Source organism: Monodelphis domestica, chromosome 3, assembly GCF_027887165.1.
Source record: "Monodelphis domestica isolate mMonDom1 chromosome 3, mMonDom1.pri, whole genome shotgun sequence".
Lineage (NCBI taxonomy): Eukaryota > Metazoa > Chordata > Mammalia > Didelphimorphia > Didelphidae > Monodelphis > Monodelphis domestica.
Window position 1 is genome coordinate 11,570,014 of NC_077229.1, and position 60,948 is coordinate 11,630,961.

A 60,948-nucleotide genomic window follows, 5' to 3' on the forward strand; every position below is an offset into this window, starting at 1 on the left:
GAGAATGTTCATGAGCTGGAATGTGTTCACTGAGCTTGAATATGTTTATTCATGTGCTCTCCTTTAGGGAGTCTTTGAACTAATTTCCCCCAAATTTTATTTTGATTTCTTTAGGATGTGACAAAAAGGCTCTTTCAAGGAAGTATTATAATTTTAAATTGTCCCTTCAGGAGAAATGTTGCTTTTCTAAATATCCCCTAGGTAGTAAATTAGTTAGGGTAACTAGATAGCAAAGTGGATAGAGAACAATGTCAAGATTCAAGAAGATTTTAGTTCGAATCCTAATCTAAATACCAGTTGTGTGATACTGGGCAAGTCACTACAGCTCTTCAAGTTCTTCATCTTCATGAAAAGGATAATAATAAGACCTACCTTTCATATTTATTGTAGAGATCAAATGAAGTAATAATTGGAAAGTGCTTAGCAGAGTACTTTGCAAAGAATTAACATGAAGGAGAAGGGAGAAGAGAAAAGGCAAAATGGAACAGGGAGAATGGTATATCTGGTTAATGTAGTAGATAGAATCCTGACTTGGAGTCAGGGAGACCTGAGTTTGAATCTTACATATGTGACCCTGGAACAGACACTTATAGGCTGTCTGCCTCAATTTCCTAATTTGTCAAATGAGAATAATAACACCATTTACCTATCAGGATTACTGTTGTATGGAGTGAAAATTGAGGGGACCTTGGAAATTTCAAAGTTCACCTTCTTTTACCATTCATTAAAAAAATATGAGCAGGTGACTCCTGAGGTACACCTTCTTCCCTAAGCCTAGCTCCTTCTTGAAGCTGACTTCCTTCTTGGAGTCTACTTCACTAGTCCCAGAAATTCAGGGCCTTTTAAAGTGACTTCTTGTCTTTCCCTTTTTCACAAGGGTCAAACACAGATTCCAAATTGTCTAGCACTTCCCAGGGGGCAGTTTTTGTGGGAACCACTTCTCACCTTCTGGAGAAGTGAACACTCATCAAAAGAGTTCACAGATTCCTGGCTGATTGAGGTGTAAATTCTCATTTTGTGGCTGATTGAGTTGAAAAGGTAGAGAGTTCCTCCACCTAGTACTAAGTAGGGTGTTGTGACAAGGAAATCACTTTAAAAGACTGATATATATTAATTTAAGGTCGCCAAGGAATTCAGCTATGTAATTCCTAAATAAAAACTCAAGTCAGCCGTCAACCTTTTATAGAGTTTAATTACAAACAGGAGGAAGAAAGGAATTAGAGATAGAGAGAGAGAGGGAGAGAGAAAGGGGAGAGAAGGGAATAGGGCTTAAATACCCCTTCTGTTTAGGCTGGGCCAAAAGGCCCAAGCCCTTAGATAGCTGAGGCAAAGAAAGGAGATCAGTCCCTATTACTCACGTGACAAAAATGGAGAAACAGTCTCAGGGGCCTCCACCTCCAGCTTCCTTCAGAGCAGCTTCCTTCAGAGCAAGCACAACCTCTCAGAGCCAAAACCTCTCCAACCAACCAACTCAGTCCTCAGACCCCTCTATCTTTAAGGAAACCATCCAAGTTCCCTCCCCTCAGTTCTCACATCTACCAATCACTGTCCATGTCTTCCCTGGGCCAATGGTGGCTCTACCTTAACCCAGGACCGCCCAGAGGTCTGTGGTTTTGCACATGTATGTTGAAGGTCATATTCTCAAATAATTAAATCTTGATCCTTTGCTGCAGCCCTTCCTAAATCCTGTTAGGACTGAGTGGGGTGGAAATTGTATTTTCCAAGACTTGGTTCTGTCATTCCAAGTATCTCTATTGTATCAATTCTAAAATCAATCATGACTCAAAGAAATTCCTGTTCTATACTTAAGCATAGGTCAAAGCCCTTTCCATTGTTCAGCAAAAGGTTTCTGTCCTAAAGTAATCTTAAGAAGGGAGGAGGAGGAACCTCCCATGCCAATGGGGTTCACATTCCAATAGAGTTCCCACTATCAATAGGGAATTTTTCGAGTATGAAATTTCCCAATGGTGAAATTTCCAACATTTATAAGTCTAAGAAATTTTAAGGTTTACAGTGTTCAATCTTTTGTTGATTCAAGTCAAAAGTAGACAAAGGAGAGTTAATCCTGTCTTCACAATCTGGTGAGGTACTAAGTAGGGGTACTTAAATTATTGTTAACCAAAGTGTTAACTTAAAATAGATAAGGGGAATAAAGGATTCCCTTTCACAAATGTAAACTCAAAGAGAACAAAATATTCCCTTTAACACTATGATTCAATTTGTTTGGAAAATGGAATTTTGGAACTTCTATCCTACATCTTGCTTTTTGTGCTGTTCATAGGAATTTGTCATAAAGGAAAAGGCAGGCAGGGAAAGGTTGTCCTCATGTCTCAAAAGCACAGTGAATCACATACAAGCCCAGGGTGGGTCACTGGCTCATGCCAGAACTTCTACTCAGGGATCATAAGCCTTACTTAAAACAGGAGAGTCCTATCTCAGTTTTAGCCTGGGATCCCCACCCTGATTTCTCCTATGGGCTTCCCTCTGAGTACCTCATATAGCCACAATTAGATTTCAAGTTTACAATAGCCTCAGTCAAGAACCTAAAATCCTTTTTGCCTTACATGACAAGTCATACCTATTTCAACTTAGAGGGAATTACTCTCAATAACCCAATTTTGTTCCTAACGCTTCCATAATCCAAACAAATCTTTGTTTTACCTCTTTACTCACTCTAATAACTTCTCACTACCTCACAAATTTGTAAATATCTATTCTACTAACTTTTACTCTACTATAAATCAAATCTGTCTAGTCTCTACAACTAACCAATTTACCTCAGACCTTTAGTTTACAGTACAAATCAGATCATTTGCAGGTAAACATGATCAAATTCTAATAAATTACTTTTAAACATACATTTACATTTAAACACATACTTAAAATTTTAGCAGAATCATGTTTCCACAAAGTACATTTTTTGGTAATAATCAATATATTACAATTCAGTCAAAAATCTAGACATTCTTAAAAATATCTCAGACCCTTAGTACAGGCTCCATTTAAAATTTACAAATTTAAAATTTTTTAAATTTTTAAACTCAATCCCAGCAGTCATTTTATTTTTACTTGATGCTCACACTTCAGTAGCACATATATCAAAATAACATTTCCACATTTTAATTTGTAAATGCACATTTTAAATTATGCAGAATCTTCCACAAATACAATATAGAATCATGCATGATTTTCCAAAACTGCAGATATCAACGTTAAAAAAAATTATTGATTTATGAGAGCAAAGCTTCTCTTTGTTCTTCTTTTCTCTCTCCTTCTCTGTTGGCCATCAGAGGAACAGGGAGAAACAATGAACATTTTTCCAGCTTCTGTCTTCTAGGAAGAGCAGAGGACAAAATGCAAGATTTCTTCTCACTTAAATTATCTCAAGGTTTAGGAAACCCCAAATCCACACAGAAGTGTTCTTTTTTTAATTACTTAAACTTCATTCTCTGATCTCTACCCCATTTCTCTGGAAGAATGGAGGTGAGACAAGAGAACCTCATCAATCAGAGGTTTCCTTCCCCCCAACTTCCCCAGTGCGCACACACTAAAAGACAGACAGCCCATTCTATTAACAGCCTGCTTCAGTAATATCCCCAGGAGAAGTAGCTCCTACAGCCTCATCTTTCAGGCTGCAGCAGAACTTCACATAAGCGAATTCTTTCCGTCTTGCTAGAGCATCAGGTCTGGTATGGCTTCCAGCATCTCCAAAGCCTGGTGAAATGCGCATCATTCCAGGTCTGAGTGGAAGCCTCTGGAGGGCAGCCGCCATTCTTCAGAGCCTCTGGTGTCCCTCGATGATCACACAGTCATCCCTCTTTCCATCTAAGTCTCTCAGCTTTGCAGCCTCCCATAAACCCACTGCAGAGCTCAGATGAATTTCCGGCTTTCCTCTACTAGCTTCGGTCCTGCCCACCCAGGAGGACTGATTGGCTTCTCCGTCACCTTAGCAACAGGCTGCCTTCCAGCTGAGCGAGGTGGTACAATTGTTCTTCAGAATGAGCCAATTTGGATAAATAAAGTCAAATTGTGGAAGTCAGCTGATTATTTCGGTTTCATTGGAAGAGGGCCGAGTCCCCCAAGAAAGCCGGACCGCTGTTTAATAACAGGCGCCGCGGCACACTGGAAGTAACCTGCTTTTATAATGTTAAAGTCACAGACGGGTTAGTCCTCTCCATGGAAAGTATCAGCCTCTCCCAGATAATCCGGTCTTGGGCTTCCCATTTCCTTATTAGGCCCCGGCGGTGTGCCAGGATGTAGCCCGAGGCAGCTTCCAGGCTAAAGAAGCAGCGGGGCTGGGCGGGAAGGGGAAATGGGGGGAGAAGGCTGCAGCCCCCCAGGTTGGGGAACAATTCCTATATGACCCCTCCCCCACCGAGCCTCTACATGGAGTAGCCTAGAGAGGAGGACTGCATTTCCCAGAATGCCGGTGCATGTCTTGGCCCTCCCCCTGTGGAGGACTCCATTTCCCAGAAAGCCAATTACCTGACTTCCCCCTATTCTCGGCTCCTCCCCACCGAGGCGGCCTCCTGGCATGCTGGGAACTCACCTGGGCAATCTCAGCTCCTGGAAGGTTTGCTGCTGTTCTTCTAGGATCTTTGGTAGGTGAGAGAAGGGGAAGGAGTCAGTGGTGCTGGCGGTGGGGTGGGGGGCCGGGGCTCCCTGCTCTGGCAGCTGAGACTTTCTGCTCCGCTATTCCCCGGGCAGGGGAAGACCCGGGTGCACCCTTTGATGGTTAGTGAGCCTGGGAGTGTGGCCGAAAGCATGTGCGCATGTGCAACAAGCCGGGACTGGCTGAGGTGGTGTGCGGGGCTGTAAAAGTGTGCTGGGGGGAGGGGAGAGTCTGTGAGTGTGTGTGTCCATGTCAGTGTGCGTCTGTGTGTGTGTTCCAGTGGGAGATCCTAGAGCGACCTCCGCAGGCCGTGGGGAGCATAGATCCATTGATCCATTCAATCAGTGGGCACCTATTAGGAGCTTTCTGTGTCCCAAGCTGTCCCCTGAGGCATTTTCCAAGCTAAAGAAGAATCTGGGCACAGCTGGAGGGGAAATGGGAGGATGAACCCCCCTCCCCACCCCCAAATTCCTGTATAACTCCTCCCCCACCATGGCTCTACACCCAGGGACCCAAGAGGGACTCCATTTCCTAGAATTGTTGTCACAACTTCATGTAAACCATGTTCTTCAACCCCCACTCCATTTCCCAAAATGCCTAGTTTCTGACGTCACAGAAGTCTGGGCACCTACCCCTGTGGCATCCTCAAGGCATTCTGGGAATCTGATGTGGGTAGTCTCAGCCCCTATAAGTCTCACAGTTGTGGTGTTTGGACCCCTTTTGGGGATGAGAGCCTGAGGAGAGGGAGTGGGTACGCAGGCGCGTCCCTGACTTCCTGCCTTGGCTACTGAGACTTTCTGCTCCCAACTCCTGGGCACCAGGGAAGACCCGGGTGAACCAGTTTCACATTGCTGAGCTGGGGGTGTGGGGGGGGGTGGTCTCTATGTGTGTCTCCTTGACTTCACAGAAAAGGGACAAACATGGAAGTTCCTGTCTCAGGCCGGGCGGTTCTGTCTATACCAGGAGCCATGGCAAGGCTTTGCCCTCCCCCAGCTGGTGCCAGGAGGCCACTGGATGTGTGTGGGGTGCAGTCACTGGATGGGGGAGGGGCTGGTCCGTGTCCTTCCCCATGGAGGATGTTCAGGTCAGAACACGTGAACCTAGGCAGGGAGCAGCCAAGATCTGTGGTTCCTGTGCTCACATCCAGCAGCCATCTTCCCCCCAAATGCCAGCAACTCATAGACCAGTCAGAAACTGACAGCCCAGACCAAGTGACTGTGCCCCCCCCCCACATTCTTGTCACTGTGAGCTCGTTAATTCCTACACATCTCTATGGTAAGAGGACCTCCAAGTTCCTTGTTAAATTAAAACAGGAATGAAGGATTCCTTTTTACACAACAAATGCAGTTGCTGAATGGAATGAAGCCAAAGATGGCAGCAGAGAGGATGAGGAGGCTCCTTCCTGACCAGTTCAAAGCCCTTTACTAGCCTGAGACTCTCTGTTCTCCTCCTGTGGGGGAGACTCTCCTGGAGGCCATCAGAAGGGCCTGGGAGCTCCTCTGAGCCCTCCCCCTCTCTCCTTCCCCTCAGGTGTCCAAAGAGGAAGTCTGCCCACCTTGGAGCTCCCACTCCCTGAAGGACCACAGTCTGTCCCCAGCAGAGACCCCAGAGCCAGAGGGAATGGCCCTGGGGACCCAGAGGCCCCTGTCTCAGGTGAGTGCAGTCCATCCCCAACACTGGCCAAGCTCCCCCAGCCTGGAATCCAGCAGAACTCAGATCTATGTCTTTCCCAGTCCTCCAGGGGTGCCATCACTGCTTGTCCTTAGTGTGAGCTCAAGGGTCCATGTTGGCTGCCCTCATATCCACTGTGTTCAGTGGCTTTTCCATCCCTGGTAGCTCCTTCCTGAATGAGCCTGCCCAGGTTCCAGACAGACAGGCCCAGGCTCTGTCACTCATTCATTCATCCACCCTGGAGTGTGACATCTTTAGTTATCAGATGTAAACCTCAAAATTCCTTAGACTTATAAATATTGGAAATTTCACCATTGGGATATTTCATACTTGGAAAATTTCTTACTGATAGTCTATTGGAATGTGAACCCCATTGGCATGGGAGGTTCCTTCTCTTCCCTTCTTAAGATTACTTTAGGACAGAAACCTTTTGCTGAACAATGGAAAGGACTTTGACCTATGCTTAAGCATAGAACAGGAATTTCTTTGAGTCATGATTGATTTTAGAATTGATACAATGGAGATACTTGGAATCAATCTCCACCCTATTCAGTCCTAACAGGATTGAGTAAGGGCTGCAGCCTAGATCAAAATTTAATTATTCCAATCTCTACCCTACTCAGGTTAACAGGATTTAGAAAGGGCTGTAGCAAAGGAGCAAAGATTTAATCATTTGAAAATATGACCTTCAACAGACATGTGCAAAGCCTCTGGGCGGTCCTGGGTTAAGCTAGAGCCTCCACTGGCACAGGGAAATTGATGGACAGTGATTGGTAGATGTGAGAACTGAGGGGAGGCAACTGGGATGGTTTCCTTAAAGATGAGGGGGGTCTGGAGACTCGTGGTGGTTGAGGAGTTTGTGGAAGTAGTGACGGTGTGCTCTGGGAAGCTTGCTCTGAACGAAGCTGAAGGTGGTGCCCTCTGAGACTGTTTTTCCATTTTGGTCACGTGAGTAATAGGGACTGATCTCTTTTCTTTGCCCCAGCTATCTAAGGGCTTGGGCCTTTTGGCCCAGCCTAAACAGAAGGGGTATTTAAGCCCTATTCCCTTTTCTCCCTTTTTCTCTCTCTCTATCTCTAATTCCTTTCTTCCTCCTATTGTAATTAAGCTCCAAAAAAGACTGACGGCTGACTTGAGTTTTTCATTTAGGAATTACATAGCTGAATTCCTTGGCGACCTTAAATTAATATATATCAGTCTTTTAAAGTGATTCCCTTGTAACACAGAATCATTATAAGAGGAGCTTTTTGGTGCATTCACTGACTTTTGGAAGCCATTACAGGAGCTGGTTAGGGTAGACAGAAACCTGCCAGGACAGTGACAACATTTCAGAACACTAGGTTCCTGGAGAAACTGGAAAATCTGCCATGGATCACATTTTGTAGGTATCAGTTTTCAGTGTAGGATCACAAAGATCAGATAAATACACCCATTGATCAACTTGATGTGAATGAATTGAACCCTGGCCAGCTCTCTTCCAGGGCACAGAAAGTATGGAGGATGTTCCTGTCAGTGGGCATAAGTGCTGTGAGACACCAGCAGCCAGTAGGCTGAGTTGAGCAGGATGCTGTTGCTGTTGGTGCCCCAGAGCAGTCTTCAGAGGTTCAGGGCTCAGCGCCCTCCTGCTTCCATCCTTAGATGGAGTGATTTCCATCTGTCTAGGAGGGCAACTGTAGAGAGCAAAGATTTCTCCTTAAAATGTCCAGAGTTATTAGAGCAGCATCCTTTACCATGGGCAGGACAGTAAAAGAGAAAACATGAGTTAAATCATTTTACCAGTGAAGAACTTACTTGGGGTGCACAGATTGACATTCCTTTTTTTTTTAACTTTTATTTTCTGTCTTAGCATCCATACTGTGTATTGGTTCCAGGCAGAAGAGCAGTAAGGGCTAGGCAATGGCAGTGAAGTGATTTGCCCAGGGTCACACAGCTTGGAAATGTTTGAAGCCATATTTGAACCCAGGAACTACCATTTCTAGACCTGACTCTCCATCCACTGAGCCACTTAGCTACCCCCGGGCAGCTATCTTTAACTGTGTCTTTAAGCCAAGAAAGCAGAAAGAAGAATATCACTTTGCAGGCTTGGCAAAAATCTCAGTTCCAAACAAGGAAATTTTAGAAGGTTCTGATTGTACAGGTCACTTGAGAGAGTTTTCAGCAAGACAAAAGCAAGAGAAAATTCCAAAAGAATCAAATGAAAGAGAAGAAAAGTGTTTTGTCAAAAAAATCATTAGAAAATATACAGTCAAAGGAAGAACTGTGGGAATAGAAACACAGAAGAAAAACAACTGCTTGATCACATGGATGGGGATATAGACTCTAAAACAATCTCCCTAATGCAAATATCAATAATATGGAAATAGATGTTGATCAATGACACATGTAAAATACAGTGGAATTGCTCATCGGCTATGGGAGGGAGTGGAGGAAGGGGAGGGAAAGAACATGAATCTTTTAACCATAGAAAGATACTCTAAATTAAATAAAATTTTTCAAATTAAAAAAAAAAACATCAGAAAAAGGAAAATCAGAAAGTTCCCCAAATTCCTTTTTCTTAAGAGAAAAAAAGATAAAATAGACCATCTGAGGTGGATTTGGCTTAAGGTATTACTATGATGGTCTTAAATCTTCTGTTTATCCTCTCAGCTTCTAAATAGTAGAAATGAGTGTACAGAGAGAGTAATCCAGAAAGCAAAGTTCATCCAATAGCAATTGAGAATATTAACCAATATCAGGCTACTTTGCAATATAGTCATCTATCTTCATCATCAAGAAACTACATCTCAGATTTCTCATGGCCCACGTGGTTCTCTGAGGTTCAAAAAGCATCTTTTTTCAAACAGTCAGGGATAGGTCTCCTAGTAGATTTACTTCTTTGATTCCCTTTTTCTTGTGTAATTAATTATATACCACATTAATTATATACAAGTAGGGGTGTTCAAGCTCTCATTGATTAATTTAAAAATAGGCAAGGGGAGAGTCAGTCCCATCTTCATAATTCCCCTTTAAATCCTTTGGGAGACTAATCTCCCAAAAGGATCATTAAACCCAATCCACTTGTACCTCTAAAGATCTTCTAGCTAAAGGTACATAAAATATTGCACCTTCTAAGAGGAAAATACAATAGTTAGAGATAAGAGGGAACTAGGAGAGAGAGAGAGAGAGAGAGAGAGAGAGAGAGAGAGAGAGAGAGAGAGAGAGAGAGAGAGAGAGAGAGAGAGAGAGAGAGAGAGCGCAAAACCAGTGTTTGCTAGGTGCATTTAAGAGTTAAATTAATATCCAGTACTTCGAGTATTATTTTATAAAGTTTATTATCTGACAAATAGTAGAACCATGTGACTTAAGTTTTCTACCTGCTCAAAAACTCCACTCCACCAAACCACCAATACAGGAAGAAAAGAGCTAAACAGGGAACTCCACCCTATCTATCTTTTATCTAAGTCAGCAGGTAATGGCAGGAAGTGAGTGGGCTCCTGGGTAATGTAGTTCAGAGATACAAGATTTCTAATTACATACTCATTGACAAAAAGCAAATTATGGGGCAGTCCCCTTTGGCATAAGAGTTTACAGTCAGAATAAATGTGTTCAACCCCCTTTAGTTCAATTGCATCTCCAATTTGATTCTGGATCTTCTTATGCAGTGTAGGTTTCTTTATGGCACTTTCTCCAAACAGTTCATTTTCTTGATTGAAGAAGTTAGCAAACTTCTTTTCCTGAAAATTTTCTCAAAGCTTTCTAAATTTTGGATTTTACAAAAATTATACAATACCCCCTGAAGAGGATGCTGACCAACACCAGATCAACTCAGGATATATGGTTCAATTATGGAGTATTTGAGTCAAGCATCAAAAGAAAATTCAAAAACATTAAAAAATTACATTTGGGGAGAAAAAATCAAACCCAAAATATCAAAATCTATAAATATAAAAAATTTCTGAGCAAACAAGAATAAATCCATAACAGGTTCTTCAATCAGATAAATGCAGTAATCAGGATAAATGCAGTAATATTGCATTTACCCATGGGCATCCAGGACTATAGGAAGTTGACAGATTGTAAGAGAGAAAAAGGACTACATTTTTTGTATACGAGGGAAGCATGTTTCCTTGGTCTGATTTTACCTTCACTCAAGATAAATGAGCCAAAATGGTAGCCAAACTTAGGTACTTGTCAGAATGTGGCTGGCATCTCATGTGTGTCAAATAGTTGCAACCTCAAACAAGTCCTTTGTCTTGGCACAGACCTTATTAATCCCACTGGGATTGGTTAGCCTCCTTGACCTTGTGCTCATAGGCACTGTGCAGATAAATTTTGTGCTTCTTTGGCACTGTGCAGTGGTTCTTTTGTGATCCCTTCTCCTACAATCAGACACAATCATTAATCACAGTCAATGGCAATTTTCCATAGTCCAAATCTTTGGGGTATTCATTGATATTAGAGCAAATAGATATTTTAAACTTATTCTACAAAATAAAAAAAGATTAATATTAATTATTTGTACTTTAAGTACAAGAAATGCGAATGAAAAAATCAAATATTCTATTGAAAATAAAAAAGAAAAGCAATAAAAAACAAAAAATTCAAGAATACAATGTGTCAACCAAAAGAGGGTCCACTTGTCTATGAACTTTTATCTCAAATGCATGTGCCAGGATACAGTCAATCATTGTCAATAGAAGGTACTCTCACTAATACACTGTGGTATAATCGAACGTAATGGACTTCTCCATTAGTGGCGGTGTAATGTCCCTGAACAACTTGCAGGGATCCAGGAGAAAAAAACACCATTCATAAGCAAAGGATAAACTATGGGAGTGGAAACACCGAGAAAAAGCAACTGCCTGAATACAGAGGTTGAGGGGACATGACAGAGGATAGACTCTAAATGAACACTAATGCAAATACTATCAACAAAGCAATGGGTTCAAATCAAGAAAACATCTAATGCCCAGTGGACTTATGCGTCGGCTATGGGGGGTGGGGGAGGGAGGAAAAGAAAATGATCTATGTCTTTAACGAATAATGCTTGGAAATGATCAAATAAAATACATTAAAAAAAAAAAAGAAGGTACTCTCTTTACATGTAAGCAATTAATCTAAGAGTCCTTTTCTCCAATTTTTACAGCTGAGGGAGTGATGAACAGTACTTGAAACAGACCTTCCCAGGCAGGCTGAGTTGCTCTAGTGTGCTGGAAGTTCTTTATGTACATCTGTCTCCTGGTTTTAGGTTGTGAATTTTAAAACTCTCCATCTTGCTTGTTCTAGCACAAAAAAATTGTGCACACCCACACTACACGGGCATGTGGTAGTCAATGACAAATCAGAAATAACTAACTGCCCACCTGGGCTGTCCTAAGCCAAGCTTGAGCCACCATTGGCACTTGTGAGGCACAGGAAGTGATGGAGAAAGCAGCCTCTGGAATTCCCTCACTTCCTGTGGACAGGGCAAGATGCCAGTTGGTGTGAGGAGCTTGAACAGGAAGGAGGCCCGCAGACAGCTTCCCTTCAGATCGGTCATGTGAGTCAAGGACTGATTCCTTTCTACCTTGGCCCTTTGGGCCTAAACTCCCTCTGCCTTGGTCAGAGGTTGAGTAACCCCTTTCCTTTTTCTCCTCTCTCCTTCTCTCCCTCTCCTTTTCCATACTCCCATTGTGATTAAATCTCCATAAACTCCATTCTGACTTGAGTGTTTAATTTTAGGAATTTCATAAGTAAATTCCTTGGCAGCCATAGTTTTAATATTATAACAATCTTAAAAGGTGAAATTTTCACTACAACAATCTTAAAAGGTGAAATTTTCACTACAACAAGGTCATGAAGTGAAAAAATCCCTGGTTCTGCTAGTACTGCAGCTCCGGATTAATGGAGTTCTCACAATTTGTTCTGCAATTCCTGTATATAATTCATTATGGTATATCATTAACTACATTCAGATGAAGAAGATATTACACAATTATTCCACACTAATTATATTTAGGAAGAATGAGATATTCCAGAGACTCCACTTTATATATGATTTCTCTGTAATCTATTTGATTAGCATTAACGAACAGTTTAATCACCAATTCACTTTGTTGTTTGGATTGACAGTATATAACAAAAAAAACAGTTACATCTTAAAATTTGAATTGTGCTCCTGTTTTCCACTTTACCTCCAAACTCAGGAGTAATTAGGTGGAAACATTACTTTTCCACAGGAAATGGCAAAGTGTAAATACTGAGTCAAAAAGGGATTCTACCCCCAGATGTGCTCAGAATCACCCCTTCGAGTTCTGCCAGACAAAGATCTCCACCTGTAACTGTTTCAGATCAAAATCCTTCTGAGTAACTTGTGGCTTTTCTCTGGAATGGTGGAATGTGTTTCATCCCACCAGTTTTATTTTATTTTCTTTTAATTAGAACTCATCCTGGCATAAAGATCAGTTATTTAATATAATTGCTCTGAAAACTCCTCATGGTTTCCTTTTTATTCTTTAATTGTAAAATGTAATGTGTACACTTAATACAGTCTGTGAAACTCCTTAAGAATTTCATTAAAATGCTTGATTTTAAGACCACGTCCTCTCCTGCTTGCAAATTGTGACATTCTGAGGCCTGGCAATTTTATAAATTTAAGCTTTCCCAGGTATTACAAAAGGTTTTATGATTTAAGATTGAATTATCATCTGTGTAATTTTGATTTTGCATTGTCAAGGGTTTCTTAAGACTGTGTTAATAGGTTCACTAATAATTACTTTCTTCATCAAAAACCATCCCTACATATGATGATTCTGTGGTTAAATTTCAGATTTCTGAGCACCTTTGTTCAGTTAATGCTGTGTTCAAATTTCCATTTTGATGTATTTTAGGAATAATTTTTCTGTTACTTATCTTTCAGAATATTATAAAATCACTTTAACTATTGCACATTTTGTATACACTTGACCATGCTTATAGCATGCTCCTATTTACTCTTCTTTTATTTTAAACATTGATCTGATAATGGTAGCAGTAGAGAAAAATACATGTGAATCTGATCCAAAAAGAGAATGAAATGATAGTTTCTTCATCTGGTAGAATTTATGTGATTGAAACCTGTTAGATTAAGCCTATATCTTTGAAGGTTAAAGAAATAAATAGAAAAAGGTAGGAAAAAATAAATGAAAGGTCAAAGTGTTTGAAACTTCTTCCTATATAAAGATTTTTACTTTTTAATGTAGTGTGTTATGCCTAAGCAAAGAAGTCTCTCATTTAATATTGTCAGGGATGCTTTGATCATTGATATTTAATTTAATAAAATGGTTGAATGATTGAAAGACAGAAATCCTTAGACTTAATATCTTCAAAGAATCATAGTGTTAACCGCAGCCTTTAAAAGGGTTTAAATTGTTAAACATATCATGATTAAGCTCCATTCTGGTAAATTAAAATAAGACTTGACTTATGTTTTTAACTTTTAAAATAATTTTCTAAATGGAATCATCCCTTACTAAAATAGCCAGTCTGTTGATAAGAGATATATTAGAATTATCAATTTAGACAACAGTCCAGCCCTATTATCAACAACCTAGAGAGTGAAAGGTTGTTTAAGATCAACAAGTAATTAACTTTGCCTAGTAAACCAGATAAGAGACAATCTTGAATTACTAACTGCTGAATTGAATGCATTAATTCAACAATCTGTAATATCAGAAATTTATTACCATCTTTATAGATGGAAGAGGCAAGTAAGCACCAAGATTTTTCCCAGTTAAGGAAAAGTGTTTACCGATTCATTTAAACCTGTAAATGTAACATATAACATCTATGAATTAGTTTGGAATACTATTAAAATATATACTTTTAGAATAATAATAATAATTATTATTATTATCATTATTATTATTACTGATATTATTATTTCTTTAAGTTCTGGCTAATCAAACCAAAGAAACACTAAGACTAATGAATAAGAGAGATATACTAAACTATGCTTGTACCAAACACAAAAAATAAAGTAAATGAGGACTTCAGAGATAGGGCAGGTAGAACAGTGGGGACTATGAGGAAGTACCCAGAGAAGATAAGTTCCAAACAAGAAGCTATCTGCTGTCCTTTGTACTAAGGTCTCTGCATTCTTCCCTTAGAGCCCAGATTTCTCTGCTTTCCTTTGGGCCTGAAATCTTTCTGCCTTCTGGTTCTGAGTATACCTGAATGAGGACCTTTTCCTAGAGGTAGTGCCTGCCTTTTCCACTAAAATTCATCTTTCTTGTCTAAATTCTGTGAATGTCCTTCAGTTAGATCAGGAGCAGTTTTCCTTCCCAGACCTGGCTCCATGGGCTTTTCTCTGCCCCAGCTACTTTTGTGGGAGAGTGAGTTTTGTTTTGTGAGAGGGACTGTTGGTTCTGACCCAAAGAATGGTAGCTCAGACACATTCCTCCCAAGATAGAAAGGTGTCTGTTGAAGGGTATTACACATAGTGTAGCCATTTGAGATGAACAAAAGCCATTGCAGGGGAGTAGAATATCTCCTGAATGGGTGTAGAGGACAGTGGAATGGTCTCTGTAGTATTTCAAGTTTCTGTATTTTATTGAGGATCTGGGGTATTGTATCTTCCTATGCTTGGAAACTCTCAGCCATTCTTCAGACTATTCCTCTCCTCGATGTCCCAGGGGCATTCTAGGCTGAAAAATAGGGAATGGGTCAGGAAGGGGGTGAAATGGAAGATTATCCAATATCAAGTATATCCTATGTTTTTCATGGAGCAGATAGGATAGATTTTGGAAACTGTCAACTAACCACATTAAATGACCAGTCAAAGAAATTCTGCCTCTTGAGAATTCCAGTCATTACACTGTCAGTGTCTTTCTTTTGAATAATTCAAACACCAAAATATTTTTAATATATTCTTTTCCTCATCATACTTACTCTTCTTCCTATGTAACTAAATATAAAATGACTGACTATATTCCAGCAACAAAATTATCATAAAGCAAAGACCGAATGTTTTGGTTATGGCACATCATACCCAGTGGTTCTCCAATTGTAATAGTGAGGGGGACTTAAAAGATGAAGGAACCAGAGAACAGCTATTTTTAAGACTGAGTTCTGTGTCACACTTCCTGTCCCCTTCCCCTTGGAGCTGAGCAGATTACTAATGGAGTCACTCAGTCAGACCAGACTCAAGGGTAAGTCTGAATTTTCCTTCAACCTTCTAAACTTGATGGATTGAATTCCCCTTTCTACTACATAGACTCTGAAACAACCCTATATGTTGATATAATTCAAAGTATCTAATTTATTTTAAAGGGAAAGGAGAGGGTAGAGGGAAAAAGAAAGGGAGGTCCCTGCTATATATTGCCTATGGCAACTTTTGAGGGATTGACCAAAACTCTCTTCAGGGAAAATGGCTTTGAATTTCTCCTAAGGGAAATATAGTCTCTAAACCAAAGGTTGTCTCCAATTGGGCAAGAAACTTCATTCAGTTCAGTTCAGGCAAAAAGGGTTTCAGAAGAGTATTTCTCAGAGTCCTAGACCAGAAGACTACTAGAAATCTTTCTGGCTCCAACTGGTTTTTGAACTTGGAACTCTCTCATCCTCTGAATGTTTCATTTGACCCTCCTGGATCCATCTCCTTCAAATTTCAGATTTCCTTTACTTTGGGCCATTTCTCTTGATTATACCACTGTGATTTTTAGATTTACTCCAGTCTGCTTAGTCTTTAGAATTCTAGCAACCAGGAATGTATACATCCCCACTTAAGGATTAAATGTAGGGGAGGGTGGCCTATGACCGACATGTGATGGCAAGTGACAAATGAGAAACAACTGACTGACCCCCCTGGGCTTAAGCCAAGCTTAAGCTACCATTGGTACATGTGAGACACAGGAAGTGATGTAAAAAACTGCCTATATATTTTGTGTCATATACTGTGAGTGCTCTCAGCAGCTTTGGGAGCTCTGGGTGGTGTTTGGCATGCTTGCAGGGTTTGGCTCTATAGCATAGTTTAGGGGAGGCATCTTCCCTGAGCAACTTTGGTGAGTGATAAGGCTGATTCCTCCTTTCCTTGACCTCTTGAAAGGCACTATCCACTGAGGAGACCCCTCATCTTGGAGGAGGCCTCATGGCTGGAAGCCAAGCTAGAATTAATCTTCTGAGAAGGCCCTTGGCTGAGGCCTCTGAACTCCTGCCTGGCTCAGACCAGGCCAGAGCAGTCCAATTACCTTTTCCTCTTCTCCTTAATTTCTTCCTTCTATTATAATTAAACCATTGTAAAATCACAAACTGACTTGAGTATTTCATTGGGATTGAATTTTAATCCCTGGTGAGCACTAATATGATATATTCAGTCAACAACCCTAATTTTACCCTTACCAGTCTGGCTAATCCATGAAGGTTGTGAAAGTACCCTAAAATCTCTGTGAAACTTCCTTCCTCTTTCTCTCTTTATACCCCCCTCAAGTCAGTCTTTTAAGTATCTAACTCAGCAGTTCAAAACACAGCTTTAAGATCAGGTGAGTATAAAACTTTTTTTTCTCCTCTTTTTTTTCCTTAATTTGAATTGAACACAGCCATTTTTTAACCTTAAGCGGCAGGACCCTGAGGTCTTAGCTGGGGAAGCTGTTTCCAAATCTTCCTTCCCTTAGGGAACAAACAGCCCAATTGGCCACCCCTCACTGACAATACTAGCTGGCTAGATTACTCTTAACTAGGAGTGAGGAAAACCTGGAGAAAGTTTTGGCCTTGTCCTGCTCCTGGAGGTATACTTTCCTTTTTTTTCCCCAAGCCCCCATGAGTCTCTAGTTTTTTAAAATTTAAGTGAAAAGTAAAAAGCCTGGTGAGGCCAGCTAGGAAAAGCAGACCCTTTGCTCAAAGGGAAATGGTTTAACCCTGAAGGGGAATGAGAAAAGACTTGTGACCCCTTCCAAATCAAACAAGGACTCAGCCTTAGCCTCAGGCAAAAGGCTTTGTTTTCTGTCCTTTTATGCCCTAGAAGAGTTGATTGGATTAAAGGGCTTTAAAAGGAGACTAAACCCAGATCTTGTTTTCACTCCCTGACTTTAACCCATAGCCAATATCAACATCTACTGATTAAACCAAAATTATAAATAAATATATATGTGTGTATATATAAATGAATACTACATTCTACGAAATTTTCATGGTGATTCAAAAATTAGGGACATTAAAGATTTCAGAATGCCTCCCATTTCTTATGTTCTTAGGTCATTTCATTTTTATACTCCTAAATATTATGACAAGAAATGCTACCTTGAGAAAATTTGATGCTAAAATTCAGGGAAACCTACAAAACCGATTAGATAAATGCTTCTCACAGGGTCAAGTGACAAATACTGACCCCACCCAAAACATGTCTGACCCTTACAAACCTGCTTCTGAATCTCTAAGTGATGAAATTCCTTCCCCTGAAATGGAGATGGAAAACACCCCTCCTATAGCTCAGCTGCCACTCTGCTTCTCTCATGGTCTGCAAATCTTGGCTGAACTGACTTCCTAAGAAATTTCTCCTGAAATCCCAGTTTCTCCTGTTCCTTCTTCCACCCAAAAACCAATTCCAGCCCCATGGAAATCTCATCCTTCCAAAGAAATTTCTAGTCAAACTGATTCACCCTTACCAAATTCAACTAGAGGCCTTTTTTCTCTAAGAGAAGTACCTGATATAGGACGCAATGGGGATGTGGTGACTCTAAGGCACCATATACTGTTTATTCCCCAAGAAATAAACGAATTTACACGAAATGTTCCAACATATGAACACGATCTCTTAATGGTAAGGAAAAAGATGACAGACATATCTTTTTCAGTTTAATCCATCTTACAAAGGAGTTGAAAACTTAGGCTTTCTTAACGGAACATGAGAAAAGTAAAATAATTTCTCAAGTCAATAAAGTCCGGGGTACAATGCAGCACAGTGGCCATCTCAAGATCCCAAATGGAACTTTAACAACTCTGAGGATTATTTACAACTATATCGTTGTAGGGAGGCCATTCTAACTGCTATGAGAGAGTACTCTGAAAGGACGGATAAGTGGATGGAATTTGAAAAACTTAAGCAAGATGATGATGAGACACCCTCCAGATTCATGGAGAGAATAATTGAGTTTGGGGAGTCAATACCTAGATTTTGACCTTTCTAAAGAAAATTACATAAAGCAAATTAAATTAGAAGATACTTTGTCAATAACTTGCAAAGTGATCAAGTATTATTTTAGAATTATTTAGAATCAGTGCCCAAGTTGATCTGAAATGGATCTTGATGATTTGAGGAAAACTGTTGTATATATTTCAAAGGGAAACAAAGAATAATAGGAAGAGATTAATGATCTCATTGAGAAAATGAGGAAAGAATTGAAATATTTAAGAGATAAGATTGATAAACTGGAAAAAGGGCATGATACTCAACCAATGGTACTCCCCCTCACCAAGAATCTAATTATCAATCCATTACCTGCCAATTCTGTTAGAAGAAAGGCCACAGAATGATGGAGTGTAGAAATTTATTCAAGGCAATCAGAAATAATATGCAGTTTAATAACAACTATAGAAATAATAATTATAGAAATAACTATAATAATGATAATATAAACCACAGCTTTAGTAATAATAACTATAGGAATAGAAATTGGGAAAATGATAACTGAAACCAAATGACTCCACAACATTATAACTTAAGTAGAGCTCATCCAAAAACTACTAAGGGTGCTAATACCCCATTGATGAGGGGGGACACAGGAATCAGAGGATACAACCTTTGATTTTCCTGACCCTGATGTCTTACTACCCATTGTCCCTATCTGCTGCCCCCCCCAATACTGATAAGCCCCATGTTACCTTAAAGGTGGGTAACACCTATTATGATTGTCCTTTTGGACACTGGAGCTACCTGGTCTGTATTAAAGAGTACACCTGATTTATGTTGCAATTACATTTCCTCAGAAAATGTAATGGAAGTGTCAGGGATACCCCCAAAGAGTTAAAAAGATTTCCCCTAGGATGGTGTCTGTAGGATCCCTAGAAGTACCAACATTCTTTCCTCTTGATGCCTTACTCCCCTTTAAATTTTCTGCAGAGGGACCTTCTATGCAAACTCAGAGTCACAATAACTTGCTCCCCAGATGGTTCCTTATCATTGGACATACTTGAGGAATCTTTGAATTTACTCCCTGTACTTCTCTCAGAGAGCCAGGAGGGGAAAAAGCATCACACCTTTACAATACCTGCAGATATACCTGAGTCTCTTTTGGCCACATCTTCTTCCAGTGTAGGCTTACTTAAGTCGGCTGTTCCTGTGCAGATAAAAACTAAATCTAGCCCACTTTCTTTTATTCCTCAGAACTCTCTCTCAAAGGAGGCAATTGAGGGTATTACCCCAGTAATAAACTCATTAATTGACAAGGGAATAATAATCCCTTGTAAACCTGAATACAATTTGCTCATCCAGCCCGTTAAAAAGACCAAAAATAGGGCCCGTTGGCAAGCACATCTATAGATTTATACAGTATTCGAGGGCTGTGAACAATCACATTATAAAGAGACACTCCATAATTTCCAACATAAATACTATCATTTCTTCTATTCCTAGTATATCTACATACTTTATAGTAGTGGATTTGTGCTCAGCCTTCTTTTCCATACCCATACATGAGGATTCCAGGCTTATCTTTGCTTTAACCTGGAAGGGCTATCAGTATACATAGAGTCGTTTGCCCCAGGGGTAAGTGGAAAGCCTGAATTTATTCGCACAAATTTTGAGCCAAGACACATATAATATAAAATTTAAAAATAGCAAATTAATCAAATACATAGATGATCTACTTCTGGCTTCAACAGATGCAGAAGCATGTCAGGAAGATAGTGAACATCTATTTTTGGAACTGCACAAAAGAGAGCATGAGATCTCAAAGAATTAAGTTCAGTGGTTTCTTCCCAAAGTGGAATATTTGGGGTTCATCCTGACTGCGGATGCCTGTTCTATTTCTCCCAAATTAATTAAAAATTTTCAAAAATTAAGCATACCTACCACTAAGAAATAGTTAAGAGCTATTTTAGAAGCAATGGGGTTTTGTAGACAATGGAGTTCTTGCTATGGGGAAATTACTAAACTGCTTATAGCACTAATGAGATTTGGATACTAAACCCCTCAAATTAGAGCCAGAACACCTGTCAGCTCTATGAGATCTAAAAAAGGCTATCCTGTCTGCCCCTGCTCCAAGCATCCCAGATTACAACAAGCCATTTACTTTGTATGAACATGAGCAAAGAGGGGTAGCTTCAGGTGTTTTAAATCAAACTTTGGGACCTTCTCAGTGCCCAATTGCTTATTTGGCCCAGCTGGACCCAGTAGCTTCAGGAGCACCACCATGTCTTAGAGGTGTAGCTGCTACAACTTTACTAGTGAAAAAAAAAACTGTTGATCTAGTATTAGGATGCCCATTAACAATTATATGCCTACATGAGGTAGAAGCATTGTTGCTAAGGCATAGAACACAAGCATTTTCTGATCAGCAAATTACAAGGTATGAAATAACCTTGTTAAACAACAAAAATATTACTCTAAAATGCTGTACAACTCTTAACCCTGCCACCTGGCCTCCAGATTTACTAACTTCAGGAGAACAATTACACAGTTGTGAAACACTAGTGTCCATGACAGAAAAACCTCGAGGTAATCTCTTGAACACTCCCTTAGACAACCCAGATCTCTTATTTACTGATGGTTCTTCTTTTATGAGGGATGGCATATGCTCCACTGGAGCTGCTGTAGTCACAGAATTTGCCGCTGAGTGGTTAGCTTCACTGCCCTCTAATATTAGCGCTCAAAGTGCAGAACTCATAGCCCTGAAACACACCTGTATAATTGCCAAGGATAAAAAGGCAACAATTTATACGAATTCTAGATATGCTTTTGGCATTTGTCATTCAGTCGGCATGCTATGGCTCCATAGAGGAATTTTAGCCTCAACTGAAAAATCCGTACCTAATGCAGAAATTACTAAGGAAGTTCTGCTCGCCAGCTGCCCAAAGCCCTGGCTGTAGTTCATTGCTCTGCCCATACAGGTGGCACTGACCTTATCTCTAGGGGAAATGATCGAGCAGATACTGCTGCAAAACTAGCAGCCATAAAAGGGCCTGAATTAATTTTAACATTAACAACCACTGATGACTTAAATTTATCACTTAACTATAATGAAAAGGAAGTGGAAAAGTGGAAGCAAAAATTCAAAACAAAACAGATTAATGGAATATGGGTGTCATCTGAAGGAAAACCCCTGCTCCCTAGAAGTTTCTATCATCACATTTGCCAATCTGTTCATAAGAATGGTCACTTTGGTACCCAGGGTATCATGGACTCTGTTAAAAGGGTATGGATAGTCCCTGATATAACTACTACAGCCTCTAAAGTGTGTACAGCTTGCTCTACCTGCCAAGCATATAACGAACATGCCTTTCATAGCAAAGCCTTTGATGAGCATCCTCTGGCTTACACAACTTTTGAGCACCTACACATCGATTTCATAACAATGCCAATGGCTGGACATTATAAATTTTATCTAGTCATTATAGAGCAACCAAACAATTGCCCAGAAGCATTTCCTACAGCCCAAGCCTCAGTGGCTTTTGCTGCTAAAATGCTTTTTAAAAAATATTTATTTAGTCAATTTAGAACATTATTCCTTGGTTGCAAGAATCACATTATTTCCCTCCCACCTTTCCCACAGCCGATGTGCAATTTCATTGGGCATTACATGTGTTCTTGATCTGAACTTATTTCCATGTTGTTGGTGTTTGCACTAGGATATTCATTTAGAGTCTATATCCCCAGCCATATCCCTTCAAGCCATGTAGTTAAGCAGTTGTTTTTCTTCTGTGTTTCTACTCCCACAGTTTTCCTCTGAATGTGGATAGTTTTTTCTCATAGATCCCTTCAAGTTGTTTAGGATCACTGCATTGTCATTAAAGGAGAAGTCCATTACATTTGATTGTACCACAGTGTATCAGTCTGTGTACAATGTTCTCCTGGTTCTGCTCCTTTCGCTCTGCATCAATTGCTGGAGGTCATTCCAGTTCCCATGGAATTTCTCCAGTTTATTATTCCTTTGAGCACAATGGTATTCCATCACCAACATATACCACAATTTGTTCAGCCATTCCCCAGTTGAATGGCATCCTGTCATTTTCCAATTTTTTGCCACCACAAAGAGTGCAGCTATGAATATTCTTGTACAAGTCTCTTTCCTTATTATCCCTTTGGGGTACAAACCCAGCAGTGGTATGGTAGATCAAAGGGCAGACAGTCTTTTAGCACCCTTTGGGCATAGTTCCAAATTGCCCTCCAGAATGGTTGGATTAATTGACAATTCCACCAGCAATGCATTAATATCCCGACTTTGCCACATCACCTCCAGCATTCATTACTTTCCTTTGCTGTCATGTTAGCCAATCTTCTGGGTGTGAGGTGATACCTCAGAGTTGTTTTGACTTGCATCTCTCTGATCATCAGATTTAGAACACTTTTTCATGTGCTTATTAATAGTTTTCATTTCTTTAACTGAAAAATGGCTATTCATGTCCCTTGCCAATTTATCAATTGGAAAATGGCTTGAATTTTTGTACAATTGATTTATCTCTCCATAAATTTGAGTAATTAGACCTTTGTCAGAGGTTTTAAACTGTTATGAAGATTGTTTCCCAATTTCTTATTTCCCTTCTAATTTTGGTTGCATTGGTTTTGTTTGTACAAAACCTTTTTAAGTTGATGTAATCAAAATTATTGATTTTACATTTTGTGACTTTTTTTCTAGGTCTTGCTTGGTTTTAAAGGCTTTCCTTTCCCAAAGATCTGACATGTATATTATTCTGTGTTCACCTAATTTGCTTATAGTTTACTCCTTTATATTCAAGATATTTACCCATTCTGAGTTTATCTTGGTGTAGGGTGAGACGTTGATCCAAACCTAATCTCTCCCATACTGTCTTCCAATTTTCCCAGCAGTTTTTTATCAAATAGGTTTTGGTCCCAAAAGCTGGAATCTTTGGGCTTATCATATATTGTCTTGCTGAGGTCCCTTACCCCAAGTCTATTCTACTGATTCTCCTTTCTATCTCTCAGCCAGTACCAAATTGTTTTGATGACCACTGCTTTATAGTATAGTTTGAGATCTGGGACTGCAAGACCTCCTTCCTTCGCATTTTTTTTCATGATTTCCCTGGATATCCTTGATCTTTTGTTCTTCCAGGTGAACTTTGTTATGGTTCTTTCAGTAAAAAAGTTTTCTGGTAATTCGATTGGTATGGAACTAAATGAGTAAGTTAATTTGGGTAGGATTGTCATTTTTATTATGTTAGCTTGTCCTACCCATGAGCAGTCGATGTTTTTCCAATTGTTTAGATCTATTTCTTAGTCTATTTCTTCCTCAACATAGGCAATTCATATTTTTGTATCTATTCATCAATATCACCTAGATTGCCGTATTTATTGCCATATAATTGGCATAATATTTTTAATGATTGTCTTAATTTCCTCTTCATTAGAGGTAAGGTCTCCCATTTCATCTTGGGTACAGTCAATTTGGTTTTCTTCTTTCCTTTTTTTAATTAGATTGACCAGTACTTTGTCTATTTTATTTGGGTTTTTTTTTTTTCAGAGTACCAGCTTCTAGTCTTATTTATTAAATCAGTAGTTCTTTGACTTTCCATTTTATTAATTTCTCCTTTGATTTTTAGGATCTCTAATTTAGTCTTCATCTGAGGATTTTTAATTTGTTCACTTTCTAGTTTTTTAATTTGCATGCCCAATTCACTGACCTCTCCCCTCTCTAATTTGTTAATATACGAACTCAAGGATATGATTTTCCCCTTGAGTACTGCTTTGACTGCATCCCATAGATTTTGAAAGGATGTCTCATCATTGTCATTTTCTTCAATGAAGTTATTAATTGTTTCTATGATTTGTTCTTTAACCAATTTTGGAGAATTGAATTGTTTAATTTCCAATTAATTGTTTATTTGCCTCTCCATGTACCCTTACTAATTATTATTTCCATTGCATTGTGATCTGAGAATATTGCATTTATTATTTCTGCTCTTTTGTACTTGTTTGCAATGTTTTTATGCCCTAATAATACATGGTCAATCTTTACGAATGTACCATGTGCTGCTGAAAAGAAGGTGTATTCCTTTTTTTCCCTTTTTGTTTTTCTCCACATATCTACTAACTCTAATTTTTCTAAGATTTCATTTACTTCTCTTACCTCTTTCTTACTTATTTTTTGGTTTGATTTATCTAGTTCTGATAGAGGAAGGTTCAGGTCTCCCACTAGTATAGTATTTGTATTCATCCTTGAGCTCCACTAGTTTCTCCTTTAGAAATTTGGATTCTATACCATTTGGTGCATACATGTTGAGTACTGACATTTCCTCATTGTCTATACTGCCTTTTATTAGGATGTAATTACCTTCCCTATCTCTTTTAAGTAGATTTATTTTTACTATGGCTTTGTCAAATATCATGATTATGACTCCTGCCATCTTTTTATCTGTTGATGCCCAATAGATTTGACATTGATTCAGATAGGGGAAATCATTTTATTGATTCTGTTCTAAATCAGATATATTCTTGCTTAGGAATAACAACCAAATTTCATATATCATCCCCAGAGCTCAAGCCAAGTTGAAAGAATGAACAGAGAACTTAAAACTATGATTGGCAAATTATGTACTGAGACACATTTAAAATGGCCTGAAATTCTCCCTCTGGCCCTATTTTATCTGAGAAGCAGGTCCAGAGGAGACCTACACATCTCACCATTTGAGATGCTTTTTGATCATCCACCTATACAGGCTAAGCCTTTCTCCCCTACATATACATCATTTTTAGGGGGAGATACTAGTATTGCTTCCTATATACAGGAATTACAGCACAAACTGCGTTAACTCCATGAATCCGGAGCTGCAGTACAAGCCAGACCACTAGACTTTTTACTTCATGACCTGAACCCAGGAGACAAGGTGTATATTAAGAATTTCAAGCGTACTGGAGCAACTCAGCCTCCTTGGGAAGGGCCATTCCAAATAGTTAACTACTCCAACATCTATAAAGATTAGAGAGAAGGACTATTAGATTCATTGCTCACATGTAAAGAGAGCATCTTCTATTGAGACTGATTGACTTTATCCTATCACATGCACTGGAGATAATAATCCATAGACAAGTGGATACTGTTTTTTGGGAACACATTAAATTTTTTAATTCTAATTTTTTATTGCTTTTCTTTTCTTTTCTTTTGATTAGAATTTTTGATTTTTCCCTTTTTCTCATTTCTTGTACTTAAGGTACATACAATTAATATTATGTTTTATTCTGCAGTAATATAACTTAATATACATCCTTGCAATAATATTAATGCATACCTAAAGTTTTAGTCTGTGGAAACCTGCCATTTATTGATAAATATTATGGGACTGTGATTAATGTTTGTGTCTGATTCTAGGAAATGGGATAAAAAAAGGAGCTCAGACTTCATCTATACAGTGCCACAGAAGCGCAGACTTAACCATGAATAGTACCAAAAAGAGCACACAGGTCAAAAAGAAAGAAACCAATCCAGGTAGGATTGATGAACTTCTAAGCCATTACAAAAGGACTTGAACCTAGAGTGAGACTCGAGGTTGAGCCACATGACATATGATAAGGACATAGGACTTCCTTGTATCCACACTCTTTGTGAAATACTCACAGACAATTACTGAAGTTTGGCTATAATCCTGGCTCCCCCTAACCCTAAGAATGACAAAAATCAGACCAGGGAATGACACTTCCCTATCACACACAAAAATCTAGTCCTTTTTCTCTCTTATAGTATGGCAACTTCCTGTAGTCTTGGCTGCGAATGGGTAAGTGAAATATTACTGCATTATCTCCTACAGAGTTGTGGGATAGAAATTACTTTAATTGGACCCTAATACAAGGGCCTGTTAGAAATTTATTGGACCCTAATACAAGGGCCTATCATGAATTTATTCTTCTTTACTAAAAATTTTATTTCTCAATTTAATACAAGACTGAGCTTCTTCACTTAGCTAAAATCAGTTTGATCCCATATAACTATGGAATCCTCTTTATGTTTTCATATAGATAAGAGTATTTCAGCCTTTAAGGAACTTAAGTAGAGAATTCCTTTTTCTTTGTTTTCTCCTCATTGAACACTGGTAATATTTTCCCCCTAGAATACACAGTATTTGCTACCTTCTCAGAAACTCTTAAAAAAAATGTTCTTACCAGTTCAACTCTGACTCTTGTGATAAGGAGGAATTTCAGATTACCTTCTTTATTTCTCCTCCACAGAATCACCCATCTCACTCAGAGAGCACTTCCTGTCTCCCTGATTCCACAGTGAAAACCCTTTCACAGTAAGACACTTCTCCAGGTTTTACTCTGTGATAGAGCAAGGGTCCAGAGACTTCATTTAACAGAGAATGGAAGAACTGCAAAGGTTTCCTTCCACAGCGGGAGATGGGGAAAAGGGCTTAAAATCCTGAAGAAGAGATTCCAGGAGGGAAACAGTTGCATCTCTCAGTCTTGAGAAGGCAAAGGAGAAGGTCTGGTTGGAGACCAGCTCCTGAGCACTGAACATGATCCCTATTTGAACTCAACCATCATCCCCTCAAAAGATCCCCAAAGAGAGGTGTCAGGAATCTGAAAGAAGCAAGAAGCAGTTTTCAAGATCTATCACACCCCTGTGACACCCTGAGTCTGGACATTACTCAGCCATGACAAGACCAGGGTTCAACCAACCTGAACCTCTGGGAGGCCAGGCTGTGAAGCCTGAGTCTCTCAACTTGGAGGGAGGGAAAGGAAATTTAGTTGGGCAGGGACCTTATTTCACCTCTTTCCTCTAGGCCCTGAAACCCTCTAGCCATTTTCCCTGACCCACTTAATTATTAGAGTAAAGACTGTTATCTACCATCTAGACTCCAGTGTGAATGAAGAACAGTAGCTCAGCTGAGGGGAGAGAAACTGATTTCTCTCTCTTCCACTAGGGAAGAATATTTCAAATCACAGTTATTAGAAGAAAAGGAAATGGCAGGTTTAGTGAGGAGACATGTCTGAAGGGGACTGAAGGAGGGAACAAATCTATCTTCCCCTTCTACCTCCTGGGGCAAATAACATCTACTCCTCACATTCCTTGTCCTTAACTGGAGGGGTTCCATTCTCTCTCTCATTAATGCCGTCCAATTAACTCCTCCATTACAACTCTTCACAACATGATTTCTCACTTTAGAGACAAAATGTTTTTGCCAGTATTACTGGCAAAATTGGATTTTGAATGACTGTTCAATTCTGAATTGGATTGGTTGGATTCTGAATGACTGTTCTCCAGTCTGAATGACTGGTCAGAGTGCTGGCTCTGACACCCTTCAAGGTTAGGAGTTGGGGTATCCCTTGTGTGCTTCAGTTTCCTCCATTCTGAAGAGGTGATATTTGCTGTTTTAGGGGGCATTAACATTCAAGGATGTGGCTGTGGACTTCACCCAGGAAGAGTGGTGCTTACTGGACCATTCTCAGAAGGAGCTGTACCTAGAGGTCATGCTGGAGAATGTACAGAATCTGCTTTCTGTGGGTAAGGACTATTTCCTGTGTTAGCTCTGAATCTGCCATTAAGAGAAATGTCTTTATTCCAAACCAGATGTACAGGATTTCATAGCAAAAGAAAAATATCTGAGGAAGTAAAGAAGAGGAAGGCACATACTAAGCTGGGAAATGGGATATAAAAACTTCCAGCTGCAAAATATCAAATAATAATGGGAAATGGTCTCAGGTGTTTGAAGATTTCAAAAAGGAATTCAATAATGAAATAAGTAAAGTAGAAGAAAAATGGGGGAAAGAAATAAAAGTATTGCAGAAAGAAAATGAGAGCTAAAAAAGTAAAATTGGTCAAGTGGAAAAAGAAACACAAAAATGCAAAAAGAAAAGAGTTTCATAAAAAGTAGTGTTGAATAACTGGGCAAAAAGGGTAAAAATATCCAATGTAAAAAAGAGTTCCAGGAAAAGAAAAATGGAAAAAGATCAAAAGGTCATGGAAGAAAACCATCCTTTAAAATTAGAATTGGGCATATAGAAGCTAATGACGTCATGAGGCATCAAGTAACCAGAAAACCAAAAGAATTTTAAAATAGAAGAAAATTGGAAATATCTTACTAAAAAAGCCCCTGACCTGGAAAATAGATCTAGGAAAGGCAATCTAAGATTCATTAGACTACTCCCCCCCCCTCCAAAAAAAAAGTCTAGATATATTATATGAAATTATCAAAGAAAATTGCTTTGATATTCTGGAATCATAGGTTAAAAGAGGGATGGAATGAATCCACGGAACAGCTCCTACAACAAATCCCCAAATGACAACTTCCAAGTGTTTTAAGGGTAAATTTTAGGATTGAGACTGAATATATTATTTAGGGGTCACCAGTGATTTAAATTCTAAATCCCAAATTAAATACTCAAGTCAGAATGGGATTTTATGGTGGTTTATTTTCAATAGAAGGAAGAAATTAAGAAGGAGAAAGAGGGAAAAGAGTAAAGATTTACTCCTGCCTGCCTGAGCCAGGGGGAGTTCAGAGTCCTCTCAGCCAAGGGGCCTTCCCAGAAGATTTAAGTCTAATTTGGCTTCTAGCTAGAAGGCCTCCTCCAAGATGAGGGGCTTCCTTGGAGGCTGAAACCTTCAGAAAGGTCAAAAGAAAGGGAAGCCAGCCTTAACATTCACCACGCGATCGCCTAAGGGAAGCAATCCCACCTAGACCCATGCTTCAGAGCTCCTCCAAGTCAAATTCCACTGCCGAAGCCCACAAAAGCTCCCCTCACAGGAAGTGACGAGAAATATGAAGACAGTTCTTTATATCACTTCCTGTGTCTCACATGTACCAATGGTGGGTTAAACTTGATTTAGGACAGCCCAGGGGATCAGTCAGTTGTTTTTGATTTGTCACTTGCTAGCACACATAGATCACAGACCATCCTCTCCCACACTTAATCTTTAAGTGGGGGTGTATACATTCCTTGGTTGATAAAATTCTAAAGACTAAGCAGGGTGGAAGAAATCTAAAATTCACACAAGAGTATTACAATCCAATTTAAGAACTTCCAAGCTAAGGAGAAAGTACTGCACTAAGCCAGTAAGAAACAATTCAGATTATCATGAAGCCCCAAATATGATATTCTAAAAGGCACGGAGACTGGGTTCATAACTATTAATTATCTTCTTTCCCTTCACTACAAACTACTTTAATTTCCAGATAATAGAGACTGTTGAATGTGTCTATCCTTCTATTAAAAGAGGTAAATAAAGATGGAATTTTCTGCTTGCAAATAGTTTCCATGATCTCTGCCCTCCTGCCTATATCCCAACAGTGAATACAACAGAAGCCATTTTGTAGGCTTTACTTTCATGCCCCCTTTCTGTTAAGAGGACTGTATTTTATTTTTCTCTCCTGATCCCTTCTTTCTTATTTCCAGGGCTTCAAGTTCCTAGAGAAAATTTTATCTCTTCTTTTCATCAAGGGAAAGCACCTTGGCTGCTAGAGCAAAAAGGCCCAAAGAGCTCCTTCCCAGGTGAATGAGGTCAAGGCATGTGTGCCAAAAGACTTTTATCTGTTGTTGAAGGGAGTGCTAGACTTGGGGAATGTCAGACCAACACTGAATCATGCTGTGATTTTCTGAGAGAGGGATGAGTGACTCAGTGACACATATAAAAATGAAGGATTTCTAGATATAAAAATATAGGCTCCCTCCACTGATTGTGATGGTGTATCAGTGGAGTACAGGGAGAGTTACAGGAGTAGGATCAGTATGAGAGGGAGAGAGCCTATGCTTGACTTCCCTAAGGAAATGGCTGGAGGGGAATTGAAGACAAGCTTCCCCTACCAACTAAACCCAAGAATGTCCTCTGTTTCTCTCCCACAGAGAAGATCTAGAGGCAAACCCCAACAGGGGCTTTGCCTCAGAGGAGGTTGCCTCAAGTGACTATTCTTGTATCATATACCCTTTCAATCCTATGTCAAAAGGCTTATCAAAGTTTGACTGCTTTATAAAGGTTTTAATGAAGGTTCTTGGGTGAGCTGGGTGAAGGAAAGTAGGGATGGGTTACCCTAATATTCTCTACCCCATCTTTCACTTGGGGAGCGAGGAATTCTCATCCCCTAACTTCTCTAACCCATTTCCCCAAATAAATAACTACATTATTATTTTATGTAACTAACTGGCCTAAGAAACTACAAGGAGACAGGTGCAATGAGATTGGAAGGGCAAGGGAGCCGAAACTCTCTCCCTCTAAGAGCCAAGAGCCCCCCTTTGGGGTTGAGATATGTTAGGGGTAAAATTAGGTGTTATTGACTGAAAATATTATTTTGGTGGTTGCCAGGGATTTAAATTCAATCTCAATAAAATACTCAAGTCAGTTTGGGAATTTTATGGTGGTTTAATTACAATAGTAGGAAGAAATTAAGAAGAAGAGAGAGAGGAAAGGGAATTGGACTGCTCTGGCAAGCCAGATCAGAGTTCAGAGGCCTAGACCAAGGTACCTTCTCAATCAAGCTCAGCTTCCAGCCACTAGGCCTCCCCTGAGATGAGGGGTCTCCTCGGAGAATAGTTTCCTTTACGAGGTAAAGGAAAAGAGGAATCAGACTAACCACTCACCAAGCATGCTAAGAACGCTGCCATGGGCCCCCCACTCTGCCAAGAGAGACCAACCTCACTGAGCAAGCCCAACGTCTCCGAGAGAGAGCCCAAAAAGAAGTGACGCAAAATATATAGACAGTTCTTTATATCACTTCCTGTGTCTCACATGTACCAGTGGTAGCTTAAGCTTGACTTGGGACAGCCCAGGGAGTCTGTCAGTTGTTTTTGATTTGTCACTTACTAGCATATCAGTCATAGGCTATCCTCCTCAACACTTAATCCTTAAGTAGGGTTCTATACATTCATGGTTGCTAGAATTCTAAAGACTAAGCAGGGTGGAGTTAATCTAAAATTCACAGATATCTTCTCAGTTAAGAAGTAGTTGGAGAAATCAAATTGAAGAAAGATCACTAGTAAGCTTGATTGTAGGACCAGGATCCTCTTAGGTGGCTTTTGGTGAATCCTCAGCCCCCAGAACAGGTCCTCTCAGGTCAAGGACCCAACTCAGAAACCCCAAATTCTCTGTAGCCCTCTCTCAGGTCAGTTTCCTCCCCAAAATCATTTGCTCTTCAACAAACATTTTCCTTCCCTCATTCTTGATGTCAGAGTTCCAAAAATCCAGCCATACCCCCATCCCTACAGACATTGTGTATTGTAGATGGTAAAATAAGGTGAATAATTAGTATGTTTGCACTAAAGGGCATAATATCTATGTATCTGTAGCAAAAAGAAAGCTTATATTCCACTCTGAAAATTACTGCATGAGGGTTAAAAAAGAATGAAATTGGTTTTCAGCTTAGCATACAGAATTGACTGAGAATGATGCTGTGATATTACATCCAACATGATGAGAACAGAATGTCTAGAAATTTACCTGAGATATACAAAATTATAAGAATAATAGATGAGTGACTTTTTAAGAAAGATAGAAAGGGCAATGGAGAAAGACTGAAATACTGCGGACAAAGCATACTCATGCACAGGGTTTGAGTTGTAATCTAGCCACAAGGAAGTTAGTCATGTCATACCTCCATTCTTTACTCATGACATGATTTATAAAGTATGATGAGATTCTTTGGCCTGCCTGTGTCACAGGTCCATTGTGAGGTTTCATTGATATTGTATGTATAAGTCTTTCTAAAATCATCCATCTTGCAGATATGACCAAATGGTGTATCCAGAGACTAGTTCTGCTCCTTTAAATTTGAAAACTCATTTTTGCCTGAGGAAATAGAATGTAAATCATTTTACTTCCTGCCATAAGAGGAAAGAACTTACATTTTTCTGTGTGTGTGTATCCTTCATTCTTTGTTTATATCATAATTTGTTTTCTTCAGAAACAGAGACGAATTTTGAAGTGAAGGAGATGTCTACAAAGCTAACTCTTTTTGTGGAAGGATTTGGGCCAGAAAGATGCTTGAATGATGGTCCCCATGTTTTCATTTTGAGAGAAATCTATGACTCTAATATCAAAGTAAATAAAAGTCCAAAGAGTGACTGTGAATTTGGTGATACTGCAGAGAAATTGAGCCAATATACAATCCTAAATCAGGGTATGAAATTGACCTCCAGAAATGACTGTTGTCAGGATAGTGAATATAGAAGATGCTTTTCTGAAGAAGTAAGATTTGTTCAATCCCCTGAGAAACCTCCTGAAATGCCCATGTATCAAGATAATGTGGGAGGAATGGCCTTTGGCAAGAGTTTAGACCTCATTAGACATCCAAAAAGTAAAGGTATCAAGATAGTTTCTGTTAGTGATAAAGGTGCATCTCGACCTTTAAGTCAGAACTCTGACCTTTCTGCACATCACCAAATCCAGGATGGAGAGAAACCTTTTGAATGTAAACAATGTGGAAAGACTTTCAAACAGAAAGGCCATCTTGCTAAACATCAGAGCATCCATAGTGCAGAGAAACCTTATGAATGTGAACAGTGTGGAAAGACTTTCAAACGGAGGGACCATTTAGTTGCACATCAAAGAATCCACAATGGAGAGAAACCTTATGAATGTGAACAATGTGGAAAGGCTTTTTCATACAGGGGATCTCTTGCTGCACATCAGAGAATCCACACTGGAGAGAAACCCTATGAATGTGAACAATGTGGAAACGCTTTTTTACACAGGGGATCTCTTACTGCACATCAGAGAATCCACACTGGAGAGAAACCTTATGAATGTAAACAGTGTGGAAAGATTTTCAAACGGAGGGAATATCTCGCTGCACATCAGAGAATCCACACCGGAGAGAAACCTTATGAATGTAAACAGTGTGGAAAAACTTTCAAACGGAAGAGCCATCTTGCTGCACATCAGAGCATCCACAGTGTAGAGAAACCTTATGAATGTAAACAGTGTGGAAAGGCTTTTACATGGAAGGTCTCTCTTGCTGCACATCAGAGCATCCATAGTGGGCAGAAACCTTATGAATGTAAACAGTGTGGAAAGACTTTTACATGGAAGGTCTCTCTTACTGCACATCACAGCATCCACAGTGGACAGAAACCTTATGAATGTGAACAATGTGGAAAGACTTTCACACAGAGGAGCCATCTTGCTGCACATCAGAGTATCCACAGTGGAGAGAAGCCTTATGAATGTAAACAGTGTGGAAAGACTTTCAAACGAAGGGATGTTTTAGTTGCACATCAGAAAATCCACACTGGAGAGAAACCTTATGAATGTGAACAATGTGGAGAGGCCTTTTCACACAAGGGATCTTTTGCTGCACATCAGAGAATCCACACTGGAGAGAAACCTTATGAGTGTAAACAGTGTGGAAAGACTTTCAAACGAAAGGGCCATCTTGCTGCACATCAGAGAATCCATACTGGGGAGAAACCTTATGAATGTAAACAGTGTGGAAAGACTTTCAAACGGAAGGACATTTTAGTTACACATCAGAAAATCCACACTGGAGAGAAACCTTATGAATGTAAACAGTGTGGAGAGGCTTTTTCACACAGGGGATCTCTTGCTGCACATCGGAGAATCCACACTGGAGAGAAACCTTATGAATGTAAACAGTGTGGAAAGACTTTCAAACGGAGGGACTCTCTTGCTCCACATCAGAGAATCCACACTGGAGAGAAACCTTATGAATGTAAACAGTGTGGAAAAACTTTCAAACGGAAGGGCCATCTTGCTGCACATCAGAGCATCCACAGTGTAGAGAAACCTTATGAATGTAAACACTGTGGAAAGGCTTTTACACATAGGGGCTCCCTTGATACACATCAGACCATCCACACTGGAGAGAAAGTTTATAAATGTCATCAACTTGGATAGGCTTTCACATTTCCACAGTTGCTTCATGTCAGAAAATTTCACTGGAGAGAAACCTCATGAGTGAGCCTGTTCTGGTGCTTAATTTCTAACTGTAGGAATACATATTAAAAAAACAAGTCTCCGAGCCAAAAAGAAACTGGTTTATTGAGAGAGGGCCAGTCTTACAATAAAGCCAGACTTCTGTTTAAGACTGAAAGAGCCAGAGCTTTGTGAGTGGTCTCCTCATATACCAAACTTATGCTAAAATCTAAGGTCAACAAATCAAACATACAGTATTTTGGAAAACATAACCTGAGCAATATAAAAATAGGCGTCAGCAACCATAAAAGTATTGTACTCATAAAAAGGTTATCTAAGCAGTCAGGTCAGCAAATATATATAATTCCAAAACAGTAAAATAAGGGAGTTTACCAGAGCTGATTAACACCAAGGTGGGTTATTGGTATCTATTCTGGGGATTATTCTTAGTTAAGCAAGATGCTGGGAAATACATTTACTTCAGTTTTATCATGCTTGACTTATGCTACAATTACATTTTAATCAAAATACTAACTATGTGAGTCACACAAGTGAGAGATTTCTAGAATTTTCCCAAGACCTATGCTAACAGTGATTAACTATGCTAAAGCTATAATTTTAATGAAATCAAGCCTTAGAATTGGTAATAAAATAATAATGAAGGGGTATAAGGATTTCTTCACTCACAGATCTTATAGTTGCCATTTTTAGATTATTTAACTTAAAAAGATCCACACTTGAGAGAAACGTTGGGAAGATAATGAATGTGATGTGGCCTTCAGGCAACAATCATCTCTTATTCCCAAGTGAGAATTACTTTTGGATAGTAATCTCATTACTGTCATGAAAAAAAGAAAGACATTAAAATGGAGTCTGGAGCTTGTTCATTATGAGATAATGTGTTCTGAACAGACCAGTTGCAGATGGATTCCCTGTAGGAAGACTTTCATCACAAAATCATCTCTTACTTCATATCAGAGGATTCATAGTGCAGAAAATCCTAACAAATGTGCTTAAGTTGTATGCATTTTTCTTAGGATGAGGTGATCACTATAATTTATAAGTCTTAGGGACCACCTAAGAACAGCAGATGTAAGTATTATGACAGAGAAGGAAAGGGAAAAAAGTTGGAGGAGATTTAAGAAAATAGAATCTAATGAACTATTGAGTGGAATTGTGAACTGATTCAACCTTTCTGGAAAGAACAGTTTTAAACTATGTCCAAAGGGCATTTAAAAAAGGAAAAAGGACTTCTATGTGCTTTTAAAAAAAAAAACATTTAAAACTGCTCTTTTGGGGGTGACAAAAGAATTGGACAGTAAGAGGGAACTCATCAATTGAGGAAGGGCTGAGAAAATTGTGGCATATGATTGTAATAGAATACTATTGTTTTATAATTAATGAGGAGGAGGAGGAGAAGCTGGGGAGAACTGATACAGATGAAATTTAGCAACAGCAGGAGAATCACTGTGACCAATTGTGACAGAAATATTGTATGCAAAACACCTGTGAATTGAGTTATTCTCAACAAGACAATGTGCAGTCCCAAAGGACTCGGGGGGAGGAGTTTCATGTGTTTCCAGAGAAAGAATTGATGATATGTGAATTCAGACTAAAGAAAAACATTTTCCCCTTTTAAATTTTTTGTTTGTTTCAGTTTAGTTCCACAGAACGATCAATATGGGGAAATGTTTTATATGATTCCACATGCAAAATTTATATAAGATTGCTTAACATCTCTTAGGAATGGAGGATAAAATCCAAGACTCAGATTTTTTCAAAAAACGTTGGATATTATTTTTACACGTGATTATCAAAACACGTTTTATCAAAAAAAAAATGAAATGATGGAGAAGAGTTGTACGTTAAGTGGTGAACAACATTCTAGAATGAAGGAGTGTACAAGGAATGATTAATAGTAGACCTTCACTTTAAATTCATACCTGACTATACACTGGACACATTATGCTAGAGATAAGATTCGCTGCCTCCAGTTTAGTAGGAAAGACACTTTCCCATAGCACAGACATCACAGACCTTCCTACAGGTCTGCTGTTCTTAAACACTTAAATTTTTTTTTAATTCCATATTACAGAAAAAATACAATCATATGGACTTCATCTTAAATCCTAATGCTTGTCAACCTTCCTATTTGTTGACATTCATCTATTAGGTTTTTTTTAACCATTCCCTAAATAACCATCACTCACTTGTTTCTTCTTGTTTGCTGGCACATATAGACCTTACCAAACAAACAAAATAACATGTGCTTCAAATACAAAAGGAGAGGAAAAAAAACTCAGATACTATATTGCACATGCAAGGAAAAACAGTAGTTAAAAAGTTTTTAAAATAAAAAGTATATAGCTTATAATCAGTGACACAGTGTCAGCCAAGGAGAGGTAGAATACAAAGGTTTCTCACCAAAAAAATGAGATCCATTTCCATTTTAACTTAACCACTTTGTGAGTACAAACAATGTTCAGAATAAAACAATAATACATTAAATAATGCACATTCAAAGAAGTACCAAATTCCCCAAATTCACAATATCTCAGTTAATTACAATAGCAAACAAGCTCACTATCATATTTCATATAAGTTGGTGTATGACAAAGAAAAACCTATGTACTGATGGATATTTGTCACAATTTTTACAGATGTAGCAAATCTTTCAACTTTGGCAAATATTTTTTAAACAGAGTAAAACTTATTTGGTTCTAGAACATCACCAAGAAATCTCGATGGTTCTAGTGGAAGTTTTTCAGGAGCTCTTTTTTGGCTTCCTGCTTCACAGAAACACCTTGGTAGAAACATGTCTTTGTTTCCCTGTCTTTATTACAACATTCTTTATCATATAAATATTTCAAAAATCATCCATTCATTCAGAAACCATTAGTTAATTAACATTTTTTCTGAAGACTCCTTAGAATTACCATTTAAATTCTTAGATCATTAAATTTTTCATAGGTTCTTAGCCAGGTTGAGTCCATCCATCATCTATGTAACAATTAACAATATTTTGTTCAGTAGTCATAGGAGAAAGGTAACAGAATATATATAATAGTTAAAACACAGTAGATTAAACTGATTCAGTGTAACAGGATGGTATTTATTTATTTATTTTTTAAACCCTTACCTTCTGTCTTGGAGTCAATACTGTGTATTGGCTCCAAGGCAGAAGAGTGGTAAGGGCTAGGCAATGGGGGTCAAGTGACTTGCCCAGGGTCACACAGCTGGGAAGTGTCTGAGGCCAGATTTGAACCTAGGACCTCCCGTCTCGAGGCCTGGTTCTCAATCCACTAAGCTACCCAACTGCCCCCTCAGGATAGTATTTAATACATTAATATATGAACTTTAAACAAAATTAAATTATAAACAATACAATCAGCAAAATACAATAAAATATAGACTTTCATAAAACAATGGTGTTTGAAAAGACTGAAAATCTTCAAGTGAAATCTCTAAAGTTCCTTTCTCTATCCGTTCAGATTCCTTTTGTCAGGGCTCTGAGATTTCCCATAGCAAGGGAGAACACAGGTTTAGGGAATCTCAAACTGGATGAATCTTAGAGACTGGGCAGGCCCAAATGACAAAGGGTTGTAGGGAGATGAATTTCTCCCCTGAATCTTGGCCATGACAAGTAAAAGAATCAGTGCACTCATGAAAAAACATGCTAAAGCTTCAAGCTCTTTGAAATATTTAATGCACTGCTCCTTCAAAGAGTGTGCCATGCTTATAATTTACTTCCTGTTTGGAAGAATAACTTCCTTCTCCTTCCTCCCTGAGGTAAAATGCTAGGGAGCAGTTTGTTTCCCCAGCCACATGGAGAGGGAGTTAGGAGGCTAATCGTTGCCTAAGGAAAATACGTCCGGTTTTTACCAGTTGCCAGAGAGTGACTCCAAGTTTGTGAGTTCTGAAGATAAAGCTGCAGCTACCAGCAGGAATGAAGTTGAGGCTGGGGCCAAAGCCAGAGATCAGGAGGATTCAAAAGCAGGAACAGCTGGGGCCAGAAATCAGGAGGAGGATTCAGGAGCAGGAGCAGGCAGTATCAGCAATAACAATGCCAGAGGCAGCATCAAGGAACTAAAGAACATGGGCTCAAGCAGATGGGCGAGAAAAGCAGCTTATCTCTTCTTCACCAAGAATTCCCAGGTTAAAAATAGCCCAGCTGATAGGGAGAGCAACCGGGAAAAAGTAGGAAAAGAAAAGGGCAGCAACTCCAAAGAGATTTTGGAATTTATTTAGGCTACCTTAAAAAAATTGAGAAGTTCTTCTCCAACCAGTGGTTGCCATCAATGTAAAAATTAAAATTAAATCTCAAATAATAAAATATTATATTATAGGTGATTTATTAATGATCATTAGAAATCAAGGAATAAAGAGGATACAAAATAAAGACCACATGCCCAAGGCTAATCTACCCTTTCAAACACCTGCCTTACCCCCATCAAGCTCAGGACAGGAAGTAAAAAGGTGGGACTCTCCACGTCCCCACCTAATATCCCATCTATAGGAAGTATGTAATGAAAGGAAGTCGGTAGGTCCCAGGAAATAAAGTTTTTTAGGATAATAAAGTTTCAATGATATACCATCCAACAGCCTGATCAGATCTTTTGTGTTTATTTAATCCACTCCTAAACCTCTACCTATGTCACAGGCTTTTCAGGGAAGCAGTTTTATATTTCACTTCCCCCTATCTTCAAGAGCTGAAAAATTTCCAGTTGCAATTTTGCAAAGAGTAACCATTTCTTATTTCTTTTGTCCTTATTTTCATGTTTTTTCTCTCTGTCTCCTGTCTTTATTTTGCCTCTGGTCTTTATCTCTTTTGCTTCTCTTTCTCTGTCTCTCTTCCTCCTTCCCTCCCTCCTCCTCTGCTCCCCACCCCCGACCCCCACCATGGGTTTTAGCAAGAGGGCAAAATATCTTCTCTTAAATTAAGCAAAACTGGAAACAAGTACCCGTCAGGAAGTCCTGCCCATATCCTTGGCTCCGTGAGACTCTGCAATGCTCCCTAGTGTCCACGTCTCCATAATCACTGCTGAGGGGAAGCCTCAGGAAATCATCACTTCACTCTCCACTCTCAGGACCTTTCTTCCACCCAACCTCCTCAGCCTAGTCATGGTTTTGACTTCTTGTCCATCCCAGTCCTTTCTCCTTTTTCTCCAGTTCAGCCAACAACAAAGAACAAATCACTATGTACCTGTACCTGAAAGGTGGATGTCAGTCTGTGCCCTGAAGCCTTCCTCTCCAGACCAGGAATTCTTCCAACCAAAATCCCCCTCAATGCCCATTATTCTCCTTTGGAAGTTCAGCTGCTAGAGCACAGAGAATGTCTTTATTTTGGTATTTATGTTGCCTGGGATGTTTATATTTTCCTTAGCTTAGGCTTAGGCTTGAGGAAGAACCACCTAAATGATTTCTATTAAGAAAAGATACAACCCCCTTTCCCATCCTCTCCCATCTGCCTCCTCATTCCCACCCCAACCTCATATGTTTGGATCCTCAGATACTGTCACATAGGAAGTGGCTGATCCAAGATCCCCTCTGAGGCCCTCTACTGAGAGAGGAAAAGAGGCGGTTGGTAGTCCTGAAGGCCAGGCATGCCCCCTCCCTCCTGTTCCCCATGAGGAATTCATTCAGAAGCCCTGGGTTCAGATTCTGGCTTTGTCATGTGTCTCTCTTCTGGGGTCTCAATATGTTCTGTGAAACAAAGGAGTCAGCCCAGGTAACATCCAGCATCCTTTCCAGATGAAATTCAATGAACATAGCAAATGGCCAGAGTCCTAACACACAAATCCATTAGTACATGTGTGTTATATGTTTGGGAAGCAACATGGTACAACAGGAAGCAACTCTTCAGCCCCTGGTTCAAATCTTGTCTCTGCTACTTAGTATTGCCCCAGTTGGGTAGTCAGAATGGAAATTCTAGGACCCACCCATGGATCAAGTCTGTCTAATTTAATGTCCTTTCACTCTCGTTTCATTGTTTTAATCACATAAAATGAGGGCTAACTCCTGCTGCATTAGTAAGTATGGGTTAGAGACCTCAGGGACTTCATCTGAACCTCTGGAAGGGAAAATATGGATGGAATCAAGAAGATCTGAGGTGGAATCATGCTGGGAGCCATCAGACCACAACGCCTTGACAAGATCACGTGTGGTAGCTGGGGAGACCACAGAGTGGTCCTTGGCGAGATGTGATAACCCACCCAACCCCCTTTACATGACCCCTTTCATCAATGCCCCTTACCTATGAGTTGACATGATTATTATTCCCCCTAGTCTCAAAAGAAATAATGCAAGAACAAAACACATGTACCCTAATTCTCTAAAACACCACCAAAAGATCAGACCCTTAAACCCAATCCCAAAAAGACTATCATGGGTTAACTTTTACTTAGGTACATAATTCCCAGCAAAACTGCAGTGACAGGCCAAGCCTAAGAACTTTCCCACTCACAGAAGCCTATTCTCATGAAGCCAACACACAAATCAATCATAGAGGCCCAAGCAATAAGTACAAGTACATCAAGCTTCCGTATGCCTCAGGAACTCAATTACATAAATCAGGAACTCCCTAAGAGCCACCAGTCTAAATTTGAATTGTGTTCTCAGTACCCTCAGCCCCTATGGTATGATTGTTGAATTGTCTTCTAAGAACTGCTTTTATTAAAAGCAATACATAATTTTCCTTGATTGTAAGTTCAAAACTTCTCATAGGGTAATGAGAAAATTAAGCTACCTGTGATGAAATCATTTATCTTGTGTGTAACCTTTATTCTGTCTTAAATCAATACAAAATATAGAATGTTAATCAAGTGATTTGTTAAATGTTAATGTATCACTTTTACAATTATCTCTCTTTGATTTTATGTATCTGCAAGCCAAGAAAATGGGTATAAAAATAAATCCCAAGCCTGGGAATGTCGGAGCAGCTGTCAGACACAAAGCAATCCCATGGCTGTAATGATTAAGCTGTCTTCCATTTGTTATTTTGTTGACTGATCTTTCGCCACCAGTTGGGAATACCCTGGAGTCATGGGCAAGGGTGGACTTTGCCCATGACAGAGTCATACCTGAGAAACCTGGTGACTGTGACTCTGGAGAAGTCTCTTCATCTTTGTTTCACTTTCCCCATCTGTAAAATGGGGCATCTACCCAGCAAGATGCTTGTGACAAATTCCTGAGGACCCTAGAAATGCTGGCTATGATGATTTCCTTTCCTGTGGAACAGGGGACACAGAAATGTTGACTGAACCTGGGAAGACAAGTGGCAGAATGAAGTTGGGCTCTAAAAGGAGGGTGTGGACAGAGGGTCAAGTTGGACAGGGCTGCTCAGGACCAGGAAGGACAAGATGCCAAGAGAGTAACCAGAGGGGAAGAATTCATCTCCACCCAAGGGATGGAGTGGATTACAGAAAATAAACTGAGCAATTCTTATTTTTAGAAAAAGTACATTCATGATTGAAAGGGAAGCTATTAACTGGGAAACAGATTTGAGGCATGATTCACTTGTCAGGCATCCTGTTCAAGGGATATCAAGAACAGATGCTCATTAGGCATATGAAGAATGGAGACAATAGACATCTTTCTTTTTTCTTTTTCTAGTTTATCCCTTACCTTTGGTCTCTGTATTGTTTCTAAGAGAAGAGCTTAAAAGGCTAACCAATGTAAGTTATTGACAGCTTGGTAGTGTCTGAGTTCAGATTTGATGAATAGGTAGCTTTCAAAGGGAGATGCAAATTATCAAGTAGTATATGTGAACTGGAACAACCTTCAGAAATTGATGCAGAGTAAAAGAGGCAGAACTGGGAGAACACTGTACACAGAGACAAATACACTGTGGCACGATTGAATTTAATGGACATCTTTACTAACAGCAGTGCAATGATCCAGAACAATTCTGAGGGACTTATGAGAAAGAACACTATCCACATCCAGAGGAAGAACTGTGGGAGCAGAAACACAGAAGGATAACAACTGCTTGATCACATAGGTTGATGGGGATATGATTGGTGATGTAAACTCTGAATGATTACCCTAATGCAAATACTAATAATATGGAAATAGGACTTGATCAATGACACATGTAAAACCCAGTGAAACTGCTCATTGGTTATGGGAGGGGTGTGGTAGGGGAGGGAGAGAAAGAATATGAATCATGGAAGCATGGAAAAATATTCTAAATTAATTAAATAAAAAATTTTATGTCAAAAAAAGAGAAACAAAAAAAAGAAAGGAAATGCTATCACTACCAGAGAAAAACTGCTGGAGTCTGATGGATGCAGATCAAAGTATACTATTTTTCCCATCAGTAAATTTATGGTTTTATTTTGGATGTGCAGTTACAACAATATGGAAGTGTGTTTTACATGGTAATAAATTGTAACTACTTTAGTGTTTCTGTGCTTTTCCAAAAAAAACAAACAAAAAAAAACAGGTTTGTGACAGGTTAGCCTTTGCAAGAATATAAGACTCTAAAACTTAGCTTAAAAATAAAAAGAGAAATTTATTAATTTAGGATTAATTGTGTGTGAAGTGACTTGGTGTCTGGGGTAGGAAAGGTGGATCACTGCCTCCTAGAGAAGAATGTGTTCTAGACTTTATATAACATTTTGACAACAAGGTCTCCATGACTAGACATGGGATGATGATGGCATTTTACTGGGTCTCTGGAACCTGAGATGGGTCATGTGGTTATGTCCTATGCCTCAAAGTCAAAGGGGGGTGAACTGTCCATTTTAAAGGATAATCAGGTCTCTGGGATATAAAGTAGATGTTTTTCAAGACCAGGTTGGGAGGTGCCTATCTGTGCCCATCAAGAATGAAGGAAGAGGCCAGAAGGTCTCAAAGTCACCTTCCTAGTGTTCAGGAATGCAAGGAAAAAAATGAGTCTTTTATGTAATCTACTCAATCTAAGCTGTTAGTGTGTCTAAGGAAGCCAGCACCCCTATATCAGCAATCTACCACAATCATAATCCACAACTTGTTTAGCCATTCACCACTGGATGGGAAGCCCTTCAATTTCCAGTTCTTTCCTACCACAAAGAGACCTACCAGGAAGGTTCAATATATAGATTCTTTTCCTTTTATCCTGACCACTGTTACAGACAAAAGAGTGGTTGCCATAAACTGTGACTGCGAAAATATGGGTTCGAGACTTTGAATTGCAAAAAGCATAAGGATAATTTTAGTGTCTTGATTTTATATTAAAGATAAAGTGGTTGCCATGGGAAAAATTCCCAAATATAAAATACCAAGTCAGCTGGGTTTTATGGAGATGTTAATTAATACAAATGAAGGAATTAAAGAAAGGGAGATAGACAGAGTAAGAGGAAATAATAGGAAGGCTAGGGCCTGGGCCTTTCTTTTAAGAGAGAAAACTAAGTCAGTCTTTAATCACTCACCACAAGATTTTGTCCCAGGCAAAACTCTAGTGTTCAGAGAGACCCTCCAGTTCATCTCCTGAGCTCAACTAAGTTCAGCCACCAAGAGACCTCCAATTCAGCATCCTAAGCTGAACTAAGTTCAGAGGCCTCTGACCTCCTTTTAAAGAGAATTTTCTCCAATGTCACGTCCCCTAAATTTTCACATCTACCAATCACAGTAGATGTTTTCCAAAGGACCGGCCATTCTTAATTCACATCTTGTTATCACCTTCTCTGGGTACACTAAAACTTCTGAGTATTTCACACCTCTTTGCTAAGGTTGTCCCTTGCAAGTTGCCTGACCTTTTAGTGATTAATTTGACCTTCATAGGTATTTAGCACCCTTTTGTATTAGATCTAAAAATAGACCTAGCTTAAGGGCTTGGCCTCACTATAAGTATGGGTTGGGGACTTTTTCATTGTTCACTAAGGAGTTTTACAACTTTATCTTCCCTTAAGGTATGCCTAAGAATGGGTGGAGTAATTTTAAAGTTCCCAATACATTCCCTGATCAAGTACCTTCATTGTTTAAAATGGAGAATAACCTTAACCAAATGTTCTAAGGTAGAGTCTGAGAAATTTTAAGATTCACACCACCTTGGGAAATAAACCTAACCTCATAAACCTATTTCTAGGTCAGAAGATATACACTATTCTAGGGCTCTTTGGGCAAAATTTCAAATTACTCTCCAAAAACAGTTAAAAGAGCAGTTTGAACAGGAATGGAAGTAGAGGACCCTCTGGACAGCCCAAGTCTGTAGAAGAATCCCAGATCAGGAAGAATATGGGAGGAATTCCTTGATTTCAAGTGGTGGAAGAAACCCTACTATGGTGCAGCCAAAGAGACAACAGCATAAACAAAAGATTCTCCAAGGAATGCATTTCCTTCTGTGTTAGCCCTTCTGTTTAGCAGAGATACAAACCTTCCTACCTTCTCTTTACATCTCAAACACCACTAGATTCTATACCTACACTTACATGCCAGACACCAAGGTACCCAACTCAATGCTTCTTGTTTGTCCCCCCTTGTCAGCTTCCTTCCAGGGTTACAGTCTCTGATCCTCTAAGGTATAAAAATCCTGTAATCTTTCTCCCCAATTGAGGAAGATTTCATCTGCTCCTACTTCCCTGTCATTCATTCAATAAATTCCTCTATTTTTAAAGATTCCCCCTTGTTACATTTAAGATGGATATTTTATAAAGGTTATTAATAGAGAAGGTAGATCAGCATAATTAAAATCTCATCCTTCCTCTAAGTAACTGACCACATTTTTTCTAACCTCCATTAACCTCATCCTGTAGTTCTTTAAGTGGGCATCCTCCTGAGCCAGGTACCGTTCTATATACTTAAAATTATTCTCTAACAGTTTAGTCCCTCCTTGGAACTTTCATTAAAATTCCTTACTAAAACTGCACCTGTCTCATTTCTTTCCTATTCAGATCCAACATTCCTTGAACCCCCCAATCATTCCAAATAGTCTATATACCACCCAAAGTATCACTTTAATTGCTAATCAACAACCCAAAAGATTCAAGGTTTAAAAAAAGACTATACCATTTAAACAAGGTATCTCAGCACATTGCTTTATCCACATTACTTTAGCCCATAGTACAAATTAGTAAACTAAAATAAGTTCTTTTGATCACATAAAATCCTTGATATATGCTTGTATCAGTTACACTGATTTTGCATTCAACCAATGAAACCACATTCTTATTCTAAAAGTATATATTTTCATAGTATTGCAAACTAATTCATAGATGTTACACCTTAAATTTACAAATTTAAACTTTCTTCTTTTTTAATGTCAGTATTCTAAATGAGTAAATCAATTGGTAAACGCTTTTCTCTGACTGTGAAAAATCATGGTGCTTACTTGCCTCTTCCATCTATAAAGATGGTAATATATTTCTGATATTACAGATTGTTGAATTAATGCATTCAATTCAGCAGTTAGTAATTCAAGATTCTCTCTTATCTGGTTTACTAGGTAAGGTTAATTGTTTGTTGGCCTCAAAACAACCTTTTACTCCCTGGGTTGCTGATAACAGGGCTGGGCTGTTATCTAAATTGATGACTCTAATATATCTCTTATACCCAGTCAACAGACTGGGTGTTTTAGTAAGGGATGATTCCATTTAGAAAATTATTTTAAAAGTTAAAAACATAGGTCAAGTCTTATTTTAATTTACCAGAATGGAGATTGATCATGATATATTTATCAATTTAAACCCTTTTAAAAGCTGCGGTTAACACTATGATTCTTTGAAGATATTAAGTCTAAGGATTTCTGTCTTTCAATCATTCAACCATTTTATTCAATTAAATATCAATGATAAAAGCATCCCTCACAATACTAAATGAGAGACTTCTTTGCTTAGGCACAATACACTACATTAAAAAGTAAAAATCTTATATAAAAGAATTTCAAAGACTACCTGTCACCTAACTTTTTCTATTTATTTCTTTAACCTTCAAAGATATAGAGGTTTCAATCACATAAATTCTACCACATGAAGAACTATCATTTCAATCTCTTTTTGGATCAGACTACGGCTACCATTATCAGATCAATGTTTAAAAGAAAAGTAAATAGGAGCATGATGTAATTATGGTCAAGTGTATAGAAAATGTGTAATAGTTAAAGTGACTTTATAATACTTTAAAAGATAAGTAACAGAAAAATTATTCCTAAATTACATCAAAACAGAAATTTGAACATAGCACTGACCGAACAAAGGTGCTCAGAAATCTAAAATTTAATCACAGAATCATCACACATAGGGATGGTTTTTGATGAGGAAGTAATTATTAGTGAACTTATTAAAAAACACAATCTTAAGAAACCCTTTAGGATGCAAAGTCAAAATTACACAGATGAAAATTCAGTCAAATTATAAAACTTTTTGTAATACCTGGGAAGGCTTAAATTTATAAAATTGTCAGGCCTCAGAATGTCACAATTTGCAAGCAGGAGAGGACATGGTCTTACAATCAACCATTTTTATGAAGTTCTTAAGGAGTTTCAGACTTTAGTAAGTTGACACATTACATTTTACAATTAAAGAATAAAAGGGAAACCACGAAGAGTTTTCAGAGCAATTATATGGAATAACTGATCCTTATGGCAGGATGAGTTCTAAGAGGAAATCAAATAAAACTGGTGGGGTGAAATACATTCTCTGCATGTGAATCCTAGAAAACTTTCTGCTCTAAACACCTGCCACTAACATTGAGTCTCAACTTCAATTATAGTTGTCTTATGGGTCCTTCATCGTGAAGTTGGTAATTCACCATTCCAGAGAAAAGTCACAAATTACTCAGAAGGAATTTGATCTGGAACAGTTACAGGTGGAGATCTTTGTCTGGCAGAACTCAAGAGGGTGATTCTCAGAACATCTGGGAGTAGAATTGTGCAAGGAATTTGCCAAAAACAAGGGAGACCTGAAAAGGTTGAAGAAAATGTGTCTGGAGGGGGAGATGGAACATTCAAGACCAGCGGGGGAAAGGAGAGTTCCATGGAAGATTCAAAAGGAAAAACTGTTGGCCAGAGGGGGATTCTGGTTATTCTTTTATCGAATAGTCTGCGAAAGGGCTGGATAGGAGAGTTACCCTTCTCATACCCTTTTGCCTGGCTGAGCTGAATGAAAGTTTCTTGCCCTAAACTTAAGACAATCCTGGATTACAATTTCCCTTGAAAATATTCCTTGGCGACAATTTTGATCCCATCATCAAAAGTGACCATAAGAAATAGGGACCTCCCTAATTTTCCCTCTATCCTCTCTCTCTTCCTGATAATTTAGATTACAGCAGAACTGTCTCAGTTTATGTAATAGGAGGGAGGATTTTCAAAACAAAAGAAGGCTGGGAGGGACTAACTCCATTATATCTGTCCAGTTAGGAGAGGAAAAGGGAAGGTGTTACCCAGTAATCAGTCCCCAAAAGCAACTGTTTTTCTGGTCCTAGCATCTTTCAAGTCCCCTCTCCTTCTCTATTACAGAATCCCTTTTTGATTCAGTATCTCCATTTTGCCATTTCCTGTTGAAAAGTAATGTTTCCCAATGTTACTCCCAAGTCTGGATATAAAGTGGAAAATAGGAGCACAATTCAAATTTTTAAGATGTAACTGTTTTCAGTCATATGTGGTCAATCCAAACAATAAAGTGAATTGGTGATTAAATTGTTGGTTAATGCCAATCAAATAGATTATAGAGAGATCATATATATGAGTCCCTGGAATATCTCATTCTTCCTAAATATAATTAGTGTGGAATAATTGTGTAATATCTTCTTCATCTGAATGTGGTCAATCATATGCCATAACTAATTATATACAGGAACTGTAGAACAAATTGTGAGAACTCCATTAATCCGGAGCTACAGTACTAGCACAAGAGACTTTTTCACTTCATGACCCAAAACCAGGAGACAGACATAAAGAACTTCCATCCCACTGGGGCAACTCAGCCTGCCTGGGAAAGTCTGTTTCAAGTACTGTTTCAAGCATTCCAACAGCTATAAAATTTGGAGAAATTGAAATGAATCTTGGATTCATTGCTCACATGTAAAGAGAGTACCTTCTATTGACACTGACTGTATCCTGACTCATGCATTGGAGATAAAAGTCCATAGAAAAGTGGACCCTCTTTTGGCTGACACATTGAATTCCTGAATTTTTTATCTTTTCTTTTTATTTTCAATAGGATATTTGATTTTTTCTTTCATAGTTCTTATACTTAAAGTACATATAATAAATATTAATCTTTTTCTGATTTTGTAATAGAATAAGTTTAAAATATCCATTTGCTCTAATATCAAAGACTACTCAAAAGATTTAGACTATGGAAAATTGCTATTGACTGTGATTAATGATTGTGTCTGATTCCAGAAGGGATCACAAAAGAATCATTGCACAGTGCCAAGAAAGCACAAAATTTATCGGCACAGTGCTGTGAGCACAAGGTCAAAAAGACTAACCAATCCCAGTGGGATTAATAAAATCTGTGACAAGACAAAGGACTTGTTTGAGGTTGCAACTGTTTGACACACATCAGATGCCAGTCTTCCTCATGCCACATACTGTTGTAGTGAAAATTTCACCTTTTAAGACTGTTATAATATTGAACTATGGCCGCCAAGGAATTTACTTATGAAATTCCTAAAATGAAACACTCATGAAGTCAGAATTGAGTTTATGGAGGCTTAATCACAATGGGAGTAGGGAAAAGGAGAGGGAGAGAAGGAGAGAGGAGAAAAGGGAAAGGGGTTACTCAACCTCTGACCAAGGCAGAGGGAGATTAGGCCCAAAGGGCCAAGGTGGAATGGAATCAGTCCTTGACTCACATGACCGATTTGAAGGGAAGCTGTCTGCGGGCCTCCTCCCTATTCAAGCTCCTAGCATGAACTGCCATCTAGCCCTGGATCCAGGAAGTGAGCAAATTCCAGAGGCTGCTTTCTCAGTCACTTCCTGTGCCTCACAAGTGCCAATGGTGGCTCAAGCTTGGCTTAGGACAGCCCAGGTGGGCAGTTAGTTATTTCTGATTTGTCATTGACTAGCACATGCCCATGTAGTGTGGGTGTGCACAATTTTTGGGTGCTAGACCAAGATGGAGAATTTTAAAATTCACAATTCTGACAAGTACTTACATTTGGCTACCATTTTGGTTCATTGACCCTGAGAGTGAAGGTAAAAATCAGACCAGGGAAACATACTTCCCTTCTTTACAAAAAATGTAGTTCTTTTTCTCTCTTATATTATGGCAACTCCCTATAGTTCTGGATGCCAATGGGTAAGTGCAATATTACTGTATTTGTCCTACACACTTGTGGGCCAGAAATTACTTTAATTGGACCCTGATTTAACAACTTGCTATGGATTTATTCTTGTTTACTGAGAAATTTTTTATATACATAGATTTTGATATTTTGGTTTTGATTTTTTCTCCCAAAATTTAATTTTTTTATGTTTTTGAATTTTCTTTCTACATTTGACTCAAATACCCCATAACTCAACCATGTATCCTGAATTGATCTGGTGTTAGTCAGCATCCTCCTCAGGGGGTACTGTATAATTTTTGTAAAATCCAAAATTTAAAATATTCAGGAAAAGAAGCTTGCTAACTCTTTCAATCAAGAAAATGAACTGTTTGGAGAAAGTGCCATGAAGAAACCTACACTGCATAAGAAGATCCAGAATCAACTTGGGGATGCAATTGATTGAACTGAAGGGAGTTGAACACATTTATTCTGAATGTAAACTCTTATGTCAAAAGGAACTGATCCCTAATTGACTTTTTGTCAATGATTATGTAATTAGAAATCTTGTACCTTTGAACTACATTACCCAGGAGCCCACTCACTTCCTGTCATTACCTGCTGACTTGGATAGTTCCCCATTTAGCTCTTTCCTTCCTGTATTGGTGGTTTGGTGGAGTGGAGTTTTTGAGCAGGTAGAAAACTTAAGTCACATGGTTCTATTTGTCAGATAATAAACTTTATAAAATAACACTTCAAGTATTGGATATTAATTCAACTCTTACATGCACCTAGCAAACACTGGTTTTGCTCTCTTCTAGTTCCCTCTTATCTCTAACTATTGTATTGTCCTCTTAGAAGGTGCAATATTGTATGCAACTTTAACTAGAAGATCTTTAGAGATAAAAGCAGATTTTTTAATGATCCTTTTGGGAGACTAGTCTCTTAAAGGATTAAAGGGGGGGGGGGATTGTGAAGATGGGACTGACTCTCCCCTTGCCTATTTTTAAATTAATCAACCAGAGCTTGAATATCCCTACTTGAATATAATTAATTACACAAGAAAAAGGGAACCAAACCAAACTAAAGAAACAAATCTACTAAAGAGAAGACCTATCCCTGAAAAAAGATGCTTTTTGAACCTCAAAGAACTACCTGGGCCATCTGAAATCTGAGATGGAGTTTCTTGACAATGAGGATGGATGACTACATTGCAAAGAAGCCTGATATGGGTTAATGTTCTCAATTGCTATTGGATGACCTCTGATTTCTGGATTACTTTCTCTGTACACTAATTCTTCTATTTAGAAGCTGAGAGGATAAACAGAAGATTTAAGACCATTATGGTAATACCTTAGGCAAACACACCTCTGATGGTCTATTTTGTCTTTACTTCTCTAAGAAAAAGGGATTTGTGTAATGAAACTTTCTGGTTTTCCTTTTTCTGATGATTTTTTTTATTTGAAAATTTTTATTTAATTATTTTAGAGTATCTTTCTTTGGTTACAAGATTCATGTTCTTTCGTTCCCCTCCCACTAATGCCCTCCTATAGCCGACACACAATTCCACTCCATTTTACATGTGTCATTGATCAATACCTATTTCCATATTATTGATATTTGCATAAGGGTGATCGTTTAGAACCTACATCCCATATCATATCTCCATTGACCCATGTGATCAAGCAGTTATTTTTCTTGTGTTTCATATTCTCACAGTTCTTCCTCTGAATGTATATTTTTTAAAAAACACATTTCTTCTCTTTCATTTGATTCTTTTGGAATTTTCTCTTGCTTTTGTCTTGCTGACAACTCTCTCAAGTGACATGTACAATCAGAACCTTCTAAAACTTCCTCATTTGGAACTGAAATTTTTGCCAAGCCTGCAAAGTGATATTCTTCTTTCTGCTTTGTTGGCTTAAAGACACAGTTAAAGATAGCTGCCCGGGGGTAGCTAAGTGGCTCAATGGATGGAGAGTCAGGTCTAGAGATGGGAGTTCCTGGGTTCAAATATGGCTTCAAACATTTCCAAGCTCTGTGACCCTGGGCAAATCACTTCACTGCCATTGCCTAGCCCTTACTGCTCTTCTGCCTGGAACCAATACACAGTATGGATTCTAAGACAGAAAATAAAAGTTAAAAAAAAAAAGGAATGTCAATCTGTGCACCCCAAGTAAGTTCTTCACTGGTAAAATGATTTGACTCGCGTTTTCTCTTTTACTGTCCTGCCCATGGTAAAGGATGCTGCTCTAATAACTCTGGACATTTTCAGGAGAAATCTTTGCTCTCCACATTTGCCCTCCCAGACAGATGGAAATCACTCCATCTAAGGATGGAAGCAGGAAGGCACTGAGCCGTCAACCTCTGCAGTCTACTCTGTTGCCAACAGCAACAGCATCCCTGCTCAACTCAGCCTATGTGGCTGCTGGTGTCTCACAGCAGCTGCTGCCCACTGACAGGGAACCTAACATTCTCCACACTGTCTGTGTCCTGGAAGAGAGCTGGCCAGGGTTCAATTCATTCACATCAAGCTGATCAATGAGTATATATATATATATATCTGATCGTTGTGATGCTACACTGTAAACTGATACCTCCACAATATGATCCATGGCAGGTTCCCCAGTTTCTCCAGGAACCTCTTGTTCTAAAATGTTGCCACTGGGTGGTGCAAGCTTGGCACCGGCTAGGGTTGCTGGGGAGAGGCGGTGGCAGTGGTATCAACAGCTGGAGTTGGAGCTGGAGTGAAGTTGACATGCAGCTACTGCACTGCGCGACTTGAGGAGGAGGTGGAGGAGGACTGAGAGGGGTAGTTTGGCTCCGAGGAGGGGACCCCAGCGGTCTGGAGGAAAAGTGGACCACTGCTTCATCTTCGCCTCCTGAGGGGGGACGGAGAGGTTGAAGGGTTATGAAAATGGCTACTCCACAGATGGTTTTTACCTTTGCAATTTGCATTTTAATGATTACAGAATTAATCCTAGCTACAGAAAATTACTATGATGTCTTAGGAGTTCCAAAATCTGCATCAGAATGCCAAATCAAGAAGGCCTGTCACAAGTTGGCCATGAAATACCATCCTGACAAAAATAAAGAGTCCTGATGCTGAAACTAAATTTAGAGAGATTGCAGAAGCATATAAAAAACTTTCAGATGCCAGTAGACAAGAGAATATGATTCAGTTGGACATGGTAGTGGTGGAAATACCTTCCAGCAATTTTCAATTTCAACTTCGATGATCTCTTTAAAGACTTTGATTTTTTTGGTCCTGATAAAAACACTCAAACCAAAAAACATTTTGAAACTCACTTCCAGGTATGCGAGGACAGTTCCAGCAGGCAAAGGCATCATTTTCAGGAATTTTCTTTTGGAGGTGGACAGTTTCATGACATGTTTGAAGATATGGAAAAAATGTTTTCATTCAATGGTTTTGACAATGCAAACCGACACACAGTACAAACCGAAAAGAGATTCCATGGATCTGGCAAGCATTGTAGAAATGTCGCTCAACATAGAGGAAATACTGTTACTACATACACTAACTGTTCAGGACAGAAATTCTATCCCACCCAAAATAAAGCTAGTTGATCGTTTCTTATGGATACAAAAAGAAACAAATGAATACACATTTTAAAATGCTTAATAAATATCAAAAAGAAAGTGTATATAAAACAATCTTGACAACTTCACCATGCAACTACATGGCAATGAGTTAATTAATATTTCTTTAATTGGGTCATTAAAGAAAATACCTTATAAATTCAATTAATTAAAATAATTTCACTTCCTTTTCAACAAATCAATTCATTTGGCTATATTTGTTAAAACCAACAAAGGCTTCATGAGTTTAACAATTAAACTTTGGATATTTTCCTGACTTAAATTTTATATTAGAACTGAATAGATTCTTTCAGTGAAATCTTGCATGATCAATACTAATTTTCTTGAGGACTATATCTAATATGTGGAATTTTATTATGGAGAGAGATACTTAAGTAAAACTGTCAGATCTCAGACTTTCTAGAGATAACATTTCTCTCATGAAATTTAGGGATTTTGCAATTCTATTTTTCTATTGAATTTATTTTAAAGCAGAAAAAAGTCATGGGATAGTTTAATGCTTTCCATGAAAACACTTTTTTAAACATGGAATATGTGTTAGTGAAAGAAATTACCTTCTTCACATATAGTTAGACTATTTTGACAGATAAAAAAGACAACTGATACATTGCCAAGGGATTGTTTCATGTTTGCTGACCTACTCTAACTGAACTCAGTCAATTCTTTTTTCTTGAGTTGGATGTCCTCATTATCTCAAGTTCCTTTTTTTTTTTTGCATCCATCATTTGGTAATTAATACCTCATTCTTTAAAAAGAGCCAATGTGTATACCCATATTATAACATGCATTTTTAAATAGTGAAAAACAATTTTTGCAGACTTAATTTCTTTGTGTAACTTCATTGTGTACTTTATGAAATGTTTGGTTCTGCACTTTTCTACATCATACCTTGTGAATGTATTAATCATATTGATATATATGTTGACAAAACTAGCACCTATCATAACAGTTATATGTGAGTGAAACAAATATATTTATGACTTGAAAAAAATTAAAAAATATAAAATGTTGTCACTGTCCTGGCAGGTTTCTGTCTACCCTAACCAGCTCCTGTAATGGCTTCCAAAAGTCAGTGAATACACCAAAAAGTTCCTCTTATAACGATTCTGATAACTAAAGATGTCACACTCCAGGGTGGATGAATGAATGAGTGACAGAGCCTGGGCCTGTCTGTCTGGAACCTGGGCGGGCTCATTCAGGAAGGAGCTACCAGGGCTGGAAAAGCCACTGAACACAGTGGACATGGGGGCAGCCAACGCAGACCCTTGCGCTCACACTAAGGACAAGCAGTGATGGCACCCCCTGGAGGACTGGGAAAGACATAGATCTGAGTTCTGCTGGATTCCAGGCTGAGGGAGCTTGGCCAGTGTTGGGGATGGACTGCACTCACCTGAGACAGGGGCCTCTGGGTCCCCAGGGCCATTCCCTCTGGCTCTGGGGTCTCTGCTGGGGACAGACTGTGGTCCTTCAGGGAGTGGGAGCTCCAAGGTGGGCAGACTTCCTCTTTGGACACCTGAGGGGAAGGAGAGAGGGGGGGAGGGCTCAGAGGAACTCCCAGGCCCTTCTGATGGCCTCCGGGAGAGTCTCCCCCACAGGAGGAGAACAGGGAGTCTCAGGCTAGTAAAGGACTTTGGACTGGTCAGGAAGGAGCCTCCTCATCCTCTCTTGTAATATTTAAAAGAGTTGTTCTGCCATAAACTGTGGCAGTTAAAAGAGTTGGGGTCATAAACTTTAAGACTTAAAATGGTGGAAGATATAAATTGTGATATTGATATAAGAGTGGGTGAGTAAATTTGTGACCGCAGAAAATATGTTTTCACTACAGTGTCTTGTTTTAAATCAAATATAAGGTGGTCGCCAGGGAAATATTCCCAATTATGAAAATATACCCAAGTCAACTGGGTTTTGTAGAGAATTTAATTAATAATACAATGAGGAATTAAAGAGAGAGAGAGAAAGGAATAAAATGAGAAAAGAATAGGCCGGCCCAGGCAGCCCTGGCCAACCCAGGCCTAAGACCTAAAAGATCAGTCAGTCCTAATCACTCACCATAAGATCTGTTCAAGTGAGGATTCAGGGGGACAGAGTCTCCCCAGAGGGAGTTCCAGCCAGAGTCAGCCTCCCTTGAAAGACCTCCTTAGAGAGGTCCTCCAAAAGCCTTCAAAAGCATCTCTTCAGAGATTCTCCAAAAGGATTTCCTTCCAAAAGCCTCCAAAAGCCTCAAGCTATCCTCATAAAAAATTTCTTCTCAAGAGAATCTCTTTCTTATATAGGGGGTTTTCTCCTATATCACCTCCCCTAAGTTCTTCCATCTACCAATCACAGTAGACGTTTTCTGAAGGATAGCCCATTACTGCTGGGTCGACTAATCCCCTCAGTAAGTCTGAACCAGAGAAAACACAGCTGAGTCGACTAATCCCCTCAAGAGAAAACCTCTGAATAAGTTTTCACCTCTTTGCTCCTGGCAAGTTTACAAGTTTCCCGACCTTTATAGGTACCTAGCATCCCATTGTATCAATTCTAAAAACAGGCATGGCTCAAAGAACTCCTTGCCTCATTATAAGTATGGGTCTAAGTACTTTCATTGTTTAGCAAGGAGTTTTCTCCCCTAAAGCAGTCTTAAGTATGGGTGGAGTAGAGGTCCTCCCATTTCTGATCCTGGCAAGTTCTCACAGTCAAAAGGGGGGATGTTCCCAGTAGGGAATTGTTCCAATGGAGAATTTCCCGATGGGGAAATTTTTAACATTCACAAGTCTGAGAAATTCCAAGATTTACACTCTGCTGCCATCTTTGGCTTCATTCCATTCAGCAACTGCATTTGGTGTGTAAAAAGGAATCCTTTATTCCTGTTTTAATTTAACAAGGGACCTGGAGGTCCTCTTACCATAGAGATGTGTAGGAATTAACGAGCTTACAGTGACAAGAAGTAGGAACAGGGGAACCCTGGCAGGGCCACAGTCACTTGGTCTGGGCTGTCAGTTTCTGACTGGTCTATGAGTTGCTGGCATTTGGGGGAAAGATGGCTGCTGGGTGTGAGCACAAGAACCACAGATCTTGGCTGCTCCCTGCCCAGGCTCAGGTGTTCTGACCTGAACATCCACCATGGGAAAGGACATGGACCAGCCCCTCCCCCATCCAGTGACTGCACCACACACACACATCCAGTGGCCTCCTGGCACCAGCTGGGGGCTCATTCTCTCATCTGGGGGAGGGCAAAGCCCCGCCATGGCTCCTGGTATGGACAGAACCTCCCCGGCCTGAGCCAGGAACTTCTGTGTTTGTCCCTTTTGTAACAGTTAAAATTTAGGGGAGATGGGGAGACTGAGGCAGGTAGAAATTAGTTTCTCTCTGCAAGGAGTATTATATTTTTTAGAGGTTTATTAAAGGTTAAAGATTAAAAAAATATACAAGTAAGAAACATGTGCCTAGGCCAGAGACCTAGACAAAATAACCTCACATCACGCAAGAGACGCGCCTGCTCCAAAACGGAAGTCCAAAAAGAGCCCAGCCTCTCAAAAGCCTTTGAATCAGCTTAAATACCTTCTCGATCTCGGCCCAGGTGAGATTACAAGGCATTCTGGGGAAGTGGAGCAAAGGCTTGTGGGAATTGTAGTCCTGTATTTGAGTCTATTTTTTACATTTCCCCGTGTGATCATTTTGGAAAAATTAATTTTTCCCCAAAAGGATCATAAAAACATAATAAACTTAAAAGATTACAATAGTGTGAGGATAAGAGAAAAAAGAATAAAACCAATAATTGCTGAACACATTGACAAAAAGCCGTTAGGGGGCAGTCCCCTTTGGCATGAAAGTATACATACAAATAAATATTCAATCAACCACACCCAAAGTTCAATTTTGTGCAACTTGTGGTCTGGAGGCTTCTTCATGGTGGCTTCTCCAACAGTTCAGTTCTGGATTCAGAGAGGTAGCATCTTTCTTTACCTAAAATTCTTCTCAAAAGGAATTTAAACTTTGCAATTTAAATAATGATTTTTTTTTACATTCCCCCGTGTTGTGGGTGATTGAAAGATTCAGAATCAGTTAGGGATGCATGGCTGAGGTATGAGGCATATGTATCAATTGGCAAGAGATATTAAAAAGACATCAGAAAATCCAAAAGAAAAATTTCTGGATGAAAATATAGACTATCAAAGTCTTATGTGTAAAAATTCCAAGTAAAAGAAAAATAAACCTATAACAGGTCCTTCAATCAGGGCCCAATCAAAATGATCTAAGTAATGATGCATTTACCCAGTCAGTGCCAGGACTACAGAAAGGTACCACACTATGAGAGGCAGAAAAGGGTACCAGATTATAGGAGCCAAGGTTTCGGGGATACTCCTCTGTGAGTATCTTCAGGGTGAGTGTGGACACAAGGAAAGCCTATGTCTTAACACATGTTAAACATAGTAACCTCGAGTCTTCACACTAGGTTCAAGACCTTTGTATTGGCCTAGAAGTGCATCAATCCATCCTAGATTGGCCTTTCTTTGGCCCTATGAAATGGCTCTTGTGTGTATCTCTTGTCAGAATCAGACAGAATCATTAAGCAAAGTCCCATAATTTATTTAAATAATTATTGGCATCATTTTTATAGTCACAAGCCTTTTAGGGTATGTATTAGCAAATGTATCTTAAACTTAAAAATCAAAAGGTTAAAGAAAATCTTAATACTGGTGACATGTGCTTCAAATATAAAAAGGAGAGAAAAAATAATAAAAAAACTGAAAAAGTATATTGCACATGCAAGAAAAATATAATAATAAAAAAGCTTTAAAAATTTACACTGTGTCAGCTAAGAAAATATAAAATGTAAGGCTTTCTCACCAAAAAATGAGATCCATTTCCTCTTTGTATCTGGCCATGATCACTGTGAGTAGAAGGCAAATGAATTGAACAAGATTAACAATTTTTTTCATTTTTAAAAATACAGTAGTACAAATATGTAGATATCAAAATCCCCAAAATTCTCAATAGCCCAATTAATTACAATAGCAAACAAACACACTTTCATATTTCACATAAGTTGCTGTGTGACATTTAAAAGCCTATGAATTGATGGACATTTGTCACAATTTTTACAAACATAGCAATCTTTCAACCTTGGTATTTAAACATATTTTTTAAAACAAAGTAAAACTCATCTTGCGTTAAGAACATAATCAAGAAATCTATATATCATTCTGGTGGAAGTAAAATAGTGAGCTGAAGAGTATAAATAAAGGGCTGCTCCTTTTTCTTGGAGGCTTTTCCCAAGGGATACAAATGCCCTGAGATTAACTGCCCAACTTCCATTCACATGTGGGAAGGTTGGGGGTTATAAAATGTATTTCACTTCAGCTACTAGAATGGGCCTTACCTCGTGGTAGGGGCAGGCAAAAATAACCAGATTGTTAAAAAAAAATTCCAACAATCATATTTAAAAAACCCTTAAAATCAAATCATTGAGGTATTTAGCACATTAAATTTTCCAAAGGTTGTTAATACAATTATAACCAGTTCTGAAGTCCATCTATCCTCAGCAAAATAGAAAAAGGCTGTTTTTTTCATATATGGGCTTATTCACAATAATATTTGTTCAACAGTTATAGGGGAAAAACAACAGAATTTCAAGACTCAGTACATTCAAAATAAATTCAATCAACCTTCAGTTCACAGAATAATATTGAATCCAGTAATATATGAATTTAAAATCACAACGTTATATCTTAAACAAAACAATGCAATAGAATACAGAGATGTTTATAAACCATTGGAGTCTGAAATGCCTTAGAATATAGCCTTTAGTCTCTTCAAAGTTCCTTGGGTTTTTGTTTGTTTGTTTGTTTGTTTTTAATTATCCATTTAAATGTCTATTGTCCGAAGGTAGAGTAGTAAAGGCTAGGCTAAGGGGTTCAAGGGATCCGTCCAGGGCCCCATAGCTGGGAAGCATCTGAGGCCAGATTTTAACTAGAGACCTCCCGTCTCTGGGCCTGGTTTCCAGTTCGCTGGGCCACCCATTTTCAAATTCAAAGTTGAATCTTTGGGCTGAGTCTGCTCCCAGACAGGCAGGTAAAATCAATGAAATTGCCAGAACGGTCAAAAATCCTTTCAAACCCATTGCTTTTTAGGTTTCTGTTTGAAAAGTCTGTTTCTTCTCTCCAGTCTTTTCTCTCTCCCCTGATATGATCCACCTGTGGCCAATACCCCCATCCACATGGAGGCTTAGCCTAAGGGAAAATTACCCTTTCTCCTTTCCCTCTCATCTCTCCGCCCACGTGGCCAATACTGTTACCAGCTGGTCGCAATGAGTCCTGAGAGATCTGCTCCAAGGATCTGGGTGATGAGCCGGCTGGGTCGGAGGCCAGATGGGTGAGAGACAGACCGCCGGGGTGGGTCGGGCCGGGAGCTGGAGCACAGCTCGGGCACCAGGTGAGAGGCCAGGAGCAGAAGCAGGAGAGGGCCGCAGGCAGGAGCTGATCAAGATGGTTTTCTAAAGAGCATCTCGGAGAACCTTGGCTTTAAAAAAAAATTCTCTAGGCTAAAAATTTTTTGAGAAGTTCTCATCCAATCTAGTGGTCGCCATCTGTAAAGATTAAAATTTAGGGGAGATGGGGAGACTGAGGCAGGTAGAAATTAGTTTCTCTCTGCAAGGAGTATTATATTTTTTAGAGGTTTATTAAAGGTTAAGGATTAAAGAATATACAAGTAAGAAACATGTGCCTAGGCCAGAGGCCTAGACAAAATAACCTCACATCACGCAAGAGACCGCCTGCTCCAAAACGGAAGTCCAAAAAGAGCCAAGAGAGCCTCAAAAGCCTTTGAATCAGCTTAAATAACTTCTCGATCTCGGCCCAGGTGAGATTACAAGGCATTCTGGGGAAGCGGAGGAAAGGCTTGTGGGGATTGTAGTCCTTTTATTCAAGTCTATTTTTTACACTTTTCTGTGGTCCTTTAAAGTGATTAGACAAGGAGACACACATAGAGACAGCCCCTCCCTCCCCCCAAACATATACACAGAGACATGGGCTCCTGCCTCTCCCCTCCCTCTCTTCCCCCACAACCTACCCCCCCCCAGTTCAGCAATGTGAAACTGGTCCACCCAGGTCTTCCTTGGTGCCCAGGAGTTGGGAGCAGAAAGTCTCAGTAGCCAAGGCAAGAAGTCAGGGCTGTGCCTGCACACTGGCTCCCGCTAAGCCTCACCCAAAAAAGGGGTCCAAAAACTGCAACTGTAAGCCTTCCAAGACCTGGGACTACCTACAAGAGATTCCCAGAATACCTTGGGGATGCTACAGGAGGAGGTGCCAAGACAGCTGTGAAGTCAGAAACTGAGCATTCTGGGAAATGGAGTATGGAGGGAGCACATGGCTTACATGAAGTCCTGACACAATTCTAGGAAATGGAGTCCTGCCTGGGTCCCTGGGTGTAGAGCCATGGTGGGGGAGGAGTTATACAGGAATTTGGGGGAAAGGGGGTGCAGCCCCTTCCTGCCAGCCCCATTTCCCCTCCAGCTGTGCCGAGATTCTTCTTTAGCTTGTAAAATGCCTCAGGGGATAGCCTGGCATACAGCAGGCACCTAAAAAGTGTCTACTGATTGATTTGGTGTCTGACGGATCAATGAATCTAGGCTCCCCACTGCCTGAGGAGGTGGCGTGCTAGGATCCCCCATTAGGAAACATGACATTTCCTGTCCATCCAAGTCTACAACTGCTTGAATTACATGACTTTCCCAGGATTTTGTATCATTAGCTTTTATATTACTCTCATTGGCCTTTAAATTCTCCATCTCAGTATCATTGTTCCCATTTACAATTTCATCATTATTATTTAGTTTATATTCTTCATTAATTTCTCTTATTCTACATTCATTAGTATTTTCTATTAAATTTATATTACAATGTTCTTTCTCTGTACAATTATTTA

The 60,948-nt window shown here is 39.2% G+C and overlaps 1 protein-coding gene and 1 pseudogene across 6 annotated transcripts; both read left to right on the top strand.

The window, feature by feature from the left end:
- The first annotated feature begins 2,795 nt into the window (after positions 1 to 2,795).
- On the top strand, positions 2,796 to 34,417 carry LOC103097350 (zinc finger protein 883-like). Of its 6 annotated transcripts, XM_056821298.1 has the most exons (7): positions 6,142 to 6,265; positions 25,753 to 25,869; positions 26,122 to 26,155; positions 26,607 to 26,671; positions 27,756 to 27,882; positions 29,772 to 29,867; positions 32,270 to 34,417. In XM_056821298.1, exons 5-7 carry the CDS (start codon positions 27,849 to 27,851, stop codon positions 34,219 to 34,221), a joined length of 2,082 nt encoding a protein of 693 aa, XP_056677276.1. In that variant the 5' UTR covers positions 6,142 to 6,265; positions 25,753 to 25,869; positions 26,122 to 26,155; positions 26,607 to 26,671; positions 27,756 to 27,848; the 3' UTR covers positions 34,222 to 34,417. The 6 variants fall into 6 exon arrangements, with proteins under 6 accessions (XP_007490882.2, XP_016288562.2, XP_016288563.2 ...); XM_007490820.3 differs by lacking the exons at positions 25,753 to 25,869; positions 26,122 to 26,155; positions 26,607 to 26,671 and adding an exon at positions 2,796 to 4,601 and having other exon boundaries at positions 6,143 to 6,265; XM_016433077.2 differs by lacking the exons at positions 25,753 to 25,869; positions 26,122 to 26,155; positions 26,607 to 26,671 and adding an exon at positions 4,513 to 4,605 and having other exon boundaries at positions 6,143 to 6,265.
- A 17,661-nt stretch (positions 34,418 to 52,078) lies between these two features.
- Positions 52,079 to 53,010, top strand: LOC103097523 (dnaJ homolog subfamily B member 9-like; annotated as a pseudogene).
- Positions 53,011 to 60,948: the final 7,938 nt, after the last annotated feature.

Excerpts from the sequence above, each read along its gene's own strand:
- LOC103097350 (XM_007490820.3), top strand. The coding sequence starts at position 4,434 with ATGTCTTGGCCCTCCCCCTGTGGAGGACTCCATTTCCCAGAAAGCCAA. Across the intron at positions 27,883-29,771 it reads ACAGAATCTGCTTTCTGTGG|GGCTTCAAGTTCCTAGAGAA; the intron begins GTAAGGACTATT and ends TCTTATTTCCAG. Across the intron at positions 29,868-32,269 it reads CCCAAAGAGCTCCTTCCCAG|AAACAGAGACGAATTTTGAA; the intron begins GTGAATGAGGTC and ends TGTTTTCTTCAG.